Source organism: Jaculus jaculus, chromosome 7 (assembly GCF_020740685.1).
Source record: "Jaculus jaculus isolate mJacJac1 chromosome 7, mJacJac1.mat.Y.cur, whole genome shotgun sequence".
NCBI classification, from domain to species: Eukaryota; Metazoa; Chordata; class Mammalia; order Rodentia; family Dipodidae; genus Jaculus; species Jaculus jaculus.
The window spans coordinates 144,197,838-144,269,757 of NC_059108.1; the positions used below are offsets into that span (position 1 = coordinate 144,197,838).

General features: G+C 43.4%; 1 protein-coding gene and 1 pseudogene across 4 annotated transcripts; one reads left to right on the forward strand and one right to left on the reverse strand.

The window, feature by feature from the left end:
- Positions 1–258: 258 nt before the first annotated feature.
- Ptgr2 (prostaglandin reductase 2) lies at positions 259–35,769 on the reverse strand. Of its 4 annotated transcripts, none has more exons than XM_045154892.1 (10): positions 35,639–35,769; positions 26,184–26,263; positions 23,978–24,096; positions 20,656–20,847; positions 16,504–16,674; positions 12,966–13,175; positions 10,414–10,535; positions 8,248–8,335; positions 7,812–7,851; positions 259–885 (listed from the first exon to the last, which is right to left on the reverse strand). In XM_045154892.1, the coding sequence occupies exons 2-10, from the start codon at positions 26,218–26,220 to the stop codon at positions 809–811; spliced, it is 1,056 nt and encodes a 351-aa protein (XP_045010827.1). In that variant the 5' UTR covers positions 26,221–26,263; positions 35,639–35,769; the 3' UTR covers positions 259–808. The 4 variants fall into 4 exon arrangements, with proteins under 4 accessions (XP_045010827.1, XP_045010831.1, XP_045010829.1 ...); XM_045154896.1 differs by having other exon boundaries at positions 26,184–26,246; positions 35,639–35,657; XM_045154894.1 differs by lacking the exon at positions 35,639–35,769 and adding an exon at positions 35,214–35,411.
- LOC101597776 lies at positions 3,986–6,132 on the forward strand (annotated as a pseudogene).
- Positions 35,770–71,920: the final 36,151 nt, after the last annotated feature.

A 71,920-nucleotide genomic window follows, 5' to 3' on the forward strand; every position in this document is an offset into this window, starting at 1 on the left:
TCTCAGGGTCGCCATTTTGTATGAACGGTTGATTCTGCAAAATAAATGCTCTTTGCTTTTACATACTATTGGAGTCCGGGGTCTTTCTTCAGTGATTCCCGGACCCTTACACCAGCATGCCTGGAGAATGGAGCAGTGAACAATGAGACCCTGCCTCAAAACAATGTTTAAGGTAAGGACTGTTGTCCTCTGACTTCCACACACATGTATACATTCACATGAACACATGCACACCACCAAAAATTTAAAAAATAGAGATTAATTTAATACTTTATTGTGTATATGTATTTGTATGTATATATATACATACATACATATATATTCCATTAATAGTTACATGAAATCTCTGGTTTCAGAATATCTCATACAAAATATGCAATAGTTTTAACAAAAGTAGCTAGGCATGGTGGCACATGCCTGTAATCCTAGCAGTTAGGAGGCTGAGGATTCTGTTTAGGCCCACCCTGGACAACGTGACAGACTCTCAAAAAAGAAATTAAGAAACATGAGTGGGTATAGTGGCACATGCCTGTAATCCCTGTACTCATGAGCAATGGGGCACAAGGATTATAGGTTCGAAGCCATAGTGGATTTCAAGAGATCTTGGCACAAAAAAAAGAAAAATCAAATTCATTTCAATCTATTGTAAGTAATTTTGTTAGATGTAGAACTTGTGATACAGAAGTTAGGCAACTAAAAATAATATCACCTGTGTTTAGTAATCTTTACTAAGATTTTTTTAATGTATTTTGAAGATCTGTGCAAAATGAAATGTGTGAAAAGTTTCCTCCATGAAGATGTACAGAGATTATAAAGAACTGTCTTCTGAAATGCAGACTATCTGCTTTCCGACATTACCTCCTGTCATCATGGACTGGAATGCAGCTGGAAAAAAGAAAAAAAGATAACATTCAGACATAAAATTAATTTGAATAATTTACATGATTTTTTTTTCCAAGTCAGGGATTCACTGTAGCTCAGGGTGGCCTGCTCAGTGATTTTTCATATTAAACATGGAAACTCTTAAGGCTTACATGTGTAATCCAGTACTCTGGAAGCTGAGGTAGAAAGATCATGAGTTTAAGGCCCGCAGGGGTTAAACAGTCAGACTATGTCTCAAAAAGTATAAAGAGCCGGGCGTGGTGGCGCACGCCTTTAATCCCAGCACTCGGGAGGCAGAGGTAGGAGGATCACCATGAGTTCAAGGTCACCCTGAGACTACATAGTTAGTTCCAGGTCAGCCTGGACCAGAGTGAGACCCTACCTTGAAAAAGCAAAAAAAAAAAAAGTATAAAGAAACGATTGGGAAGATAGCTCAGTGGGTAACAGCATTGATTGCACAAGCATGAGGACGTGAGTTTGATCCCACCACCAACTTAAAAAGGCGAGTGTGAGCTGGGTGTGGTGGTGCACACCTTTAATCCTAGCATTCAGGAGGCAGAGGCAGGGGATTGCTGAGTTCGAGGCTACCCTGAGACTACATAATGAATTCCAGGTCAGTCTGGGCTAGAGTAAGACCCTACCTCAAAGAAGAAAAAAAAAGTGTGACCTCACCCGCCCCCCCCACAACACACACATGCTGCAGGGTTACCATATATGACTGGCTCTCACTGGGCAGCCAGTCTAACTAGTAACAGTGAGCTCCAGGTTCTCAGATAAGGTGACAGAGCAACAGAAGGGAGCTTGTTGTCCTCTGTCCTCAGACGGGTTGTACATATCTGCACACATGTGCATTTACCACCCAACATGTACACATGCATGCACGCACACACACATACAAATGCAGTTGGGGGTGGGAGAGATGGCTTAGTGGTTAAGGTGCTTGCCTGCAAAGCCTAAGGACCCATGTTTGCTTCTCCAGATCTCACATAAGCCAAATGCACAAAGGTGAGGCAAGTGCAAGGTTGCACATGCTCACTAGGTGGCACAAGCGTCTGGAATTCAAATGTAGTAACTGAGGCCCTGGAACACCAATTTTCTCTTAAAAAAACAAATTGGAGGCTAGGCGTGGTGGCATATGCTTTTAGTCCCAGCACTTGCAGGGCAGAAGTAGGAGGACTGCCCTGAGTTCAAGGCCATCCTGAGACTGCACAGTGAATTCCACATCAGCCTGGGCTAAAGCAAGACCCTATCTCAAAAAAAAAAAGGAGGGGGGGAAGTGATGAAGAGGGTTATGTATTAAGACCTTGTTTGTAAAACAAAGAAAATGAGACCCTGTCTCAAAAAAAAAAATCAAGAGAAACTCCAAGTAAAACACAAACGAATCCAATTAATATTATGCTTTATTTTTATTTTTTGCATGTGTGTGGTGTAGTTGTATGTGATGGGTGGTGTGGTACACACTTGGCTGCACATACCCCATGCACAGGCTTATGGAAGCCGTAGAACACTGGGTGTTCTTTTCTTACTATTCATCACATATTTCCTTGAGATGCAACCTGGAGCTGCTGTCCATCTCCATCCTTCCAATCCCCCACCTCCCACCCCTGCTAGTGGACAGGGGTGTTCATGGCCACATACAGCTTCTTAAAAGCATTCTGGGGAGTTCAGCTTGGTGGTCTCTTCACTAAAGACCCTCATGCTTAAGCAGAAAGTGCTCTTAACCAATGAGCTATCAAACCAGCCCCCAACTAACATTTTGAAAACTGTTAAAGTATGAATGTAGCTAAATTGAGAGTTCTGCCTAGCATGCATGAGACCTTAGGTTCAGTCCTCCACACTACATAAACCAGGCATCATGGTTCACTCCTACAGGTCTAGCACTAGCATTTGGGAAGGAGACACATTAGTTTTAAATTTATTAAATTGTTTCAGAAGATGGGCATAGTGGCATACACCTTTAATCCCAGTACTTGGGAGGTGGAGGTAGGAGGATCACCATGAGTGCAAAGCCACCCTCAGATAACATAGTGAATTCCAGCTCAGCCTGGACTATAGATGGAGACCCCACCTGGGTAAAAGAAAAAACATATTCTTTCAGGTTAGGGAGGTGGCTCAATCAGTTAAATGCTTGGCTTAGGCATGACGACATAACTTTGGATCCCTAGCACCCCCATGTAAAGGTCAGATCTAGTAGCCTGTATTTATAATCCCAGAGCTGGGGAGGTGGAGACAGGAAGATCCCCCTAGGGTTCACTGGGTACTGAGTCTAGCTGAATTGATGAACTCTGCATTCAGTGAGAGACCTTTCTCAATAAACAAGCTGGAGAACAATTGAAGAAGACACCTGACACTTCTTGCCTCCACATGCACATGTAAACTGGCATCTGTACACACATATGTACCACATATACATACACAATTTTTTTAAGTAGTCAGCTTAGAAAACCATCTCCATGCAGACCAGCTGACAGAAAGCTGGAAAAAGCCATGCTGCATGCAGTTCAATGGGAGAGAGAGATCACCAGTGAAGATACTCAACAGTGGACACTACAAGCCTTAAATTTGGCCAAATGAGCCAACAGGAGCAACAGTGGCATGTATGTTATGGGGAAAACCAACCACTCTCTAATTGGATTGGAGGCCCTGTGCATCTGGCTTGCATGGGTACTGAGGAATCAAACCTGGATCCTTAGATTTCACAGGCAAATGTCTTAGTTGCTAAGCCATCTCTCCAGCCTTCCCTACATTTTTATAAGCTATTTTAGATCCTTAAGAAATATTTCACAATTTGATGGACTAGAGAGATGGCATTTGCTTGTGAAGCCTAAGGACCCAGGTTTGAATCCCCAGTACCTACATAAGCATAGGTGGCACATGTGTCTGGAGTTCAATTGCAAGTGGCTGGAGGTCCTGGTGGGCCCATTCTCTTTTTCTCTCGTGTGTGTGTGTGTGTGTGTGTGTGTAAAGAAATACTTGAAGCAGTTCCAGGAAACCCCACATGCTGCCGGGATCGCGTCTGGGTCCATGAGGGGGGAGGAAAGGGGGTGGTGCACCCGCGCCATTTCTAGTCATTTTCAAAGCGCCTGGCGCTGGTTCTCAGGGGCCCGGCTGCCGGCCCCAGCTCTGCCCTGCATAATAAAATGGCTAATCAGGTGAATAGAAATGCGGTACAGTTAAAAGAAGAGGAAGAACCAATGGATACTTCCAGTGTAACTCACACAGAACACTACAAGACACTGATATAGGCAGGCCTCCCACAGAAGGTGGCAAAAAGACTTGATGAAATACTTCAGACAGGCTTGGTAGCTTATGTCGATCTTGATGAAAGAGCCATTGATGCTCTCAGGGAATTTAATGAAGAAGGAGCTCTGTCAGTGCTACAGCAGTTCAAGGAAAGTGACTTATCACATGTTCAGAACAAAAGTGCATTTTTATGTGGAGTTATGAAGACCTACAAGCAGAGAGAGAAGCAGGGTAGCAAGGTGCAGGAGTCCACCAAGGGGCCTGATGAAGCGAAGATCAAGGCCTTGCTTGAGAGGACTGGCTATACTCTGGATGTAACCACAGGAGAGAGGAAGTATGGTGGTCCTCCACCAGATAGTGTGTACTCTGGGGTGCAACCTGGAATTGGAACAGAGGTCTTTGTAGGTAAAATACCAAGAGATTTATATGAAGATGAGTTGGTACCCCTTTTTGAGAAGGCTGGTCCCATCTGGGATCTACGTCTCATGATGGATCCGCTGTCCAGTCAGAATCGAGGATATGCATTTATCACCTTCTGTGGAAAGGAAGCTGCCCAGGAAGCTGTTAAACTGTGTGACAGCTATGAAATTCGGCCTGGTAAACACCTTGGAGTGTGCATTTCTGTGGCAAACAACAGAGTTTTTGTTGGATCCATTCCAAAGAGTAAGACGATAGAAAACATCTTGGAAGAATTCAGTAAAGTCACAGGTTTAACAGAGGGTTTGGTGGACGTTATTCTCTATCATCAACCCGATGACAAGAAGAATCGGGGGTTCTGCTTCCTTGAATATGAGGATCACAAGTCAGCAGCACAAGCCAGACGCCTGCTGATGAGTGGAAAAGTAAAAGTATGGGGAAATGTAGTTACTGTTGAATGGGCTGACCCTGTGGAAGAACCAGACCCAGAAGTCATGGCTAAGGTGAAAGTTTTATTTGTGAGAAACTTGGCTACTACAGTGACTGAAGAAATACTGGAAAAGTCATTGTCTGAATTTGGAAAACTTGAAAGAGTAAAAGTTGAAAGATTATGCATTTGTTCATTTCGAAGACAGAGGAGCAGCTGTTAAGGTATGAAGATTATTATTATCACCCTCCAACCCGAATGCCACCTCCAATCAGGGGTCGAGGTCATGGTGGAGGGAGAGGTGGATATGGCTACCCTCCAGATTACCATGGCTATGAAGACTACTATGATGATTACTATGGTTATGATTATCATGACTATCGTGGAGGCTATGAAGATCCCTACTATGGCTATGATGATGGCTATGCAGTAAGAAGAGGAGGAGGAGGAAGGGGAGGGCGACGTGCTCCACCACCACCAAGGGGGCAGGGAGCACCACCTCTAAGAGGTAGAGCTGGCTATTCACAGAGGGGGGCACCTTTGGGACCACCACGAGGTTCTAGGGGTGACAGAGGGGGTCCTGCACAACAGCAGAGAGGCTGTGGTTCCCGTGGAGCTCGAGGCAATCGTGGGGGTAATGTAGGAGGTGAGAGAAAGGCAGACGGGTACAACCAGCCTGATTCCAAGCGTCGTCAGACCAACAACCAACAGAACTGGGGTTCCCAGCCCATTGCTCAGCAGCTGCTTCAGCAAGGTGGTGACTATTCTGGTAACTATGGTTACAATAAAGACAACCAGGAATTTTATCAGGATACTTATGGGCAACAGTGGAAATAGACAAGCGAGGGCTTGAAAATGATACTGGCAAGCTATGATTGGCTCTAGATCTACATTCTTCAAAAACAAAATTGGCTTAACTGTTTCATCTTTAAGTAGCATTTTGCTGCCATTTGTATTGAGCTGAAGAAATCACTTGTATATACTCAAGTCTTTTTAGTTTTCTTCTTTTCACAAATGCTCTTGGACATTATTGGGCTTGCAGAGTTCCCTTATTTTGGGGTCACAATGCTTTCATCGTTTCAGGCTTCATTTTAGCTTCAGAACAAGTTGTTAAATCATGATTTTGCAGAACCTTTGGTTTGGACAGTTTCTTTTTTTCTTTTTTTTTTTTTGGATTTGGGATAGATTACATAGGAGTATGAAGTATGCTATAAATAAAATACAAGCTAGTGCTTTGTCTTAGTAGTTTTAAGTAATAAAAGCAAACAAATTTAAGTTTTCTTGTATTGAAAATAACCTATGATTGTATGTTTTGCATTCCTAGAAGTAGGTTAACTGTGCTTTTAAATTGTTATAACTTCACACCTTTTTGAAATCTGCCCTACAAAATTTGTTTGGCTTAAACGTCAAAGCCATGACAATTTGTTCTTTGATGTGATTGTATTTCCAATTTCATGTTCAGGTAAGATTTCAATAAAACTCAAAAAACTATTCAAAAAAAAAAAAAAAAAAAGAAATACTTTACAATTTGAAATGTGACACATGCCCCTTGATATAGTTCAAATATGAAATGTGCCCCTGAGTTAGTGGTATTATTAGGCTATAGAAACTATGAGAAATGGGTTTTAGCTAGAAGCAGGTCACTGGAGTTGGGCCCTTAATGTATTTTACCTCTGGCCCCTTATCTTCCTTTATGCTTCCTGTTCATCATGAGGTAAGAGCTCCTCCACATATTCCTGTCACCGTGATGGTCTGCCCTACCCAAGTGCATGAGGCCAGGTGACCATAGACTGAATTCTCTAAAACCATGAGCAAAATAAATAGTGCCTTAACTTGTCTGTCAGGTATTTTGAAAAGACACTAATGCACCTCTTAAAACTAACAATATCAAAAAAAAAAAAAAAAAAAAAGCCAGGTATACTGGCACACGTCTTTAATACCAGCACTTGGGAGGCAGAGGTAGGAAGAGTGCTGTGAGTTCAAGGTTACTCTGAGACTACATAGTAAATTCCAGGTCAGCCTGGACTAGAGTGACTCTATCTCAAACAAACAAAAAACCCACCAACATCAACTTTAATGGTGTTCTTTTATAATAATTAAGGTAACTTAATGGACAAGTTTTTGGTTTTTAATTTTTTTTTTTTTTTTTTTTTAAGTAGGGTCTCACTCTAACCCAGACTGACCTAGTAACTCACTCTAGTTTCAAACTCATGGCAATCCTCCTACTTCAGCCACCTGAGTGCTGGGATTAAAGGTGTGCACTACCACACCTGGCAACGTTGAACTACTGATTCTCCTGCCTCTACCATCTGAGCACTGGAATTACAGGTGGTGTACCACCTTGCTCAGTTCATGTGGTGCCAGGGATCAAATCCAGAGTTCTGTCTATGGTAATTAAGTACTCTACCAACTGAGCTACATCTCCAGGCCAGAAGTAAATTATTAAAAAATAAAATAAGCTGGGTGCAATGGTGCATGCTTATAATCCTAACACTTGGTAGGTGGAACCAAAAGAATTAAGCCAGCCTGGGATATACGAAACCTAGAAAGGGATAAGGGTAGGGAGAAAAGGGAGACAGAGGAAAAGCATAGCCTAGCAAAGTAGCTCGGTGAGGGAGGTCTTGCTGAGCATTCCACAAAGGCCTGGGTACAATTCCAAACAAAAACCCATCAGGTTCAGATACTGATCCCCAACATGGGCAAAAGAAGAGAGAGAAAAATTGAGTGCAGCACAACAATGGAAGTGTGTGTTTAACACAAGAGGTCATAGGTTCAATCTCTAGGACAAAAAAAAAAAAAATGTGCTGAGCACACATATATAATAAACCTACGTTCACCTTACCTCCCATGTTTTCCAATCCATTCATCATTGTCTCCTTGATCTGTAAATCAAAACAGCTAGATTTACTGTTAAGTTCTTTTTCGTGTAGGTGGCTAAGAAAAGTTCCCTATCGATTGATTTTTTTTTTTTTCATTTTCCCTATTTTCTCATTTTCTTGTTTTTAAAAAATATTTATTTATTTATTTATTTGAGAGAAAGGGAGGGGGGAGAGAAAATGGGCACACCAGGGCATCTAGCCACTGTAAATGAACTTCAGTCACATGTGTCCTCCTTGTGCGTCTGGCTTATGTGGGTCCTGGAGAATCAAACCGGGATCCTTTGGCTTTGCAGGCAAACACCTTAACCACTAAGCCATCTCTCCAGCCCTATTTTCTCATTTTCTAATCTTCAGTTAGTAACATCACTATGTGTTGTGTGTATAAAGAGAGAGCTTTACCTTTAGTTTTCCTTCTTTAAACCACTGACTCAGCTGTAGAATTCCAGGCCCAAATTTATCCTTATAATTTAATACCATAAATCTGTCTCTGTAGGTAGGGAAGAAAAGGATAATGATCAGACAGAAGTAACATAAGAATAAGAACCCAAAATCAAGTCTTCCAAAACTCTTGATACCTGTTAATCCTCAAATTAACCACATTAAGTCTAGTTAGATATAGTTTTGGGTTGTTGTTACAAGTTTAAGTATACTAAATTTCTACTGCTTGTCTGCTTATCATCTATAACTTCATTTGGCAATAGTATTGTGATTTTTTTTTTATCTTTGTACATAAACATCCTTTTCCCACCTTCCCATTACCTAATCTAAGCTATTCAAAGCCAGCAAGTGAAAGTTTTCTAGACATAGTTATCTAAAACCTAAATAGTGAACCAGTTTAAAAATATATACTTTTAAGGTGGTGGCTCACGCCTTTAATCCCAGCCATTAGTTCAAGACTATCTAGTGAAATCCAGGCCAGCCTGGGCTACAGCAAGACCCTACTTTGTAAAACAAACAAACAAAAAAATACACATACACTCATGTTTGAATCTCCAGGTCCCATGTAAGCCAGACACACAGGGACACAAGCATTCAATGTCACACATGCGCACAAGGAGGTACAAGCATCTGGAATTTGCTTGCAGCAAATGAAGGCCTTGGAATGCCCATTCTCTCTCTCTTGCCTCTTTCTTGTCTCAAATAAAAAATAAATAAAATAGAGCCAGGCGTGGTGGCGCACGCCTTTAATCCCAGCACTTGGGAGGCAGAGGTAGGAGGATTGCCATGAGTTCAAGGCCACCCTGAGATGACAGAGTTAATTCCAGGTCAGCCTGGACCAGAGTGAGACCCTACCTCAAAAAAACAAAAAAAGGGCTGGAGAGATGGCTTAGTGGTTAAACGCTTGCCTGTGAAGCCTAAGGACCCCGGTTCGAGGCTCTGTTCCCCAGGTCCCACGTTAGCCAGATGCACAAGGGGGCGCACGTGTCTGGAGTTTGTTTGCAGAGGCTGAAAGCCCTGGCATGCCCATTCTCTCTCTCTTCCTCTATCTGTCTTTCTCTCTGTGTCTGTTGCTCTCAAATAAATAAATTAATTAAAAAATATATATATATACTGTCAGAGCTGGAGAGATGGCTTAGTGGTTAAGGCACTTGCCTGCCAAGCCTAAGGTTCCAGGTTCTATTCCCCAGAACCTACATAAGCCAGATGCACATGGATCAGGAGTTGAGTTGCAGTGGCTGGAAACCCTGGTGTGCCCATTCTTTCTCTCTGTGTTTCATAAATAAATGAAAAAAAAATATATATATATATATACTTTCAAACTGGGAAGATGGCACAGGGAGTATTTGCTACCTAAGTATGAGGGCCTGATTTTCCCTGACTTTAATCCCCAGTACCCACATAAAGAGCTAGGCATTATCACGCATGCACGTAACCCCAGTCCTGCAGGGAACGGAGACTGAAGAATTGCTGGGGCTCACTGGTCAGCCACTCAGACTGAAAATCAGCAGCTCTGGGTTCAGTGAGACACTCTGTCTCAAAGAAATAAGCAGATGAGTGATAAAGGAGGGCACCGGACATCCTCTTCTCGCCTCTGCACACATGCAAGCGGCATATACATACGTATATACCACCACCCACACCCCACCACAAACTACCTTACCTAAATATACACACACAAATGAATATATATCCAAGTTTTATCAAAAGGAAACACTGCAAATGAAGAATAACACATTTCAAATACACCAGTGAAATGTAACCTCCCTTAAAAGGGGTAATAAGGGCAAAGGGACAGAATATACCTTGTGAGTCTGGGGTGATGGCTCAGTGGATAAAGTACTTGCTGCACAGAGGTGCCAACTTGAGTTTGGATTCCCAGCAAAATGCCAGACATATGTGCCAGACTGCTTGTAATCCCAAAGCCCAGGAGGGGGAGACAAGACATTTCCCAGAGCAAGTTGACTAGTTTAGCTGAATTAGTGAGCTACGTTCAAGAGAGATACCTGCTTTCAGTAAATAACGGGCAGATGAGGACCGCTGATGTCAGCCTCTGGCTTCTACATACCCATGCACATATGTGCACACCCACCCACACAGACACACATGCAATGAAGAAAAACAAACCTTGTGATGTTTCTTTCCTTCCGGATTGTTTCTACAGCTGGGGGCAGAGGGGGGGGATAAGGTACATCTTTATTATATTGAGAAATTTGACCACACAAGATGACGTGGCTATTCTGATTCATCTGTTCAGAGAAAAAATGATGATTACACCTTTAGATGCCTTTCCTATTTATAGTTTTTATGGATGCATCAATGAAAGCCCACTTGATCACTATATTTAATATTTTCTTGCCAGCTAATTGGATTTGTTTTGAATATTTACCCATTATATGTATTTAAAAGTGTTAATTACATGCTCCCCCCAGACACAAAATGGCCTGGATATACATGACCTCACAGTGCTTGACACTACCTACACAAGGCCATCGTAACAGGAGGAAAAGATCATGACATCAAAAAAAGAAAAAAAAAAGAGAGAGAGAGATCAATTGAGAGGGGAGGAGATATGATGGAGAGTGGAGTTTCAAAGAGGAAAGTGGGAGGAGGGAGGGAGTTATCATGGGATATTGTTTACAATTATGGAAGTTGTTAATAAAAAAATTTTGAAAAGAAAAAAAAAATAAAAGTGTTAATTACCTAGAAATAAATCCAAAGAAATATAAAACAAAAATGTTTGGTAATCAGCAAAAGAACAACATTAGATATCATCGGTGTTGCTACCCTTATTAGTAGCAGTAGTTTATCTCTTTCTAGTTAAATAATTTATCCTCAACTTGAAATCATTTTACATATTATGTATGTATGCATTGTAGTAGTGAGGGTATTTTAATATTGCCTATAAAAATACAAATATCTGTAATCTATGAAAACATTTCCCTACCTAAACTCAGGGGCCAGGACTATGAAGTAGCTAGTGGTAATTCAGGGGTCACTGTTGGGCACTGTCACACATAGGCTGGAGCCTTCAGGAGAGGGGCCTGAGCTGCCAGGTACAACTAAGGACTCCCCGGGCTGCAAGAGGCCACTCCCTCTCCAAGCCCAGCACACCTGAACTTAGGCTTTGACCATAACCCTGTGGCTTTTGGCCAGTTACCTAGGAAACCCCCTATATGCATACCTTCCCTTGTCTATGTGCTAGGACGAAAGTCTCATATTTGGCATAAGCTAGCAACCTTTCTTTGGCTTTTCAAGGTAGGGTCCCACTCTGGCCCAGGCTGACCTGGAATTCACTATGCAGTCTCAAGGTGGCCTCGAACTCATGGCGATCCTCCTACCTCTGCCTCCCAGTGCAGGGATTAAAGGCGTGTGCCACCACACCCTGCTTAGGCTAGCAACCTTTAAACCCACCAACCCCTTAGGACCCTCTTCCTGCCCTCAGATGCTTATAAATCCATTTCCCTGACTAAACTGAAAGCTGTTCACCAAAACTGACTCCCGGGAGTGATTCTGCATGCACAACCTTGGTCTCCACGGTTGCCTGACACAACTTTGGGGGAACCTTGGCAGAGGACACAGGAACCAACAGGTCAGAACTTCACCATTTAAAAAATGCAGCTGGAAGCCAGGCATGGTGGCACACACCTTTAATCCCAACACTCAGAAGGTAGAGGTAGGAGGATCCCCTGTGAGTTCAAGGCCACCCTAAGACTACATAGTGAATTTCAGGTCAGTCTGGGCTAGAGTGAGACCTACTTCAAAAAAAAAAAAATTGCAGCTGGACTGGAGAGATGGCTTAGTGGTTAAGGCACGTGCCAGTGAAGCCTAAGGACCCATGTTCGAGTTCTCTCCAGATCCCAAGAAAGCCACACACAAAGGTGACACATGCACAAGGTTGCACATGCCCCCAAGGTGGCACAAGTGTCTGGAGTTTGATTGCAGTGGCTGAGGCCTTGGCACACTAATTCTCGCTCTCTCTCTGAAAAAATAAAACAAGCCGGGCATAGTGGTGCACGCCTTTAATCCCAGCACTGGGGAGGCAGAGGTAAGAGGATCATCATGAGTTCGAGGCCACCCTGAGACTACAGAGTGAATTCCAGGTCAGTCTGAGCTACAGTGAGACCCTACCTTGAAAATCCAAAATAAAGAAATAAAGAAAATAAAAAATAAAGAAATAATTCAGTTATAGCTAGGCGTGGTGGTGCATGCCTTTAATCCCAGCACTTGGGAGGCAGAGGTAGAAGGATTAATGAGAGTTCAAGGCCACAGACTAAAAAAAAGCAGCTATAAATTTTCACAAAAATAAAATGAAAGTGAAGACATACTACTGCTAGGCAAGAAGGGCTGAAAGTGAAATTCAAAATACAAATCTGTAATCAAATGGAAGCCTTTATCAGCAAGCCTTTATATAAAACTTAAATACAATAATGATCATCATGTGATTTGTTACAATGAATCCTATACTTTTAGGGGCTTGTTTATGTTTTTCTGAGGTAGGGTTTCACTAGCCAAGGCTGACCTGGAACTTACTCTAGTTCTGGGTTGCCCTAACTCACAGTGAGCCCCCTACCTCCCAACTGCTGAAACCCTATAGTCTTATAGTTTCTTCCCCCTCAGTATCAGACAAAAAAGATTAGCAGTATCAAATTTGTAACAGAAACAAATCAGTAAACAACCTGACTTATCACCGTATCACTGATGTCACCACCAACGTTGTCAAAATAAATATCCACTCCTGCTGGGCATGTTTCTCTGAGTTGTTCTGCCACATTCCCTTTTTTATAATTAATTGCAGCATCAAACCCCAGTTCTGAGGTCAAAAGGAGGCATTTTTCTTGTGATCCACAAATTCCCACCACTCTGGCACAGCCCAGCAAACGGCCAATCTAGGGAGGGAAATTTTGAAAATTAAATGGCTTTGTACTTATACAAATGTACAAATGTGAAAGTATACATTAGGATATTGCAAGTATAGGAGAATATTCATCATAATTTAGGCTAGATTACATTGCTTCTAGCTAAAAGAAACTTGAAACAAAATAAAATGATAAAGGCAGACAATATCATCCCTAAAAAAATAAAATTGGCCAGTGTAATGGCACATGCCTTTAATCCCAGCACTCAGGAGGATACCCTGAGTTCAAGGCCACCCTGAAACTACATAGTGAATTCCAGGTCAGCCTGGGCTAGAGTGAAATCCTACCTAAAAAAAAATAAATTAATTAATTAAATTAATCACATCCATACATAATTTTTATAATTCAATTTTTAAAGAACACAAATCAGATACAATGAAATAGTTTGTTTCAACAAGTCCCATAACATAGGCTAATTTTATAAAACTTTGTAAAACTATATCAAAATATTTATATTTCTACAAGTCAATAAATGCTTTTGGGGGCTGGGGAGATACTTGGCATCGCCATCTGGCTTCCACACATATGAAAACCAAATACACTAAATAAAAAAAATAAAAGCCAGGCGTGGTAGCACATGCCTTTAATCCCAGCACTTGGGAGGCAAAGGCAGAATGATCACTGTGAGTTCAAGGCTACCAAGGAAATTCCAGGTCAGCCTAGACTAGGACAAGACCCTACCCTGAAAAACCAAAAAATAAAATAAAATAGGGTTGGAGAGATTGCTTAGTGGTTAAGGTGCTTGCCTGCAAAACCTTAAGGACTTATGTTTGACTCTCCAGGTCCCACATAAGCCATACACACAAAATGATGCCAATGTGCAAGGCTGCACATGTGCACAAGGGGGCATACTTGTCTGGAGGTCGACTGCAATGCCTAGAGGCCCTGATGTGCCAATTTTTTCTCTCTCACTCTTGCATAAAAGACAAGGCCAGTCTATTGGGCCTGCCTGAAAAAAAAGAAGCATGCATGCATGCATGCATGCATGCATACACACACACACACACACACACACACACACACACACATAAATTTGATTTTATGGTTTTGTTACTGTTGTTATCTAGTGCCAGAATGGAACCCAGGATCTTATGCATACTTAGCAAGTGATCTATCACTGATCTGCACCCCAAGCCCTTATTTGTCTTTTAATTTAAGGAATTCTGGTCAGGTTTCTAGGATTTCCATCCCTATAAGGATGACAGAAATGCTCCAGCATTTAGTACATCTGCTTTGGTTAACAAAGAATGAGGCACAAAAATCTTTTGTTTTTCATGCTATTAACAGAATCTAAATAGATAACAACATTATTTCTATTAAAAGTGTGTGAAATAATGACAAGATCTGTTCGAATTTTTGTCTTATTTTTCAAAGTAGGGTCTTGCTCTACCCTAGGCTGACCTGGAATTCACTGTGTAGTCTCAGGGTGGCTTTGAGCTCATGGCAATCCTCCTACCTCTGCCTCCCTAGTGCTGGGATTAAAGGTGTGCACTACCATCCACAGCCTTTTTTTTTTTTTTTTAATTCATTTGCAAGTAGACAGAGATAGAAGAAACAGAGAAAGAGAATAGGCACACTAAGGCCTCTAGCTGCTGCAAACAAACTTCAAATGCAGAACCACCTTGTGCATCTGGCTTTACATGGTTACAGGGGAATCAAACCCGAATAGTCAGGCTTTGCAGATAAGTGCCTTAACTGCTGAGCCATCTTTCCAGCCCCTCAAGCCCTCATTTTTTTTTTCAGTTTTATTCCTCTTTTTTTTTAAATTTTATTTATTTATTTGAGAAAGAGAGAGGAAGAGGCAGATAGAGAGAGAATGGGTGCACCAAGGCCTCTAGTCAGTGCAAATGAACTCCAGATATGTGCGTCACCTTGTGCATTTGGCTTATATGAGTCCTGGGAAATTGATCCTGGATCCTTAGGCTTCACAGGCAAGTGTCTTAACCACTAAGCCATCTCTTCAGCCAAGCCCTCAATTTTTTTTTTTCCAAGCCCTCAATTTCTAAAAACATTTTTATTTTTGAGAGATAGAGGAGAGAGAATGGGTACATTAGGGCCTTGTGCCACTGTAAATGAACTCGAGACAAATGAGCCACTTTGTGTGTCTGACTTTACGTGGGTAATGGGGAATTGAACCCAGGCTGTTAGACTTTATAAGTAAGTGTCTTTAACCACTGAGATTTCTACAGACCCTCAAGCCCTGTTTTTTTAAACTTTGTTTAAAAAATATTTATTAACTGGGTGTGGTAGTGTACGCCTTTAATCCCAGTACTCAGGAGACAGAGGCAGGAGGAGGATCGCTGTATGAATTACAGGTCAGCCTGGGCTAGAGTGAGACAAAAAGACAGGAAAAAAAAAATTAGCTGGGCATGGTGGTTCATGACTTCAATCCCAGCGCTTGGCAAGCCAAGGAGGGAGGATCACTGTGAGTTCAAGGACACCCTGAGACTACATAGTGAATTCCAGGTCAGCCTGGACTACAGCGAGACCCTACCTTGAAAAAAGGAACACCAAAAAAGATATTTACTTACTTGCAAGCAGAGAGAGATAAAAGAAAGATCGAGAGACAGAAGAGCACACCAAGGCCTCCAGCCATTGCAAACGCACTTCAGACAAATGCACCACTTTGTGCATCTAGTTTTACATGGGAACTAGGGAATCAAACTAGAGTCACTAGGCTTTGTAGGCAAGCACCTTAACCACTAAGAAATCTCTCCAGCCCATAAATTCTATTTTTTTTTTGGGGGGGGGTTCTCGAAGTAGGGTCTCACTCTAGCTCAGGCTGACCTGGAATTCACTCTGTAGTCTCAGAATGGCCTTGAACTCACGGTGATCCTCCTACCTCTGCCTCCTGAGTGCTGGGATTAAAGGCATGCGCCACCACACCTGGCTCAATTCTTTTTTTTTTTTTTTTCTTTTTTGTTTTTTGAGGTAGGGTCTCACTCTAGTTCAGGCTGACCTGGAATTCACTCTGTAGTCTCAGGGTGGCCTTGAACTCATGGCGATCCTCCTACCTCTGCCTCCCCAGTGCTGGGATTAAAGGCAAGCGCCACCATGCCAGGCTCAATTCTATATTTTAAACTAAATAAGTCAGGTGGAGGAAGAGGCAGGAGGATCACTGTGAGTTCAAGGCCACCCTGAGACTCCATAGTGAATTCCACCTCAGCCTGGGCCAGAGTGAGACCCTACCTCAATAAAACCAACCCCCCCCCAAACAAAACACTAAGTAAATATATCCAGACATTTTACTCATGACTAATTTTTTTAAGGAAAATCAAACAATTCCTGGAAATTTTACCTGCCCAGCCAAGGATCCACAAGCACCTGCTGCTCCACTGATAACCATTGTCTGCTTGGAACCAGCTGATATATGGCCTTTTTCCTCTACCCCAATTAAGGAAGTCAAACCAGGCATACCAATAGCTCCAAGAAAATATGAAAGGTGTCCATCCACAAGTTGTGGGTCTACCTGAAATAAAACAATACACTTTTTAACAATTTTAATTCATCTATGTATAAGCAGAGAGAGAGAGAAAGAGAGACTGGGCATTGACAAGGCCTCTTGCCACTGAAAATGAACTCTAGATGCATGTGCCCCTTTGTGAATCAGGCTTTTACATGTGTACTAAGGAATCAAACCTGGGCTAGCAGGCTTTTCAAGCAAAAGCCTTTAACTGCTGAGCCATCTCTGCAACCCCCTGCACCACCCCAGGTAGGATCTTGCTCTAGCCTAGGCTGACCTGCAATTCACTATGTAGTCTCAGACAGGCCTCAAACTCACAGCGATCCTCTCGAGTGCTAGGATTAAAGGTGTGCACCATCACACCCAGCTCCAACATAAACTTTTTAAATATAATTTTAGAAAGTTTTCATTTTAAGACAAGAAGACAGAGATTATCTGTTATGGATTAAATAGTGTTCCTTCCCCTCAAGTTCATATATTAAAGTCCTACATCTGTATGTAAGTGTATTGGAGCAAGACCTTTTTGTGGCATGTGTATGCACCCATATGCACACGTGTGTTAGATGGAATGTATGCTATATGTACATGTATGTGCCCTGAAGTGTATTCCACTCCATTGCTCTTCAACCCATTCTTTTGTTAAAAATATTTTCTTAGCCGGGCGTGGTGGCGCACGCCTTTAAACCCAGCACTCGGGAGGCAGAGGTAGGAGGATCACCATGAGTTCAAAGCCACCCTGAGAACACAGAGTGGATTCCAGGTCAGCCTGGGCTAGAGTGAGACCCTACCTCAAAAAAAAAAAAAAATTTTCTTTAGTGCTGGAGAAATGACTTAGTGGTTAAGGTGCTTGCCTGCAAAGCCAAAAGATTGTAGTTTGATTCCCTAGGACCCATGTAAGCCAGATGCAGAAGGTGGCTCATGCGTCTATAATTCGTATGCAGTGGCTAAAGGCCCTAGTGCACCCATTTTTTTCTCTCAAATAAATAAATCAGTTAAAATCTATACATATATATATAACATATATATATGTATATGTGTGTGTGTGTGTGTGTGTGTGTGTGTGTGTATATATATATATATATATATATATATATTGTTTGTTTTTTTAACTTTTTTTTGGTTTTTCAAGGTAGGGTCTCACTCTAGCCCAGGCTGGGATTAAAGGCATAAGCCACCACACCCAGCTGATTTTTGAGATAGGGTCTCACTCTAGTTTAGACTGACCTGGAATTCACTATGTAGTTTCAGTGTGTCCTCAAACTCTCAGCAATCCACCTACCTCTGCCTCCCAAGTGCTGGGATTAAAGGCATGAGCCACCAAGCCCGGCTTTTAAAATATTTTATATATATATATATATTTGACAGAGATAAAGAAACACAGAGAGAGAGAGAATGGGCATGCCAGGGGCACTGCAAACAACTCCAGACACATGCACCATCTTGCACATTTGGCCTATGTGGATACTGGGGAATCGAAACTGGGTCCTTAGGCTTCACAGGCAAGCATCTTAACAGATAAGCCATCTTTCCAACCCACTTCCACCAAATCTTATTTGAGCCTGTTCTAATATGAGCTAGAGTCTCTTTTTTTTTAATTCACTAGCCTGAGCTATCCTCTGTTCTCAGTTCCCCTTTGCAGGACTGGGATTACACGCATCCATGGCAACACCCTTTGCAGGACTGGGATTACACGCATCCATGGCCACACCCAGCTCTTTATATGAGATATAGAAATTCAAATTTAGGTAGTTTCAGGCTCCCCTCAGGCCCTCATGCTATTCAGGAAGCACATTTATTGCTAAGGTATCTCTCCAGCCCTGTCACAGGACCTTTAATGTGATATTAAGGTTAAATGAAAGCATAAACTTGAGGAGTGTAATCCAACACACTTGTGAAACAAATATAAAGAAGGCTGGAGAGATGGCTTAGTAGTTATGGTATTTGCCTGCAAAGCCAAAAGATCCAGGTTCAATTCCCCAGGACTCCCGTAAGCCAGATGCACAAGGGGATGCATGTGTCCGGAGTTCGTTTACAGTGGATAGAGGCCCTGGAGCACCCATATTCTCTTTCTTTCTGCTTCTCTCCCTCAAATACATAAATAAAATAAAATATTTTTTAAAAAAATAAAGGGCTGGTCAAGTAGCTATAGCCACCTGATATTCGATAAAAATGCCAAAAATACTCATTGGAGAAGAGACAGCCTCTTCAGCAAATGGTGTTTTGAAAACTGGATATAAATCTGCAGAAGTATGAAAATAGATTCTTCTCTCTCGCCATGCATAAGAATTAAGTCCAAATGGATTAAAGACCTTAACATCAGACCTGAAACTCTGAAACTGCTAGAGGAAAAAGTAGGGGAAACCCTTCAACATATTGGTCTTGGCAAAGACTTTCTGAATACAACCCCAATTGCTCAGGCAATAAAACCATAGATTAATCACTGGGACCTCATGAAATTACAAAGATTTTGCACCGCAAAGGACACAGTGATAAAAGCAAAGAGGCAACCTACAGAATGGGAAAAAATCTTCGCCAGCTATATATCTGATAGAAGATTAATATCTAGGATATACAAAGAACTCAAAAAGTTAAATAATAAGGAATCAAACAAGCCAATCAAAAAATGGGCTATGGAGCTAAATAGAGCATTCTCAAAGGAAGAAATACGAATGGCATATAAGCATCTAAAAAAATGTTCTACGTCACCTGTCATCAGGGAAATGCAGATTAAAACTACATTGAGATTCCATCTCACTCCTGTCAGATTGGCCACCATCATGAAAACAAATGATCATAAATGTTGGCGGGGATGTGGAAAAAAAGGAACCCTTCTACACTGCTGGTGGGAATGCAATCTGGTCCAGCCATTGTGGAAAACAGTGTGGAGGTTCCTAAAACAGCTAGAGATTGATCTACCATATGACCCAGCTATAGCACTCCTAGGCATATATCCAAAGGACTCATCTCATTTCCTTAGAAGTACATGCTCAACCATGTTTATTGCTGCTCAATTTGTAATAGCTGGGAAATGGAACCAGCCTAGATGTCCCTCAACTGATGAGTGGATAATGAAGATGTGGCACATTTATACAATGGAGTTCTACTCAGCGGTAAAGAAAAATGAAGTTATGAAATTTGCAGAAAAATGGATGGACCTGGAATGGATTATACTAAGTGAGGTAACCCAGGCCCAGAAAGCCAAGCGCCACATGTTCTCCCTCATATGTGGATCCTAGCTACAGATGATTGGGCTTCTGTGTGAAAGTGAAAATACTTAGTAGCAGAGGCCAGTAAGTTGAAAAGGAGACATAAAGGGAAGAGAAAGGAAGGGAGGAGGATACTTAATAGGTTGATATTGTATATATGTAATTACAATGATTTGTAATGGGGAGGTAATGTGATGGAGAATGGAATTTCAAATGGGAAAGTGTGGGGGTGGGGAGGGAGGGAATTACCATGGGATATATTTTATAATCATGGAAAATGTTAATAAAAATTAAAAAATAAAAATAAAGGGCTGGAGAAATGGCTTAGCAGTTAAGTGCTTGCCTGTGAAGCCTAAGGACCCAGGTTCGAGGCTCAATTCCCCAGTACCTACATAAGCCAGATGCACAAGGTGGCACATGCATTCTAAAGTTCGTTTGCAGTGGCTAGAGGCCCTAGCGTGCCCATTCTCTCCCTCTCCCTCCCTCCCTCTTTCTCTCTCTCTTTGCCTCTTTCTTTCTCTGTCATTCTCAAATAAATAAATAAAATAGTAAATAAATAAATAAAAAAGAAAGAAAAAGCTGGGTGTGGTGGTGCACGCCTTTAATCCCGGCACTAGGGGGGGCAGAGGTAGGAGGATCGCTGTGAGTGTGAGGCCAGCCTGAGACTACACAGTGAATTCCAGTTCAGCCTAGGCTAGAGTGAGACCCTAACTTGGAAAAAAAAAAATTAAATTAAAAATGAGAAGTACACAGAGGAAAAAATATATATATTTCTATTCACCTTTTCAAGGCTAGTCCCATCTAGAATAGCCTTGGTTTGCCAGGGCCAATAAAAAGAAGTCACAAAGTCGCCTTTCATCAAGTTTGGGTGCTTGCTCTCTTCTATAATTCCAACACCTCCACCATCGACCACTTGAGATAGCTGCCAAGGTGCTAGATAATCAGTGCCTGTGTCTTCATTCATCTTGCAACGCTGAAAAAAATAAAAGCATTGATCAAGATAATTTTGTTGAGTCTGGAGAGATGGTTTAATGGTTAAAGGTGCATGCTTGCAAAGCCTGATGACCCAGGTCAGATTTCCAGATAAGTATGCACAAAATGGTACATGCATCTAGACTTTGTATGCGGTGGTAAGAGCCTCTTACCACCTCTTTAACCATTATACCATCCTGGCGCGCCCATTCTTTCTCTCTCTCTCTGCCTCTTTCTCTCTCTGTCGCTCTCAAATAAATAAATAAAAATAAACAAAAAAATTTTAAATATTTTTATTTATTTATTTACAAGCATGTACCACCTTGTGCATCTGGCTTGTGTGGGTCCTGGGGAGTCAAACCTAGGTCCTTAGGCTTTGCAGGCAAATGTCTTAACCATAAAGCCATCTCTCCCGCCCTGCTTGATTAAATGTCTCCAATAATGAAAAGGAAAATCAGCCTCTGGAAGGACAGGGTTCAGGAGATGTTACAAGTTCAGCATGAGTCACCAGGGGTTATATCTCAGCATGTGTGAGGCTCTAGGTTCAATCCCTACCCCATAGAAGAAAAGCAAAATATGAGAAGATGAGTATTTAGATTAGCTAAAAAGTAAACAGAAAATTTTAAAATCTACAAAACAGAGCTTTTATTATTTTTTTTTTAAATTATTTATTTATTTGCGAGCGACAGACACAGAGAGAAGGACAGATAGAGGGAGAGAGAGAGAATGGGCGCGCCAGGGCTTCCAGCCTCTGCAAACGAACTCCAGACGCGTGCGCCCCCTTGTGCATCTGGCTAACGTGGGACCTGGGGAACTGAGCCTCGAACCAGGGTCCTTAGGCTTCATAGGCAAGCGCTTAACCGCTAAGCCATCTCTCCAGCCCAAGAGCTTTTATTATTAATGTTTATCTTTTTTTTCAAGGTAGGGTCTCACTCTGGCCTAGGCTGATCTGGAACTCACTTTGTAGTCCCAGGAGCTGGCCTTGACCTCAGTGATCCTTCTACTTCATAAGTGCTGGAATTAAAGGCATGCACCACTACACCCAGCAAAAGTAAAAGGCCAATTGTGGTGATGAGGCTGAGGTAGAAGGATCATTATGAGTTCAAAGCCACTCTGAGACTACTTAGTGAATTACAGATCAGCTTAGGGCTAGAGTGAGACTCTACTTCAAAAAAAAAAAGGAGGAGGAGGAGGACAAGGAGGAGGACAAGGAGGAAAAGAAGGAGTGGGAGAAGGAGGAGAAAGAAAAAGAAGCTAGGGGCCGGGCATGGTGGTGCATGCCTTTAATCCCAGCATTGGGGAGGCAGAGGTAGGAGGATCACCTTGAATTCAAGGCCACCCTGAGACTCCATAGTGAATTCCAGGTCAGCCTGGGCTAGAGTGAGACCCTACCTCGAAAAACCAAAACAAAAAGAAAAAAGAAAAAGAAGCTAGGAAGCTAGGCTGGAGATGACTTAGTGGTTACGGTGCTTGCCTACAAAGTCTAAGGACTCATGTTCAATTCTCCAGGTCCCACATAAGCGAGATGCACAGTGATGCAAGTCTGCAAGGTTGTCATGCACACAAGGGGGTTCACACATCTGGAGCTCAATTGCAATGGCTAGAGTTCTGGTGCACCAATTCTCTCTCACTCACTCACTCTCACATAAAAAAAAAAGGAGCTGGGCATGGTGGCACACACCTTTAATCCCAGCACTTGGGAGGCACAGGTAGGAGGGATCACTGTGAATTCAAAGCCACCCTGAGACTACATAACAGCCTGGGCTACAGTGAAACCCTACCTTGGAAAACAAAAACAAAACAAAACAAAAAGGCAGTATGCTGGGCTTGCCTCAAAAAATATATATATTATAAAGAAAGAAAGGGTATGGGCTGGAGAGATTGCTCAGAGATTAAGGTATGTGCCTGCAAATTCTAACAACTGAAGTTCAATTCCATACTACCCACATAAAGCCAGATGCACAAAGTAGCACATGCATCTAGTGTTCATTTGTAGCAATGGAGGCCATAGTGCACCCATTCTATCTCCTGTCACTCTCCACTTGAAAATAATAAATTAAATTAATAAATGTTTAAAAATTAAATAAAGGGTGGCCAGGCATGGTGGCACATGTCTTTAATCCCAACACTTGGGAGAAGGATCATAGTGAGTTCAAGGCCAGCCTGGGCTAGAGTGAGTCCTAGGTCAACCTAGGCTAGAATGAGACCTTATCTCAAAAAGACAAGGGCTGCGCATGGTGGCACACACCTTAATCCCAGAGCTCTGGAGGCAGAAGTAGGAGGACTGACGTCAGTTCCAGGCCACCCTGAAACGACATAGTCAATTCCAGATCAGCCTAAACTAGGGTGAGACCCTACCTCAAAAAAATAAATAAAATAAAATGGTTATCTGTAATTCACAGGTATTAAGATATTTTTCAGGGCTGGGGAGATATGGCTTAGTGGTTAAAGCATTTGCCTGCAAGGCCAAAGGACCCAGGTTCAATTCCCCAGGACCCATGTAAACCAGATGCACAAGGTGATGCATGCATCTGAAGTTCATTTAAGCAGCTGGAGGCCCTATTCACCCATTCTCTCTCTCTCAAATAAATAAATAAATAAGTTTTTAAAAGATATTTTTCAGGCCAGACATGGTGGCACACGCCTTTAACCCAGCACTTGGGAGGCAGAGGTAGGAGGATCACCATGAGGTCGAGGCCAATATAGTGAATTCTAGGTCAGCCTGTGCTAGAGTGAGACCCTACATCAAAACAAACAAACAAACAAACAAAAAAAATAAATAAAAAAGATATTTTTCAAATACTTATCAAACAGATAACATAATAATAATTTGATGTAACAAGATTAAAAACATGAAAATAAAACCATTTTTAATATTTTATTTATGTACTTATTTGAGAGAGAGGGGGACAGAGAGAGGAAGAAGCAGAAAGAGACAGAATGGGCACAACAGGGCCTCTAGCCACTGCAAACGAACTCCAGACACATACCACCTTGTGCATTTGACTCATGTACGTACTAAGGAATTGAAGTGGGGTTCTGAGGCTTTGCAGGCAAGTGCCTTAACCACTAAACCATCTCTCCTGTCCACAAAACTGTTTTACAGGAAATTACAACATTGTAATTCTTACCATGTAAGGGTCCACTGAAAGATAAAGAGTTCTGACTTTTACTTGTCCTTCATTGACATTGTCTGGTAAACTAATTTCTTCCATTCTGAAATTCTCTGCCACTGGATTACCATTTTTTCCTAAAATATCAGGTGAAAATATGAATTAAAAAAATAATTTTAGCTGGGTATGGTGGTGCACATCTTTAATGCCAGCACTCGGGAGGAAGAGGTAGGAGGACTGCCATGAGCTTGAGGCCACCGAGAATTCCAGGTTAGCCTGGGCTACCTCAAAAATCCCCTCCCCCAAAAAAGTTAATTTTAAGGGCTGGAGAAGTACCTCAGTAGGTAAAATACTTGCTTTGCAATCATGAGGGCCTGCATTCAGTCCCCAGAATCCTTTTAAACGCCAGTTTAATGCCAGTTGTAAGACAGCACATGCCTATAATTCTAGTGCTGGGGAGGCCAGCTAGACTAGCCTAATCGGTCAGCTCCCAGCCAATGAGACATCTTGTCTTAAAGAAGTAGAAGGTATATGCCAGGTGTGGTAGTGCAGGCCTTTAATCTCAGCACTTGGGAAGCAGAAGTAGGAAGATAGCTGTGAGTTAAAGGCCACCCTGAGACTACATAATTCCAGGTCAGCCTGAGCTAGAGTCAGACCCTACCTGGAAAAAGCCAAAAAAAAAAGTCAAAGTCAGGAATAGTCATGCATACTTAACAATACAAGAGCTGGGGATGCAAAGATACATAGATTTCTGGGGCTTACTGGCCAGCCAGTTTAACCTATCAGTTGAATTCTAGGTTGGTAAGAACCCCTGATTTTGTCTGTCTGTCAGTTAAAAGTTTTTTGTTGTTTTTGTTTTTGTTTTTTTGAGGTAGGATTTCACTCTAGCCCGGGCTGACCTGGAACTCATTATGTAGTCTCAGAGTAACCTGAACTCATGGCAATCCTCCTACCTCTGCCTCCTGAGTGCCAGGATTAAAAGCATGTGCCACCACGCCCGGCTTGTTTTTGTTTTTCAAGATAGGGTCTCTAGCTCAGGCTGACCAACTCCCCAGAATCCATGTAAGCCAGATGCACAAGGTGATGCATGAATACAAGGAGGCCCACGTCTGGAGTTCGATTGCAGAGGCTAAAGGCCCTAGTATACCAATTCACCCTCTCGTTCCCTCTCATAAAAAAAAAAGAAAGAAAATGTCATCTCTAAAAGTTGATTAATCTTTAATTACATTTAACTTGAACAAATTTCCTTTCAAGAATCATGAAATTTCTAAGGTTTTCCTGAGAATAGGATGGAAAGATCTGAATTTAACTTCCTCAGGTTACATAGTAAGCAAGCAGGAAAGCCAAGGCAGCAAAACGTGGGCCCTAACCCCTCAGGAGACTCCAATCTGCTTCTGTGATTCCTGTGGCTATGGGTACTGACATAAGTCAGTATGTTTCACATAAAACAAAAACCATTTTAGGAATAAGTGATACTAAGGAAGAAAAACAAATTTCCAATTAAACCTTTTCAAGCCAGGCGTGGTACCACACACCTTTAATCCCAGCACTTGGGAGGCAAAGGTATGAGGATCCCGTGAGTTCCAGGTTACTCTGAGACTACATGAGTTCCAGGTCAGACTAGGCTAGAGTGAAATCCTACCTCGAAAAAAAACAAAAGCAAAAAAACTTTTCAAATGTTATCATTCCAAAACACTGTATCTCATAAACAATGTTTTATAAGTTATTTGAAAAACTGAATGTTACATTGTTTAAATAACTTCGTCTAGTATTTTACTAATCTTAACACCTTTTTGTTGTTTTGCTTTTGTTTTTCAAGGTAGGGTCTCGCTGTAGCCCAAGCTAACCTGGAATTTACTTTGTAGTCCCAGGGTGGCCTTGAATTCATGGCAATCCTCCTACCTCTGCCTTCCAAATGCTGGGATTAAAGGTGTACACCACCATGCCCAGCTTAGTTTTATAAATATTTTTAAAATTTATTTATTTGAAAGAGATACAGAGTATGGGAGCACCAGAGTCTCTTGTTACTGCAAATGAATTCCAGACACATGCACCACTTTGTACATCTGAATATACACGGGTACAGGTGAATTGAATCTGGACCAGCAGGCTTTGCAAGAAACCTAACCCATCTCCCCCACCTGGATATTGGTTTTTGTTCTTCCCTGTGCTTTAATAATTATCAGAGACTACACTTGTTCCTTCACCACACACAGATACGTACCAGGTCGAGAATTCAATACCACTCTTTGTACAATCATCACTGTGCAATCGTCTCACACGAGTTCTGTATTTTAAAAAAACCTATAATTAGAAAAAAATTAAATCATGAGAAAGAGCTAAATATTAAATTTAAAAATAAAAAAGGGGGCTGGGAAAATGGCTTTGTGTTTAAGGCATTTGCCTGAGAAGCCTAGGGATCCCGGTTCGATTCCCCAGGACCCATGTAAACCAGATGCACAAGGGGGCACCTGTGACTGGAGTTTGTTTGCAATGGTTGGAGGCCCTGGCGCTCCCATTTCTCTTTCCCTATGTCTGTTCCTCTCTCTCTCAAATAAATAAAATAAAGTAAAAAAGATTAAAATGGTTTTTAAAAAGGGGGGCTAGAGATTGCTCAGTACTTTAGGAGCTTACCTGCAAAGCCTAATGACTTGAGTTTTGATTCCCTAGTAAGTACCCACCTAAGCCAGGTGGCACATGAATCTGGAGTTGATTTGCAGTGGCTAGAGGCCCTGGAGTGCCCATTTTCTTTCTTTCTGCCATTTTCTCTAGAAAATAAATAAATATTGGGCTGGAAAGATGGTTCAGCAGTCAAAGTGCTTGCTTGCAAAGCCTAATGGTCAGAGTTCAATTCCCTAGTACCCACGTAAAGCCAGATGCACAGTGGCGCACGCATTTGGAGTTTGTTTGCAGTGGCTGGAGGCCCTGGTAGCCCATTCTCGGTCTGTATCTCTTTGCTTTCTGCTTGCAAATAAATAAATAAATAATTTCTTTTTGAGGTAGGGTCCCACTCTAGCTCAGGCTGACCTGGAATTCACTATGTAGTCTCAGGGTGGCATCGAACTCACAGTGATACTCCTACCTCTGCCTCCCAAGTGCTGGGATTAAAGGCAAGTGCCATCATGCCCAGCAATAAAAATATTTTAAAAAATAAATATTAAAAATAAGTTGGGGGCTGGAGAGATGGCTTAGCAGTTAAGGTATTTGTCTGCTAAGCCAAAGGACCCAAGTTTGATTCTCCAGGACCCATGTAAGCCAGATGCACAAGGGGGTATGTCTGGAGTTCCTTTGCAGTGGCTGGAGGCCCTGGCACGTCCATTCTCTCCCTCTCTCTGCCTCTTTCTCTCTCAAATAAATAAATAAATAAAATGTTTTAAAAAAATAAGTTGCGCTGGAGTGATTACTTAGTGGTTAAGGCACTTGCCTATGAAGTCTACGGACCAGGTTCGATTCTCAAGGACCCAAGTTAGCCAGATGTACAAGGTGACACATGCATCTGGAGTTCATTTACAGTGGCTTAAGAACATGGCACACCCATGACCTCTCTATCTTTCTCTCAAATATAATATGTAAAAGTTATCTATAAATAAAATGTAAAGTCTATTTGTGCTTGTAAATTAACAGAGAGAAAATCATCTTTAGAATCTAGTCTGTCTCTCTCTCTCTCTCTCTCTCTCTCTCTGTGTGTGTGTGTGTGTGTGTGTGTGTTGATTTTTCAAGGTAGGGTTTCCCTCTAGCCCAGGCTGACCTGGAATTTACTAGGTAGTCTCAGGGTGGCCTCAAACTCATGGCGAGTCTCCTATCTGCTGGGATTAAAGGCATGTACTACCATGCCCGGCTAGAATTCTTTCTTTTTCTTTTTTTGTTTTGTTTTGTTTTAAGGCTAGAATTCTTAACTTAATTCTTAATAGAAGCAAGTTCATTGAGGGTTGAGTAAGATAAAATAATTTGGTCTCAGCTAATTCAAAGACATTCATCTACATGCCATTATGATTAAGCATCCTACCAAGGTGTGATTAAAAGAAAAACATGGGTCTGGAGAGATGGCTCAGTGGTTAAGGTACTTGCCTGCCAAGACCAACAACCAGGGTTTAATTCCCCATTACCCACATAAAGCCAGATGTAGGGGCTGAAGGGATGGCTTAGCAATTAAGGCGTTTGCCTGCAAAGCCAAAGGATCCAGGTTCGATTCCCCAGGACCCACGTTAGCCAGATGCAAAAGGGGCACACGTGTCTGGAGTTCATTTGTAGTGGCTAGAGGCCCTGGCACGCCTATTCTCACTTTCTCTTTCTCTGTCAAATAAATAAAATAATAGCACTGGTACTAAAATAAAACAAACAAACAAACAAGCAGATGTACAAAGTGGATCAGTTCGTTTGCAGTGGCTGGAAGCCCTGGTGCACCTCTGTCTGCTTGAAAATAAATAAATGCCTCTAATCCTAGCATTTGGAAGGCAGAAGAAGTAGGATCACTGTGAGTTTGAGGCCTGCCCGGGCTAGAGTGAGACCCTACATAAAGAGGGAAGGGAAGGGAGGGGAAGAGAAAAGAAAGGAAGGGAGGAAAAGGAAGGAGAGGTACGGAAGGAAAAACATGAAACATTCCTCTAGAGCTAGTCTATTAGTCCAACCCCAAAATAAATAAAAACAGTAGCTGGGAGCTAGCAGTGTAGCTCAGTGGTGCAAGGCCATGGATGGGATCCCAAATACATCCAAATTTTCAAAGGATTGTTTTTTGCTTTTTGCTTTTTTTTAGTTACTTCCACATACTGGTTTCCACAGCAGCTGTCCCACTTATCTCCCCACCAACAGCACAAAGGGTTCTGATTTCATTCGATTATCAATATTTGCTGTTCTCTGAAGGGTTTTGTTTGGCAGGTGTATGTGTGTGGGCACATGTGTGTGCAAACACGTGAAGGCCAGAGAATGGTGCAGAAAAACTTCCTTAATTATTCTCCAATTTATTTACTGAGTCAGGGTCTCCACTTGCTTGCTGGTTTGGCTAGCCAGCTTGCTCCAGGATCTCCTGTCTCTGGCTCTGGTATGCAGCATTGCAATCAGGTCATGCCCAACTGGCATTTATGTGTGTGCTGGGGATCTGACCTCAGGTCCTCACAGTTGCATGGCAAGCCCTTTATCCACTGAGCCATCTCACCAGCACCTCCCCCACAGAGCTCGTGTGGTTGAACCCAGGGCCTTGCTTATGGCTAGGCTAGGCAAGCAGTCTCTGAACTCTACTCCACAACACTTTTTAAAAAATTATTTGGGGGCTGGAGAGATGGTTTAGTGGTTAAGCACTTGCCTGTGAAACCTAATGACCCCGGTTCGAGGCTCGATTCCCAGGACCCACATTAGCCAGATGCACAGAGGGACGCACACGTCTGGAGTTCGTTTGCAGTGGCTGGAGGCCCTGGCACGCCCATTCTCTCTCTGCCTCTTTCTCTATCACTCTCAAATAAATAAATAAAAATAAACAACAAAAAAAAACCCTAAAAAATTATTTTGGGACAGGGGTTCTCTAGGTTGCCCAAGCCAGCTTCCAATTTGCAATTCTGCTTCAGCCTCGCAGATAACTGGAGTTATGGGAACATACCACCACACTCAGCTACATGAGAACACATTAAAAAATATTTTATTTTTTGAGAGAGAGAATGAGGCAAAGAGAGAGAATGGGAGCACTAGGGCTTCTACCCACTGTAAATAAACTGCAGATGCCATCTGGCATTACATAGGTACTGGAGATTTGAACTTGGGTCCTTAGGCTGTGCAGGCAAGCACCTTAACCACTGAGCAATCTCTCCAATCCCCATCCATTTGTAAATCCTCACTTCATAGAAAATTCTATATAAAACAGCAAAAAGCAAAAGATTAATTTATTCTGAGTTTATAATTTGAACTGGTGAATAAAAGTTGCAGTGTTAGCCAGGTGTGGTGGCACATGCCTTTAATCTCAGCACTTGGGAGGGAGAGGTAGGAGGATCACCATGACTTTGAGGCCACTCTGAGAGTACATAGTGAATTCCAGGTCAGCATGGACTAGAGGTGAAACCCTACCTCGAAAAAAAAAGAAAGAAAATTACACACATAATGTCACCATGTCCCAAGCACTGTTATAGCAGCTCTATCGACAATATATGTATATAGAGAGAAAGAGACTCTTATTTCACCACCTAATACTACTATTATTACCCCATCTTAAAATGAGGAAATAAAAGCTGGGCATGGTGGCACATGCCTTTAATCCCAGCAATCAGGAGGCAGAGAGAGGAGGATTGCCATGAGTTCAAGACTACCCTGAGACTACTAGCCCAGGTCAGCCTGGGCTAGAGTGAGACCCTACCTCACAGGAAAAAAAACAAACAAACATTGGACCGGAGGGCAGGCTTAGCAGTTAAGGCACTTGCCTGCAATGCCAAAGGACCCAGGTTCAATTACCCAGAACCCACATAAGGCAGATGAACAAGATGATACATGCATCTGGACTTCATCTGCAGTGGCTAAAGGCCATGGTACACCCATTCTCTCTATCTTGCTCTTTCTCATAATAATAATAATAATAATAAAAGTCAATGTAGGGGCTGGAAAGATGGTTCAGTGGTTAAAGACACTTGCTTGCAAAGTCTTCTGGCTAAGGTTCAATTCCTAAACCACCCACATAAGCCAGATGCAAAAAATGGTACAAATGTCTGATGTTCATTTGTAGTAGCAGGGGCTGCTGGTGTACCCCCTTCTAAACACACACACAAATAAATAAATCTTTTAAGGTTAACAGTCAATATAGGTCTTTATTGCTTCTGTCTTTTCTGATTAGACGTTTTATCATCTTTAGCACCTAATAACAGTGAGGAATCCAAAGAAAAGTCATTTTATTAATTGCATACTTTTTCCAACACTATAATATACACAGCCCCAATCATCACTTTTAAGTGTAAAGATTCTATACAGCAACAAAAATATACATTTAACACTCATTTGTAAATCCACTTGATTCTTAATAATCCCTTGTCTGTTATCATGAGGTAGTTACACTGTACTACATCCAACTAGCTTCTAATCTGGATCTGAAGGGATGACTATATACTGACAATTTTAGAGGAAGTTGACGTATGATTTGTTCCTTTAAGATGAGGTGATTAGGACACAGGCACACAGAGGAAGATCCTGTGAGAACAGACAGAAGACAGACATCCAAAGCTGAGGAAAGGAGACTGACTGCTGACAGCTTCGACTCACACTTACAGCCTCCTGAACTTTATCCTATATAGTCTACAGTATCCGTCAGACATCTGAAACTTATATATGCCTCCACCAAAATGTTAAGTAATCGTCATAGTATCCTTCTCCCTTTCTGCTTCCCTCCACCCTTCCTTCATTTTCCTGTCCAGGACCGGGACTATAGGACACCTGCCACCATGCTCAGCTAGTTATTTCTTCAAATCTTGCTTGCCACACATTTATATAATTTACAAAGAACTTTCACAAAGATTCATTATAACAAAGTTTTATACACACACAAACACAATCAGGGGCTGGAGAGATGGCGTAGCAGGTAAGGCGCTTGCCTGCAAGGCCTAAGGAGCCCCTAGAACCTGCAGAAGCCTGATGCACAAGGTGACACGTGCACATGAGGTGGCACACAGTCTGGAGTTTGTGTACAGTGGCTGGAGGCCCTAGCAGGCCAATTTTCACTCTCATTTAAAAATATATATATATAAATAAGCCAGTGTGGTGGCAGATCCTTTAATCCCAGAACATGGGAGGCTGAGGTAGGAGGATTGCCTTAGTTGAACCTGAGACTATATAGTGAATTCCAGGTCAGCCTGGGCTAGAGTGATACCTTAACTCGAAAAAAAAAATTTTTTAATAAATAAATAATCCTTGAGTGCTATATCTACAGATTCAACTAAATGGATTGAAAGTATTCCAAAAAAGCTGAATGTGTTGCTGGGCATGGTAGCACACACCTTTAATCCCAGCACTTGAGAGTCAGAGATACGTGGATTGCCATGAGTTCAAGACCACCCTGAGACTACATAGTGAATTCCAGGTGAGCCTGGGCTAGGGTGAGAACGCCCCCCCCCAAAAAAAAAAAACACTGAGTATGATGTCCAATGCCTATAATCCCAGAACTTGGAGGTTGTAGCAGATAGCCAGTGAGTTCAAGGCCAGCCTGGGCTACACAGCAAGACCTTATCTCAAAATAAATTTCAAGTTTGTGTAACCTTCATCATGGGGAAGCATTTCCACGTCAGATAAAAGAACCAGCCAAGCAGAAATAAATGGTGGCGCACACCTCCAATCCCAGCACACAGGGGAAATAAAAAAGAACCAGCCAAGTGATACAGGGCAGGTAAGGCAGGACCTGGCTATACAGGCACTACTTGTGGTAAGTAGAGTCTACATAACCATAGAATCTAATTTACTAGCTCCTGTAGAAATGGCTAGTTGTCCTCTAATCCATTCTTTCCTTCTGGCCACAATTTGCCCAGTTAAAAACTTCTAGCTTGCCCTCACAGCAAAGCCCATTTCCCTCAAAAATCCTTCAGTTAAGAATCTCTGGTAATATACTTTTCAACATAAATAATACACCATTATTGGCAGAATAGCACAGGCGATGCTTTATCATCTATACCCAGTCCAGAATCAAACTACCTGATGTCTCTAAGACATTCCTTTTATAGCTGATCCATCAGAATCAGGATTCAAAGCTGGACATATAATCCTATTAACTATAATTATAGCACTCAAGAAGCTGAGGTAAGAATTTAATTTGAGTTCAAGACCAGCCTGGGCTACATAGTGAGTTCAGTTCAGCCAGGGTTTGAGAACCTACCTCAAAAGAAAAAATCAGGATTTGAGGTTCACACTTTGGGTCATTCATTCCTTTGTTTCATGTCATTGCTCCTTTGCCACTCTTTGGTCTAGAATGTTCTCAGTGTTATTTGCCTTGTTCTACTGTCTCCCCTGCTTTTTGCTATACTGGGAACTAAGCCCTGAGCCTGGCACATACTAGGCAAGTGCTGCTATTTCATCTTTTTGTTGTTGTTTCGTTTTTTGAGGTAGGGTCTCTCTCTAGTCCCAGGTTGACCTTGAATGCACTATATAGCCTCAGGCTGGTCTTCAACTCACAGTGATCCTCCTACCTCTGCCTCACAAGTGCTGGGATTAAAGGTGTGCACCACTGTGTCTGGTCCATTTCAATTTTTAAAACAAGAATCTTTAAAGGTAGTGTTATGTGCTTCTTATTTCATATCACTAAATTATTAAATTTTTTGAGATGGAATTTCATTGGCGTAAGTGATTCTTCTGCTATAGCCTCCTGAGTAAATAAGACTACAGGTGTATGCCACTACAACCAGTCATAGAAGTCACCATGTGGGACTAGAGAAATGGCTTAGCAGTTAAAGCACTTGCCTGCAAAGCCTAAGGACACAGGTTCCACTCCCTAGGACCTAGGTAAGCCAGATGCACATGGTGAGGCATGTGTATGGAGTTTGTCTGCAGTAGATAGAGGCCCTAACACACTCATTCTCTCTTAAATTAATAATTTTTTTTGTTTGTTTTTTGAGGTGGGGGTCTCACTCTAGCCCAGGCTGACCTGGAATTCACTATGGACTCTCAGGGTGGCCTCAAACTCACAGCTATCCTACCACCTCTGCCTCCCGAGTGCTGGGATTAAAGGCATGCGCCACTACGCCCGGCTCAATAAAATATTTTTTTAAAAAGTCAATCGAGGGCTGAGGAAATGGCTTAGCGGTTAAGGCATTTGCCTGCGAAGTCTAAGGACCCTGGCTCAATTCCCCAGGAACCATGTAAGCCAGATGTACAAAGGGGTGCATGCATCTGGAGTTCATTTGCAGTGGCTGGAGGCCCTGGTATGCCCATTCTCTCTTTCTGTCTATCTGCCTCTACCTCCCTCCCTCTCTCAAATAAATTTAAAAATACGTATTTTTTAAAAGAGCAATCTTTAAAAAAAAAAAGTCACCTGGGTGTGGTGGTGCATGCCTTCATCCTAGCACTGGACAGGCAGAGGTGGGAGGATCGCCATGAATTTAAAGCCACCCTGAGACTACATAGTGAATTCAGGTTATCCTGGGCTACAGTGAAACTATACCTTGTAAAATCAAAAAAGAAAAATGCCACCATATGTAGAGATTAAAAAGCAAAATGAAAGGAGACATAAAGGGAAGAGAAAGAAAGGGAGGAGGGTACTTAATAGGTTGATATTGTACATATGTAAGTACAGATTGTGATGGGGAGGTAATATGATGGAGAATGGAATTTCAAAGGGGAAAGTGGGGGGGGGGGAGGGAATTACCATGGATTTTTTTTATAATCATGGAAAATGCTAATAAAAATAAAATAAAATAAAATAAAATAAAATAAAAGTCCGGGCGTGGTGGCACACGCCTTTAATCCCAGCACTCAGGAGGCAGAGGTAGGAGGATTGCTGTGAGTTCGAGGTCACCCTGAGACTCCATAGTGAATTCCAGGTCAGCCTGGGCTAGAGTGAGACCCTACCTCGAAAAACCAAAAAAAGAAGAAAAAAAAAAAAGCAAAGTGGGTGGGGTGGGGTGGCGCACACCTTTAGTTCCAGCATTTGGGAGGCTGATGTATGAGTATCCCTGTGAGTTCAAGGCCAGCCTGTGACTACATAGCTTGCTCAAGGTCCTAAATTCAATCCCCAGTACAGGGAAATCATTATTTTGTTTAAATATAACTCCCTCCGCTGTGAAGAATTTGACAATATTTACTCTGTTTAATACGGGAAGAGAAAAAAGAACAAACAAAACAACAACAACAAAAATTAAGCAAGACCCTACCTCAAAAAACAAACAAAAAGGAACAAATAGGATTTGTCCAAAGTCACACAACCTGTACCCATACTTGAACCCACACTCATGTACTATTTTCATACAGGAGCTTCTTAATGCAGTGTTGGAGAATTGAAACCATATACCCGAATACCTTTTTTTCTTTTTCTTTTTTTCCAAGGTAGGGTCTCAGTCTATCCCAGGCTGACCTCGAACTCAAGTGATCCTACCACCTCTGCTGGGATTAAAGGCATGCATCACCACACCCTGCCTACCCTAAAACCTCTCTCGTTGTTGTTGGTTTTTCTTTCACTCTAGCCCAGGATGACCTGGAATTCACTATGTAGTCTCAGGGTAGCCTCGAACTCACGGGCCTCTTACCTCTCGCTCCCGAGAGCTGGGACTTAAAGGCGTACACCACCATGCACGACCTACCCTAATACCTTTTAATAAGACGTCTCTATCCTTGTTTTGTGCGGTTATTCTGCACAGATGACTGTTGACCTTTGCCTTGTCCTCTGCCAGGCAAGTCTCTGACATGCGTGAGTTGCCATGGGGTTCCCCCCTGTCTGAGTGACCTTCCTCTACAGCTCTTAGTACCAAGGCCTTTAATGAAAACAACTAGTAATGCGCGTCTGGGTTCCGAACTGACTTCCCCCTTCGTCAACGCTGGGGAGACAGATTCCTGGCAGCCTCGTTCGACGACTTAAGTCCGCCCCCTCCGCGCGGAACCCGGCAGACGCTCCGCGAAAGATGTCAAAGTCCCCACAGACACCTCAAAAATCCACACTGCTCGCCCCTAACAAGTCTTAAAAACGAAAATCCGTCAGCTAGCAAGCACTCCCTGTCCTAGAGTCCCACGCAATACCGCCGGCGTCGCCAGGAGCTCCGTGAAGACGGCGGCCGCAGGTCACCCGGACTCCAAACAGCCTCCCTTTCCGCTGGCGGCTCCCAACTTCCGGTGCCGGGACCCAGCGGCCCGCGGCGCGTCACTCACCGCGCTGTGGAGGGGGAGGGGGGGCTGACGAGATCTCGCGGGATTTGAGGGAAAGCCTGAGCGTGGCTGGCCGCCCGACCTGGGCTAGGCGCGCGCGCTGCCTGTGCGCCCGGTTACCTAGTCAGGGTGGGACGTTGAGGTTTGGAGGTGGTCCTGGGCCCCCTGCTACTGTGGACAAGGTGTGAGTCAGTGAACCCGGATCAGTGCCCTGTGGCCGCCCCTGCTTCCTGGGCCCAAAGAGCAAATCTTTTAACCTTGACCACACCAGTGGGTTCACCTCCGTGGAGTTCACAGCTCCAAGTCCTGTGGCGGGGGCATTCGAACCCAGGGCCTTACTTCATGCAGGCTAGGCAAGATCTCTGTCATGCCCAGGCCCTTGAAGGAATTTGGTTTGTCTTACAGACTTCTGAGCCTCAAATTGGAAAAGCCTACCTCTTGTTCTGTAGGCAGGGAAACTGAGACCTCCAGGACAGATGTGGTAGGAGCACCCTTTTTTTTTTTCAGCAAGTGAGGGATCCTGCTGGGGTGAAAATTTTCATCCAGGGCCCAGGACCTTTAGCTCAGTCTTTACACAGTCTTACCTTTCATAAAGACTTCCAGAAGGGCTGGAGAGATAGCTTAACGGTTAAGCGCTTGCCTGTGAAGCCTAAGGACCCCGGTTCGAGTCCACTTAAGCCAGATGCGCAAAGGTGATGCAAGCGCAAGGCCGCACATGCCCTCTGGGTGGTGCAAGCATCTGGAGTTCGATTGCAGTGGCTGAGGCCCTGGCGAACCTATTCTTTCTCTCTCTCTCTCTCTCTCTTGCTCTCTCTCTCTCTCTGTCTCTCTTGCTCTCTCTCTCCCCCCTCTCTCTCCCTCTCTCCCCCCCCCCCCGCCCCCCCGTCTGTCTGTGTCAAAAAAAAAATTCACAGGCTGGAAAGATGGCTTAGCTGTTAAGGTGCTTGTTTGTAATGCTTGACAACCCAGGTTCAATTCCCCAATACCCACATAAAGACAAGTGCATCTGGAGTTCATTTGCAGTGGCTGGAGGCTCTGGAACACCCATTCTCTGCCTGTCTCTCTTTTATCTCTCTCTGCTTGAAAATAAATAAATACTTTTTTAATCCATTAAAAAAATTCCCAATTCTTGAAAATGACTTATCTGGGCTGGAGAAATGGCTCAGTGGATAAAAGTGTTTACTGTGCAAGCATGAGGGCCTGAGACCATCTGATTTTTCTTCGATTCCCCCAGCACGGGTTTGAACATCTGTGCAGAGTCAATCACACCTGAATCTTAGTCTTGTTGAGGGAGAAGCCTGGAGAATCACTGGGGCTCCCTAGTCATCTAGTCTGACCTTAAAAAACAGCAGCTGCATTGGGCTGCAAGGCCACTGAGAAATCCTGCTGGAACTGAGCTGATAACCTCCTCCATGTAGACCAGCTGACAGAAAGCTGGAAGAAGCCATTCTGCATGCAGTTCAATGGGAGAAAGAGAAATCACCAGTGAAGATACTCAACAGTGGACACTGTAAGCCTTATATTTGGCCAGCCAGGCCAAAGGAGCCAACAGGTGCAATAGTGGCACATCTGCCATGGTGGAAAACAACTGCCCTGTAATTGGACTGGAGACCCACTCCATAGGAAGGAATACATCCCTGATACTGAAAACTTAAAACGGGTAGTCATGAGCCTTAGGGGTGTAATGTCTGCTAATGTCTGGATAAATGTATATACTATGCTTATCAAACTGCCCAGTAAGCACTTCTCTTAATGTTCATACCCATATATTAATGCTACTCTCACTTTTGATAGAGAATCTTCTCTTTTCAGATGGCAGTGACCTTGGGATGACTTAGAAGGCATCATGGTACTGGAAAGAAGTGACAGGAGTGCTCAGTACTTCAATATCTCTATGACACCTTCCAAGGCTCAGGGTCTAATACAGAAGAGGTGTCAGAAAGAATGTAAGAGCCAGCTGGGAGTGGTGGTGCACACCTTTAATCCCAGCACTCAGGAGGCAGAGATAGGAGGATCGCCACGAGTTTGAGGCCACCCTGAGACTCCATAGTGAATTCCAGGTCAGCATGGGCTAGAGTGAGACCATACCTCGAAAAACCAAAAATAAAATAAAATAAAAAAGAATGTAAGAGCCAAAGGAAGGATAGGACTCCTTACAATGTGCGCCCCCTCCCCCCAGACACAAAATGGCCTGGATATCCATTACCTCACAGTGCCTGACACTACCTACACAAGACCATCATAATAGGAGGGAAAGATCATGACATCAAAATAAAAGAGAAACTGATTGAGAGGGGGAGGGGAGATGATGGAGAATGGAGTTTCAAAGGGGAAAGTGGGGGAAGGGGAGTATTATCATGGGATATTTTTTATAATCATGGGAGTTGTTAATAAAAATTTGAAAAAAACAAAACAAAACAGTAGCTCCAGGTTCAATGAGAGGCTCCAGCTAAAGGAAACACACTGCTGAGCAAAAGAAGACACCCAGTGTTCTTTGGCCTCTGTACGTGTGCATATGTGGCATGTGTACCTAGACACACAACACATTACACAAAAGATTTAGCAAATGTACACTGATTTCTCAGTTTCATTATTACTAAGCACCCCCTTGTGTGCTTGACTGGATTGAGCAAGGATTATTGGTAGAGCAGTTTTGGATCCCCAGGACTGCAAACCTTGAGAAATTACCTGAATTGAGAAGTTATAAGAACTACTGTGGGGGCTGAAGAGGTGGCTTAGTGATTATGGTGTTTGCCTGTGAAGCCAAAGGGCCCTGGCTCGAATTCCCAGTACCGAAGTAAAGCCAGATGCACAAGGTGACACATGTCTGAAGTTCATTTTCACTGGTAGATGCCCTGGAATGCCCATTCTCTCTCTCCTCCCTATCTGCCTGTCTCTCAAATAAAATATTTAAAGCCAGGCATGGTGGCACACGCGTTTAATCCCAGCACTCAGGAGGCAGAGATAAGAGGATCACTACGAGTTTGAGGCCACCTGAGACTACATAGTGAATTCCAGGTCAGCCTAGTTTAATTATTAAGCATGTTATCATAATTTTATTATTATAATAGTTTAAACATTAAATGTTTAATTTAATTTATATATTTATTTTGAATTTCTGAGGTAGGGTTTCACTCTAGCCCAGGCTGACCTGAAATTCACTATGTAGTCTCAGGCTGGCCTTGAACTCACAGTGATCCTCCTACCTCTGCCTCCTGAGTGCTGGGATTAAAGGCATGTGCCACCATGGCCTACACTTTTGGCTCTCTTGATGCTAGGGCCTGTGAATCCCTTGTAACAAGTATGATTTTTCTCTCGAAAATGATTTGCAGATCCCACAAATTCAAAGAATGAGTGGAGGATTTACAAATATATTTCATTTCTCTTCTAAATTTTCTCTAGCACTAAGAATTACTATCATTTGTGTAATGCATAGTTATACAATGCCTATATGATTTTCCCTATATGATTTTATTATCAAAACAACCCTATTACTTTCATTCCTATGTTACAAATGAGGAAACAGAAGTGAAATCAGTTAAGTACTAAACAAAATTTAGTAATAAGTAAGCAAACATGTTCTCATATCCTGAGTCCAAATACCGGGCTCTTTTGCTATAAATATAGAATTTCTTCTTTTTTCCTCTCTGTAGACCTTTGTACTGTCTCTTTTATCACTCAACCAATTCTTGAGATAATTGTTTTCAGACTTATCTACAGGGAGGTGTCAACTTTTCTCATCTCTGCCTTGCTCAAAAATGTTATGGTGCCAAAAAAAAAAAAAAGTCCAGGCATAAGTGGCACACACTTTTAATCCCAGCACTCTGGAGATAGAGTTCAAGGCCACCCTGAGACTACATGGTGAATTCCAGATCAGCCTGAGCTAGAGTGAGACCCTACCTCAAAGAAAAAAAAAATGTTATGGTGGCCAGGCATGGTTGTTGGGGAGGCAGAGGTAGGAGAATCCCTGTGAGTTTGAGGCCAGCCTGGGGCTACAGAATGAGACCCTACCTTGGGAAAAAAATGTTATGGTGTGCATCATGTCACTTAGTAATAGTAAATAGAAACATTTAACTTGATATGTTTATTATTAATGATTTTTAATTAAAATGACCTCATGACTTCCTGTGCAGTCATCTCGGCTTGCCAACTACTGACAAGAAAGAAGTTAAGCATGTCCAGCCTGCATAATATGCAGCAGGCGGTGCGTCAGAGGTAATGTGATGCAAAACAAATATCTTCATGACGTGATAATTGTTCACAATGACACAATTACAAACCCAAACATATATTCTAAAGTAATAACACAACAGGGTAGGAGATCACAACCACACCTGTGTCCCCATTAGTCTGGAGTACTGATGTATTGCTGGCCTTGTTCTTTACCCCCCAGCACCTTGTACAGATCTGGTCTAAAAGAAGGCCCTTGATATGTTTCAGTTACATTGATCTGTGTAAAGTTCATGGAAACCATGTCCAAAATACATAGGCAGGCTGGAGAGATGGCTTAGTGGGTAAGATGCTTGCCTGCAAAGCCAAAGGACCCAAGTTTGATTCCCCAGGACCTAGGTAAGCCAGATGCACAAGGTGTCCCTTGCTCCTGGAGTTCATTCGCAACAGCTGGAGGCCCTGATGTGCCCATTCTCCCCCACCTGCCTCTGTCTCTCTCAAAATAAATAAATTTTAAAAAATTAAATATGCCAGGCATGGTGGCGCACGCCTTTAATTCCAGCACTCGGAAGGCAGAGTAAGGAGGATCACCATGAGTTCAAGGCCACCCTGAGACTGCATAGTGAATTCCAGGTAGGCCTGAACTAGAGAGAGACCCTACCTTGGGGAAAAAATAAACAAAAACGCAAGAAAGCCAATCATGGTAGTTGTTGCACTTACCTTCACATTGCTGGGACAAACACACGACCAGAAAGCAGTTTATGAAAGGAATAGCTCACAGGTTCCAGGGGAAGCTCCATCATTGCAGAGAAAGCTGGCACACTTCGGCAAACATCCATAGCACAGAGAAACGAACACCAGCAAGTAGCAACAGCCAGAGCTGGAACTATCTTGAGTAACCTGTAATCCCAGCATTCTGGAACCTAAAACTGGAGGATTACAAGCTTGAGGGCATCCTAGGCTGCAAAAATGCTGTCTCTAAGAAAATGCTAAAGCTGGGGCTGGACAAATGGCTCAGCAGTTAAGGCACTTGCCTGCAAAGCCTAATGATGGGGATTCAATTCCAGAACCCATGTAAAGCCAGATGCACAAAGTGGTGCATACATCTGTGGTGCTTGCATCTGGAGTTTGTTTGTGATGGCTGGAGACCCTAGTGCACAGATTGTCTCTGTGTCTCTTTTTTTCTTTTTAATTAAAAAAAATTTAAAAGCCGGGCGTGGTGGCGCACGCCTTTAATCCCAGCACTCGGGCAGCAGAGGTAGGAGGATCGCCATGAGTTCAAGGCCACCCTGAGACTACAGAGTTAATTCCAGGTCAGCCTGGACCAGAGACCCTACCTTGAAAAACAAAAAACAAAAACAAAAAAAAATTTAAGATTTATTTTATTAATTTATTAAAGACAGAAGGAGAGAGAGTGAGAATGGGTATGCCTGGGCCTCCAGCCACTGCAAACGAACTCCAGACGCATGTGCATCTGGCTTATGAGGGACCTGGAGAATCAAACCTGGGTTCTTAGACTTCACAGGCAAGTGCCTTAACCACTAAGCCATCTCTCCAGCCCTTAATTTTTTTTCTTTTTTTGTTCTTTGTTTTTCGGTGTAGGGTTTCACTCTAGCCTAGGCTGACCTGGAGTTCACTATGTAGTCAAATTCACAGCGATCTTTGTACCTCTGCCTCCAGAGTGTTGGGATTAAAGGCATCTGCCACCACACCTAGCAGCACTTTCATAAAAATTTAAAAAAAAAAATTCAATCAAAGAGACAGAGAGTGCAGGGTGTGGTGGCACATGCCTTTAATCCCAGCACTCTGGAGGCAGGGGTAGGAGGATTGCTGTGAAGTTGAGGCCACCCTGAGACTAGAGGGAAATCCTACCTCAAAAAAACTAAAACAAAAACAACAACAACAAAAACTATGCTAAAATGAATTTTTAAATAGTTTTTTAAAGGAGTATAATTCACACATCATATAATTTGCCATCTTGAAGTTTACAATTCAGCAACTTTAGAATATTTATAAGGTTGTGCTACCATCAACATTATCTAATTGTCTATCTTTTATTAACCTATACCTCTTGGCAGGAACATCGCACTCATTTCTCCAGCCCTGACAACCACTAATCTACTTTCTGTCTAAATAGACTTGCCTTTTCCAGACATTTCAATAAACGAGATCATACAGTATGTTAGAGCCATTTTTGTTTTTATTGGCATATGTTAATTACACACAATAATGGATTTTTTTTCAAGGTAGGGTATCACTCTAGCCCAGGCTGACCTGGAATACACTATGTAGTCTCAGCCTGACCTTGAACTCAGAGCAATTCTCCTGCCTCTGACTTCTGAGTACCGTGATTAAAGTCATGTGCCACCATGAGATAACTTTTCATTATAACTTTTGTTGTTGTTTTCTTTCTTTCTTTCTTTTTTGAGGTAGGGTCTCACTCTAGCTCAGGCTCACTATGTAGTCTCAGGGGGGGCCTTGAACGCACAGCAATCCTCTTACCTCTGCCTCACAAGTACTGGGGTTAAAGGCATGGGCCACCATGCCTGGCTGTCATTTTTTTTTCATTTTTTTAATCATTATATAAAATTAGTTCCTTTGTTGAAGAGTGGTGTAACAGAATATAAGCCTAAACATACTTTTATTTTTCAAAATTAAGTGTATATGGATAATAGTATTTATTTTTTAATTGTTTTTATTTTTATTTATTTGCATGGAGAGAGAGGAAGAGAGTGGAAGTGCCAGGGCCTCTTACCACTATAAACAAACTCCAGATGCATGTCCCACTTTTGTGCATCTAGCTTTACATGAATACTGGGGAATTGAACTCAGGCTGTCAGGTTTTGCAAGCAAGCACCTTTAACTACAGAGCCATCTCTCCAGTCCTGAAAAATAGTACTTCCTTTTTTTTGTTGTTGTTGTTTTGTTTTGTTTTTGTTTTTCAAGGTAGGGTTTCACTCTAGTCCAGGCTGACCTGGAATTCACTATTTAGTCTCAGGGTGGCCTTGAACTCTTCCTACCTCTGCCTCCCGAGTGCTGGGATTAAGGGTGTGCACCACCACACCCAGCTGAAAAATAGTATTTCTGTCTGTTTAACTATTTATATTTATTATTTATTTGCAAACAGAGAGAAGGGAGAGAAAGAGACAGAGGAAGGGAAAGAGAGAATGGGTACACCAGGGCCTCTGGCCACTGCAAAGAAACTCCAGATACATGTGTCACTTTGTGTATCTGGCTTGACATGGGTTCTGGGGAATCAAACCCAGGTCTACAAGCTTTTCAGGCAAGTAGCCCAACCATTGAACCATCTCTCCAGCCCCTGTGCCTCTTATTTACATGACGGGTCTTTTGTGTGTAGGTGTGGGCATGGGTATGCATGTGCCACCTTGGGTGTTGGTTCCCCCCTTCCACTTTGTGTATTTTTTTTTTTCTCTTTTTGTTTTTTTGAGGTAGGGTCTCACTCTAGCTCAGGCTGACCTGGAATTCACTATGTAGTCTCAGGATGGCCTCAAACTCACACCAATCCTCTTACCTCTGCCTCCTCTTACCTCTGCCTCCTGAGTGCTGGGATTAAAGGCATGCACCACTACACCTGGCCTTGTTTTGTATTTTAAACTTTTTTTCTTGACAACTTACATTATTATAGACAATAAGCCATGATGATAATTCCCTCCCTTCCCCCACTTTCCCATTCACGGATCCACTCTCCATCACATCCCTCCCCCTCTCAATTAGTCTCTTTTATATTGATGTCAACATCTTTCCTCCTTTTATGAGGGTCTTGTGTAAGTAATACCAGGCACTGCGAGGTAATGGATATCAAAGCCAATTTGTGTCTGGAAGATTGCATTATAAGCAGTCCTACCTTTCCTTTGGCACGTACATTCTTTCTGCCACCTTTATTTATTTATTTATTTATTTATTTATTTATTTATTTATTTATTTATTTATTTGAGAGCGACAGACACAGAGAGAAAGACAGATAGAGGGAGAGAGAGAGAATGGGCGCGCCAGGGCTTCCAGCCTCTGCAAACGAACTCCAGATGCATGCGCCCCCTTGTGCATCTGGCTAACGTGGGACCTGGGGAACCGAGCCTCGAACTGGGGTTCTTAGGCTTCACAGGCAAGTGCTTAACTGCTAAGCCATCTCTCTAGCCCCCACCTTGTTTTTGACAGAGTCTTGTGGCGTTTGCTGCTGTGTATGCTAGAGTAGCTGGCCTGCGAACTTCTGGAGAGTCTCTTTTCTCTGCATCCCGTCTTGCTGGAGGAGCCACCACACCCTGCTTCACTGAAGTGCCTTTTTAAATCTCTTGTGTATAGAAGTGCAGCCACAGGGTCAGCCAGGCATGAGCTGTCTTTGCATTCACCGTGGGGTGTTCACCCTCAGTCAGGAATGTGCCGCCCACCGTGACTGCATCCTCAGGCTAGTAGGTCTAGACTCTTGGCCTCCTCTTGCTCACCTACCTGGGAGGAGTCACTTGAGTTAGTGTCTGTCTTCAACCACAGCAGAAAGGGTGCCAGGGCCCATGACCCGCCCTGCCCTGGCAGAACCTTCACACATTGATTTGGCACAGGGCAGGGGAGGAAGCTATCCCAAGCCTCAATAGCTCTGCTTCTTTGGATTCCTACCTGAAGTCCAGCAGTTCTTTAATCATAAATGATTCTTACGTTCTATGCCACCATGCCTGGCTTTGGTAATTATTTTGCCTGTGACTGTCTACTAGTCAAAGGAAAATGTAAAACTTAAAGAATCAAACTAGAGCCAGGAATGGTGATGCATGCCTTTAATCCCAGCACTCTGGAGGCAGAGGTAGGAGGATCACCATGAGTTTGAGGCCAACCTGAGACTATATAGTGAATTCCAGGTCACCCTGAACTACAGTGAAACCCTACCTCAAAAAAAAAAAAAAAAAAAAAAATGTTAAAAACAAGCTGGTCTTGGTGGCACACACCTTTAATCCCAGCACTCAGGAGGCAGAGATAGGAGGATCACCATGAGTTTGAGGCCACCCTGAGACTAAGTAGTGAATTCCAGAGAAACCCTACCTTGAAAACAATTACATTGAGGGGCTGGAGAGAAGGCTTAGCAGTTAAGACACTTGCCTGCAAAGCCCAATGATCCGGGTTGGATTTCCTAGTACCTATGTAAAGCTAGATTTACAAAGTGGCACATGCATCTGGAGTTTGTTTACAGTGGATAGATATTTCTTGCAAATAAATAAATAAAATTAAAAATAATAGTACATTGGGGCTGGAGAGATGCCTTAGTGGTTAAGGTGCATGCCTGCGAAGCCTAAGGACCTAGGTTCGATTCTCCAGGTCCCATGTAAGCCAGATGCACATGGTGGCACATGCATCTGGAGTTCCTTTGCAGTAGCTAGAGGCCCTGGCGTGCCCATACTCTCTCTCTCTCCCTCCCTCTGTCTGTCTCTAATGAATAAATAAAAATAAAATCTTAAAAAAAGAAAATATATTGAGAGCTGGAGAGATGGCTTAGCAGTTAAGGTGCTTGCCTGCAAAGCCTAATGACCCATGTTTGATCTCTGTCCAGATCCCATGCAAGCCAGACGCACAAAGGTAATGTAAGCGCAAGATCGCACATGCACACTAGGTGGCACAAGCATCTGGACTTCCATTACATTGGCTGAGGCACTAGCACCAATTGTCTCTCTCTCTCTCTCTTTCTCAAACAAATAAGTAAACCTAAAAATAATTGCCATGAATTCAAGGCTAGCTTCGGGCTACAGAGTGAGTTTTAGGTTATCTTTGGCTAGAGTGAGATCCTCAGGAAAAAAAGAGGTAATCTTTATTCACCATTCATTTTCTCTCTCAATTTATCTTGCCATAATTTGTCACTACTTCCTCCCAGAAACCCCAAATTCTTATTCCTTTCTCTAGCTGAAGATGGTTACATAGCTTCAAACATCCAGCCCCTTCTTTGACTCATATTTTTGAGAGACTCCCATGCTTATTTGCAGAATGAAACCTGTTTTCTTTTTCTACAGATCTGTCTTTGGCCAACTGTATAGACCAGCAAAAGACCCTAAAAGGCTGGGCGTGGTGCACACACCTTTAATCCCAGCACTCGGGAGGCAGAGGTAGGAGGATCTCTGAGAGTTCGAGGCCACCCTGAGACTACATAGTGAATTCCAGCTCAGCCTGAGCTAGAGTGAGACCCTACCTCAAAAAACCAAAAAAAGACAATAAAAGAGTACAGGGGAACGTCCCCCCCCCCCCGCCGCATCATTACTGTGCACACAAGCAGCACGTGTGTCACATAAACAACACACTTGGGATTCTATCACGTTACCTGTTCACAATACAGCCATTCTCCATTATGTCATTAATAAGCACTGGTATAGCTGGGCGTGGTGGTGCACGCCTTTAATCCCACCCAGCACTTGGGAGGCAGAGGTAGGAGGATTACTATGAGTTCAAGGCCACTCTGAGACTACATAATGAATTCCAGGTCAGCCTGGACTACAATGAGACTGTACCTCTAAAAAGCAAAAAGAAACAAAAACTGATATGAAAATACACCTTTCAGTTGGTTTTACCATTCCATCAACCTGAACACAAAGTCTATTAAGCCATCATTACAATAAAATTTTCTTTTTTTTTTTTTAAATTTTCTTGGATATTTTTGAAAATTCTTTATTTATTTGCAAGGAGAGAGAGAGAATGCAAGCGAGAATGTGCCAGGGCCTCTAGTTTAGCTGCTACAAATGAACCCCAGATGTATGTGCCACTGGGTTTTCAGGTGGATACTGGGGACTCAAAACACTGGCTGTCAGGCTTTGCAGGGACGCTCTTTAACCGCTGAGCTCTCTCTCCAGCCTTTCCTTGGGTATTTTTTTTTCTTTTTTTTTTTTAAATTTTTCTTAGTATTTTCCATGATTATAAAAAAATATCCCATGGTAGTTCCCTCCCCCCCACCATAAAATTTTCTGATAGATAGAATAGTGCCACAGAATAGCTGTGCTGGAGTGCGTGGGAGGCACAGGATGTCCCTAGGAAAGAGCAGGGGTAAGTATGATAAAATCAAAGATGAACTAAAATGAAAGGGGAGCCAAGTGCTACTAGTCAAAAATGCAATGTGCAGCCAAGTCCTTGACAATGGTATGAAATTCCTTCCCTCCAGAGAGAACACTCGCTTAAGCCACTCTTTTCAGAAACTAGTAGGAAAAGATTTGCTAAGAAGTCTCTGCTGAACAGCGTCTTGGACAGCTGAATGACAGGTGTACAGCCAACGTCAATAAGCACATTGTGAAGGATTGTCAATCTGACAGGACGAAAAACCACCTTTGAGGAATTCTCTAGATTAGGTTAGCCTCTGGGCAAGTCAGTAAAGGATTACATTGATCAGGTTAGTTAAGGAGAGAAGATCCACCTTAACTGTGAGTGATGCCATTTCTTGGGCTTGGGTTCTGGACTGTATGAAAAGAGAGAACTGGCTGAGCAGCAGCATTTACTGCTTTCTCCTCACTGTGGCTTCAATGCAACCAGCATGCCTCAAACGCCTGTGGCCATGCCTCAGTACTGTAAACCAGAGTTAACTCTTCCTCCCTTGAACTTATTTTTGTAGGGTGTAGTGGTACTTCAAAAACAAAACAAAACAAAACAAACAAACAAAAAAACTAATTTGAGGCTGGGCGTGGTGGCACAAGCCTTTAATCCCAGTGCTTGGGAGGCAGAGGTAGAAGGATCACCAAAAGTGAGTTCAAGACCACCCTGAGACTACATAGTGAATTCAAGTCAGCCTGAGCTAGAGTGAGGCCCTGCCTTGAAAAACAAAAAAGAAAAAACAAACAAACAAATTAGGGGCTGAAGAGATGGCTTAGCAGTTAAACACTTGCCTGTGAAGCCTAAGGACCCTGGTTCAAGGTTCGATTCCCTAAGACCCATGTTAGCCCAAGGGGGCGCATGTGTCTGGAGTTCATTTGCAGTGGCTGAAAGCCCTGGTGCGCCCATTCTTTCTCTCTCTTTCTCTCTCTCTCTCTCTCTCTGCCTCCTTCTCTCTGTCACTCTCAAATAAATAAACAAAAATAAATAAATACATAAAAACTAATTTGTAAAAAAAATTACTTATTCATGTGAGAAAGAAAGAAGCAGAGAGAGAGAGAGATAGTGAGAGGGCATGCCAGGGTCTCTAGCCACTGACAACCAATTCCAGATATGTGCACCACCTGTGCATCTGGCTTTACGTGGGTACTGGGGAATTGAACCTGGGTCCCTTGGCTTTGCTGGCAAACTCCTTAACTGCTAAGTCATCTTTCCAGCCCCCCAAAAACTGATTTAAAAAATTATTTTTATTTATTTGAGAGAGAGAGAGAGAGAATGAGAACGCCAGGGTCTACAGTTTCTGCAAACAAACTCCAAACACGCGCACCACTTTGTGCATCTATCTTACTTGGTTCCTGGGGAATCGAACCTTGAATCCTTAGGCCTCATAGGCAAGCACCTTAACTGCTAAGCCTTTAACCCCAGCATTCGGAAGGCAGAGGAGTTCAAGGCAACCCTGAGACTACATAGTGAATTCCAGGTCACCTTGAGCTAGAGTGAGACCCTATCTCAAAAAAAGAAAGAAAGAAGAGAAAGATAGAAAGAAAGAAAAAAAAATTTAATTGGGCATGGTGGTGTACACCATTAATCCCAGCACTCGGGAGGCAGAGGTAAGAGAATCTCTGTGAGTTCAAGGCCACTCTGAGACTGCATAGTGAATTCCAGGTCAGCCTGGGCTACAGTGAAACCCTACCTCAGAAAAATAAAAATAGGGCTGGAGGGATGGCTTAGCAGTCAAGGCTCTTGCCTGGAAAGCCAAATGACCCAGGTTCGGTTTCCCAGGACCCATGTAATCCAGATGCATGAGATGGTGTGTGCACTTGGCGTTTGCTTACAGTGGGTAGAGGCCCTGGTGTGCCCATTCTCTCTGTGGGTCTCTCTGTGTGTTTCTGTCAATTTCTCTTTCTAATAAATAAAAATAAATTATATATATATATATATATATATATATATACACATACATATATATACATATATATATGTATACATATGTATATATATGTATGTGTATATATATATATATATATGTTATTTATTTATGAGAGAGAGACTATTTCTGTGAACAATTGTACAGAAGCATGGCTACGGAACAACAAGGGCATGATCTACCGTCACAACTTGGGATCAGGTGACAAGGCCTGTTCCGATTCTTCCTGGTGTGTCTATGTCTTCAGGGATAAGGACATTTCTCCAGGAAAAGAGTAGGCATTTGCCACATGAAAATCTTCGGGGGAATAAAAGAAAAAGGTCATTTTATGGGCTGTTTCTGGGATGTAGGCTGAGGGAAAGGTGATGGTGGCCTTTCTGCTGCTGTTTTCTGTTTCCAAGGGGCCCTTCTTAAAAAAAAATTTTTTTAATTTAATTTTACTTATTATTTATTTATTTATTTTTGCTTGGTTTGTTTTTTTCAAGGTAGGGTTTCACTCTAACCTGGGCTGACCTGGAATTCACTTGGTATTCACAGGGTGGCCTTGAACTCAAGATGATCTGCCTACCTCTGCCTCCCAGGTACTGGGATTAAAGGCATGTGCCATCACGCCTGGCTTTTAATTTATTTTTATTTATTTATTTATTTGAGAGTGATAGAGAAAGAAAGGCAGGGAGAGAGAGAGAGAGAGAGAGAGAGAGAGAGAGAGAGAGAGAGAGAGAATGGGTGCAGTAGGGCCTCCAGATGCATGCAGCACATTGTGCATCTGGCTAACATGGGTCCTGGGTAATTGAGCCTAGAACTGGGGTCCTTAGGCTTCATAGGCAAGCACTTAACCACTAAGCCATCTCTCCAGCCCAAAGTGCCCTATTTTTTTTTAAAACTATTTATTTATTTGGGCTGAAAAGATGGCTTAGCAGTTAAGGTGTTTGCCTACAAAGCCAAAGGACCTCAGTTCAATTCCCCAGGACCCACATCAGCCAGATGCACAAGGGGGCACATGCGTCTGGAGTTTGTCTGCAGTGGCTGAAGGCCCTGGAGTGCCCATTCTCTTCCTCTATCTCTCTTTGCTTCTTTCTGTCTCACTCTCTCAAATAAATAAAAAGAAAATTAGGGGAAAAAAAAAAAGGCTGGAAGTGGTGGTGCACGCCTTTACTTGGGAGGCAGAGGTAGGAGGATTGCCATGAGTTCAAGGCCACCCTGAGACTACAGAGTGAATTCCAAGTTAGCCTGAACTCAAATAAGACCCTACCTTGAAAAAAATTTAAAAATATTTATTTGAGAGGGATAGAGAGTGAGAGAGGAAGACAGCGAATGGATGTACCAGGGCCTCCTGCTGCTGTAAATGAGCTCCAGATGCATGGGCTACCTTATACATCTGGCTTACACAGTTCCTGAGGAGTCGAACCTGGGTCCTTTGGCTTTACAAGCAAGTGCCTTAACCGCTAAGCCATCTCTCCAGCCCACACGGGGCTCTATTTTCAGGCAATCTTGCTTGCACCCCATCACGTCTCTTACCTATAATCTGCAAGTGAGCTTCAATGAGCAAGCAGTTCTTGCCTCGGTCAACCCTGAGTTTGTGGCAAATGGACGGGCTGCCTTTTCTTTGCTGAGGCAAGGGGTATATGAACCAAGCTGACCAGCGGTTCTCTCAGCATGGCCGCCAAGGAAGGCAGGAAGGCTTGGCGGACTCACAGACACCTGGAAGGCTTCGCTGGCAAGAAGAGGCACCCTCTCTTGCACCCGGAGGCCTCATACTGATGCCAGGCTCTCCCCAGCCCATTGCCTCAGAAACGTTCAAGGCACAGAAGGTGGTGGCAGCTGAGGTAGAGCTCCCAGCTCCGGCTGCCTTTATCATGCAGGGTCTTTGTCTAGATATATAGGAAGGCGCCATGACATCCAGGATACCTGGATGGAATTGTAAAGACTCATTTACATCATCATAGTCCCCCCCACACACACCACCTATATTTTACATTTCCCACCAAGCAGGAATATTTATGACCTACTGTCTTAGAGAAGGTATATGAGGGGGCAGCAGGCAGTTTTGTTCTGGTTTTTGTTCACCAAGTCCTGAGAGAAATGAAAAAATTTTGTGGTAAAAGAAGAAGGAAGAGGGCTGGAGAAATGGCTTGGCAGTTAACTGCTTGCCTGTGAAGCCTAAAGACCCCGGTTCGAGGCTCGCGTTCCCCAGGACCCACATTAGCCAGAGGCACAAGGGAGCGTGTGGAGTTCATTTTCAGTGGCTGGAGGCCCTGGCACACCCATTCTCTCTCTCTCTGCCTCTTTCTCTCTGTGTCACTCTCAAATAAATAAATAAAAATAAACAAAAATTAAAAAAAAAAGGAAAAGACAGAGAAAGGGCTCAAGAGATTCCCAGTTTTGGTTTCCAAGCAGGATGTTAGGGAAGTGGCGACCAAATGGGGCATGGAAACAGAGGTGTCACCAGACCTGAAGAGTGGCTTCTGGGATAGGGACAATGTTTGTCTCAGTTGTGATATTCAGTGACAGAGGGGCACTTCCAACTTTGAATTGGGTAAGATCATGGACTCTGATTCCAGAACTGGAAACGCTAAGAGTGAGTGAAGTTAAGCACTTTGCCAGTCTCTCCGGGTAGGGCTGTGCGGCAGAAGCTCGTGACCTGGAGAACAGTGGACCTGCTGCTCTGCAGGACCGATTGGGTGGCCTGAGGTTTGTCAGGGGAGTGACGGTGTTTGTCTAGCTCCATTGGAACTACATTTCCCAGAATCCACTCCCCCGCCCCAACACACAAGTTAGGTTTGGCAACTAGAGGAGAATTGAGTGATACTTGGAAGGGAAGTGAAACAGCAGCTGTGATGTTCTGAAGGCACACACATTCTGTCACTGCCCTTGGGACTTCCTGTGGTGTGGGCAGCCTCAGGGCCCACATCTCTCATCTTCCCTCCGAGGAGTCTTAGCATACTTCCTAAATAAACAATTTGCACTGAAATCCTTATGCTAACATTGGCTTCTGGAGAAACCCAACCTAAACCATCTTTACATATATCTCCCTATATATGGAAAATTCTCCCACCACAGCAGCCACAGGCGTCTGGCAGTGTCTGTTGGAAAGTCCAGGAGGAGTCCCAAGGTTCCCAGATTTCCTTTATAATTTTTTAAAAACTTTAAAAAAATTGTTTATTTTCAAGCAGAGAGAGAGAGAGAGAGAGAGAGAGAAAATAAGTGCAACAGGACCCCCAGTGGCTACAAACAAACTCCAGATGCATGTGCCACTTTGTACATCTGGCTTTATGTGGGTACTGGGGAATCAAACTCAGGTTGTTAGGCTTTGCAGGCAAGCGCCCTAATGGCTAAACCACCTCTCCAGCCCCAGATTTTCTTTCCTTCTTTCTTTTTCTTTCTTTCTTTCTTTTTTTTTTTGTTTGTTTGTTTTCTGGTTTTCTGGGATAAGGTGTCACTCTAGCCCAGGCTGACCTGGAATTCACTATGTAGTCTCAGGCGGGCCTTGAACTCATGACAATCCTCCTGCCTCTGCCTCCCTAGGATTAAAGACCTGCACCACCAGGCCCGGGCTTCTCCTCTCTTTTCTTTTTTGCTTTCTCGAGGTCGGGTCTCAGTCTCACTATGGAGTCTCAGGGTGGCCTTGAACTCACAGCAATCCACCTACCTCTGCCTCCCAAGTGCTGGGATTAAAGGTGTGCATCACCACACCCCACTCCCAGTTTGATCAATCTCTCTCTCTCTCTTTCTTTCTTTCAGTTCTAGGGATCAGATACAGGGCCTTTCACAAGCTAGGCAAGCACTTTACACTGAGTTACATGCATAGCCCTTCAATAATATTACATCCAGTAGTCATTCCAGTAGAGCAAATGCTGTTTGTGTATCAGATACTGCTGATGAAGATAGAGGCATATGAAGATGACCTAAATACGTTGACTGAGCCCCCATTTCCTTCCTCAAGACCTATAGTGCTGCACTGTGGTCAAAAGAAACACAAGTCTGATTCCCAGCAAACTTGTGAGTAATGGTGCCTTTTTAAAATATCTCTGAGTCAGTTGGGAAAGGAGCTACAGCCAGTTCTCTAGTCCCTGAGTTCTACCCGTAGGCAACTGCTTAAATCTGTCTTCAGTTCTCCAAAGGCTCCAACCCCTGTGGGATCTCTTTCCATTGCTGGCTCCCACCCACCAGTCTGCCTTGGCCTAACCATGGGTCTCCATCTCACAAACCCACGAGTTTCCTCGAGGTTGAGGTTGGGCAATAGAAGACTGACTAATATTATTTCAAAATTTTCAGTCCCTGTCACACGTGAAAAATAATTATTTAAACTGACCACAAATTCAGTATCTGTTCCCTCGGTACAGTCAGGTCTTCTCTCAAAGAGAAAGAACACAGAATAATAGTACATTTACAACTTCATTCCTTTCACTTCCCATCAGAAGCCAGTCCCGTGTCCAGATGGGTATTTTAGGGCATGTTGTTAAAGACCTGCCAGCCCATTACTAGCATTCTTTCTGCTGGTTTCTCATGCATTCAGGCGGGCACTGTGACTGCCCCCGGCAAGACATGAACTTCTCTGTCTACCCTGGCACAGACATGTCACAGTTCTCAGGTAGCGCCTATTATTGTTCTCCAGACTTAAGATCTAGGCTAGTAAAAAGAGGGCTTCTGATGTTGGCTGACCTCTAACTCCTTTCCCATTTTATTCTTTCTGGCACTGATGTATGAAGTAAAAGTTTATGCGGCTGGCAGTGTGTCAATGCTCCATTTTCTTTGCTAATGGAAGGGAGTAGGAGGGAATAAAAAACAGGCTGCATGTTCACAGCCCACATTGTCATTTTCACAATAGTCTCATTTGTGTTGGGGCTCAGAAAATGAAACCCTGGAGTATAGACTTTGACTACACTGAGTAGTTTGAACTAAAAAAACAGTGTGGTCTCTGCCGGGTGTGGTGATGCACACCTTTAATCCCAGCACTTGGGAGGCAGAGGTAGGAGGATCACCCTGAGTTCGAGGCCACTCTGAGACTACATAGTGAATTCCAGGTCAGCCTAGGTCAGAGTGAGACCTTAGCCTTGAAAAAAGAGAGAGAAAGAGAGAGAAAAAAATGTGGTCTCTGGGCCAGAAAGATGGCTATGCAATTAAGGTGCCTCTTTCTCTCAAAAATAAATAAAATATTTTTTAATTAATTAAATATTTTGAATGTGTGTTCTTAAGACCAGGGATGTAGCCCACTGGCAGGGAATTTGCCCAACATGTGCCAGGAAAGGCAGGTCCTTAGGTAAGACACACACACACACATTTTTAAAAGTGAAGAGTAAAAATAAAAGTGAAAAATAAAAAAGTGGTCTCAGGGCTGGAGAAATGGCTCAGAAATTAAGCTGCTTGCCTACAAAGCCTAAGGACCCAGGTTTGATTCTCCAGTACCCATATAAGCCAGATGCACATGGTGGTGCATGCACCTGGAGTTTGTTTGCAATGGCTAGAGGCCCTGGTGTGCCCATTCTCGCTATCTGCCTCATTCTCTGTTAAATAAATAAATAAAATATATTTTTTTATAAAGTGTTCTCAGAATTGTCTCTGGCCTTCTTCCACCCTCCAGTCTCTCACCCATTCTTCTCTGCAGTCCCTTTCTCTAACTTGAGGGAGATTCTTCTAGAAGGAATGTCACTGTCTTTAGTCTTCTCCCTATGACATCATTAAATAGGAAGATTGACTCTCATGAATGAAGCCTGCAGTTGACTCTGGATCCTGAGGCCAGAGGAATGAATGTTCTCCTAGGCTCTTGCCTATTCTTCAGAGCATTTCATCTGCCCTAGTAACCAGTTACTGTTCCTCAAAATCCCAGCATTCCTTGCTTTCCTCTCCCCTGTGAAGAGAGTTTCTACACTTAAGATCTCACTGAGTACTCACTTTTCATTCCTGTGATGCTTCCATCAGACTCAATTATCAAAGCTTCTGTGCTTATTTCCTGAGTTACTTGCCTCTTTTATTTTTATTTGGAAATATTTTATTTCTATTTATTTATTTGAAAGAGAGTGAGGGACAGAGAATGGGCATGCCAGAGCATCCAGCCACTGCAAATGAATTCCAGATGCATGTGTCACCTTGTGCCTCTGGCTTACATGGGCCCTGGGGAATCAAGCCTGGGTCCTTTGGCTTTTCCAGCAAGCACCTTAATGGCTGAGCCATCTCTCCATCCTTAAACTTGCCTCTTGAGAGGTAGGTGGGGCTCATACTAGTGGTACCTGGAACTCTACACTGTATTAAAAAGGGCAGACCAAGGTGTGCAAATTTTTAGAAGCACCCAAAGGTGGGCCAAAGAATTCAGAGGTTGCTGGGCCCTGCCGTTTTATCACTTTCACCTAGAAAAACAAGGCACAGACCATCAAAAACATACTTTCAGTCAATAGAGCCTAATATCTAAAAATCTGTAATACTGTCATAAATCCATAAGAAACACTAAGCAAGCCAGGCCTGGTGGCTTGGGTGTGCAATCCCAGCTACTCAGAAGGCTGAGGCAGGAGGATTGCAAGCTCAAGGCCTACATGAGCTACAGAACAATTTCAGAGCCAACTTATTGAGACCCTGTCTCAAAAATAGAAAGTACAGTCAGCCTTGGTGATGCACACCTTTAACCCCAGCACTCAGGAGGCAGAGGAAGGAGGATCACTGTGAGTTCAAGGATAGCCTGAGACTACATAGTGAATTCCAGGTCAGCCTGGGCTAGAGAGGGAGACCGTACCTTGAAGACTCCCCCCAAAAATAGAAAGTACAGGGGCTGGAGAGATGGCGCACTGGTTAAGACACTTGCCTACAAAGCCTAACAACCTGGGTTTGATTCCCCAGTGTCCACATAAAGCCAGGGGCATAAAGTGGCACATGAGTCTGGAATTTGTTTACAGCAGCTAAAGGCCCTGGCACACCCATTCTCTCTCTCTTTCTGCTTGAAAATAAATAAATAAAAATAACTTAAAAATGCAAAGTACAGGGCTGGAGAGATGGCTTATTGATTAAGGCCTTTGCCTGCAAAGCTGAAGGACCCAGGTTTGATTCCTCAGGACCAACGTTAGCCAGATGCAAAAGGGGTTACACACTTCTGGATTTTGTTTGCAGTGGCTGGAGGCCCTGGCAGCACCCATTCTCTTTCTCTGTCAAATAAATAAATAAATAATTTTTTTTAATGCAAAGTACAAAAAGGGATAGAGAATAAAGGAAATAAGGGTTGTAGATATAGCGGAGTGCTTACAAAACATGTATTATTATAAATGAATGGTTAATTATTAAACAACGTACATAACAATATAAATATAATGCAATAGTTTAAAAAGTAGCAACAAAATAATGGGCAAAAGACTTGAGTAGATATTTTACAAAATATGAAAAGTACATTAAAAAGGTACTTGACAATTAGTTGCTAAGATAATGGCTTTACCAAGAAACAATAGTAGGCTGGGAATGGTGGTGCACGCCTTTAATCCCAGCACTCTGGAGCCAGAAATAGGAGGATCACCATGAATTTGAGGCCAGCCTGAGACTACATAGTGAATTCCAGGTTAGCCTGACCTAGAGCGAGACCCTACCTTGAAAGAAACAAAGCTTAAAAATGATTATATTGGGCTGGAGAGATGGCTTAGTGGTTAAGCGCTTGCCTGTGAAGCCTGAGGACCCCGATTTGAGGCTCAATTCCCCAGGCCCCATGTTAGCCAGATGTACAAGGGGGTGCATGATGGAGGCCCTGGCGTGCCCATTCTTTCTCCCTCTCTCTCTCTTTCTCTCTCTCTCTCTCTCTCTCTGTGTGTGTGTGTGTGTGTGTGTGTGTGTGTGTGTTTGTCGCTCTCAAATAAATAAAAATAAACAAAAATAAATGATTATATCTGCTGGACATGCTGGCACATGCCTTTAGTCCTAGCATCTGGGAGGCAGAGATAGGAGGATCTCTGTGCATTTGAGGCCAGCCTGAGACTACATAATAAATTTCAGGCCAGCCTTGGATAGAGTAAGACCCTACCTCAAAAAATAAAAATAAAAATAAAAAAACACTGGCTCTGGAGAGATGGCTTAGCAGTTAAGGCACTTGCCTGGAAAGTCGAAGGACCCAGGTTCAATTCCCCAGTACCCACGTAAAGCCAGATGCTCAAGGTGGTGCATGAGTCTGGAGTTCATTTGCAGTGGTTTAAGGCTCTGGCATGTCCATTCTCCCTCTCTCTGTCTCTTTCTCTCTCAAATAAAATAAAATTTAAAAAAAGAAAGAAAGAAAAGAGGGCTGCAGAGCTGGCTTAGTGGATAAGGCACTTGCCAGGGAAGCCTAAGGACCCAGGTTTGATTCTCCAGATCGCACGTAAGCCAGATGCAAATAGTGGCACATGTATCTGGAGTTTGTTTTCAGTGGCTACAGGCTTTGGAGTGATCATTCTCTCTCTCTCTCTCCTCTCTCTCTAATAAATAAAAATAAAATATTAAAAAAAGAAAATAAAACAAAATCATATCCAGTGATAGTGAACATGTGTAATCATGGCAACTCACATGCAACTAACAAGGGAATAAACATGGCTCTCTCACTTCAGAACACCATTTGGAAGAATCTAGCACAGTTGGCTGTTCACAGATGCTATACGCCACTTGTCCCAATGTGACCGCTTTTCCTCTAAATCTCCAAATCCTAGTCTGGATTATCTATACAGAAAAATGTTGTCTAGTGTGAGAGATTTTTTTTCTGCTTGTCTCTTCCTCCATCCCTCTCTCCCTCCCTTCCTTCTTCTTTTTCTCCCTTCCTACTTTATTCTTATTATTAGTTTTTGTTTGTTGTGTTTTGTTTTGTTTTTCGAGATATGTTTTCACTCTAGCCCAGGCTGACCTGGAATTCACTATGTCTCAGGCTGGCCTTGAACTCACAGAGATCCTCCTACCTCTGCCTCCCAAGTGCTGGGTTTAAAGGTGTGCGCCACCACCCCTAGCCATACCTGAACTTTATATGTAAGGGTTCCCATTGTCTACATTATTCTACATCAACAGAATCCTTTTCCTCAATATTATGTTTGTGAGGTTTAGACAGCTTGCTGGATATGACATTAGGTCATTCGTTTTCACTGCTATGCTATATTCTATTGTATGAATATACTACAATGTCCATTTCCATTCTATTCTATTATTAGTATTATTATTAAAATTATTATTTTGAGGCAGACCCAACAGATCGGCTTTTTTTTTTTTTTCTTGTTTTTTCGGGGTAGGGTCTTAGTGTAGTCCAGGCTGACCTGGAACTCACTATGTAGTCTCAGGGTGGCCTCGAACTCACAGCAATCCACCTACCTCTGCCTCCCAAATGCTGGGATTAAAGGCATGTGCCACCATGCCTGGCTTCAGACTAGCCTTTTTTATGAGAGTGGGAGCAAGGCAGAGAGAGAGAATTGGTGTGTTAGGACCTCCAACCACTGTTGCCCCCAGAGATGCGTGCACCACTTTTTGCACATGTATGACCTTGCACATGAGTCACCTTGTGCGTCTGGCTTACATGGTATCTGGGGAGTCAAACATGGGTCCTTAGGCTTTGCAGGCAAGCGCCTTAACTGCTAAGCCATCTTATCTCTCCACTCTGTTCATAATGGATAGGTTATTTCTAGTTCAAGTCCATTATAAACAGTCTTGCCAAGAACAGTCTTGCCCATGAACCCTGGTGCACATGTGGTCTTGTTCTTTTCTAGGGTGATGACCTGGGGTGGCTTTCCTTTAATCTTGGCTTAGTGTGTTCATGCCTCTTTCAAAACGAGCTCTCAGGAAAGGATCACTCATGCTAAGGTAGATATGGCCAAGAAGGATTAGTGTGTCTCTTCTCTCATGTAACCTTGGGGAGAGATCAAATGCGTTAATCTCTAACTGTAGAATTTTAAGGATCTGGGGGGGGGGAATCCATTTCAGCTGTTTAACCCCATGAGCCCACAAAAACCAGGAAAATAAAAAACAAAGCAGAAAAGCACATAGACAACAAGCAGCCTGCCAAGGTGTTAGGTTCTTTTTGAAATGTCAAAAACTAGGCATAAGAAGTAAAGTCCCGTCTCCAAGGATCAGTCAGCAGTCAATGGCCAACTCAGCTGGTGCTGGAGTGGTGGGTCATGGTCTGAGTGTGACGTGTCCCTAACAGGCTCATTTGCTTGAACACTTGGTGTTGGGAAGGTTGAGGAATCTTTTGAAGGTGGGGCCTGGCTACAAGAAATGGGCTTTTGGGCAACCAGCCTTAAAGTTTGAGCCATGGCCCCACTTCCTGCCTCCATCTGTTTCCTGACTGTAAGTGTGCGCAGCTACTTCATGTTCCTGCCACCAGGCCTTCCTTGTTATGCTGGGCTGTGTGCCCTTGAAACGTAAGACCAAAGGAACCTTCGCCTTCAAGTAGCTCCTTGTCAGATGTTCTGTCGCAGCAACAAGGCTTTTGTTTGTTTGGTTGTTTGGTTGGTTATTTATTTATTTCCCAAGGTAAGGTCTCGCTGTAGCTCTGGCTGACCTGGAATTCGCTATGTAGTGTTTGAAGGTAGCCTCGAACTCACAGAGATCCTCCTACCTCTGCCTCCTGAGTGCTGGGATTAAAGGCGTGCGCCACCACGCCCAGCAAAAACAACTAATACAAGTGGTTGAAAAGAAACCCTGGGGCTGGAGAGGTGGCTTAGCAGTTGAGGCATTTGCCTGCGCAACCCAAGGACTCAGGTTCAACTCTCCAGTACCTATATAAGCCAGATGCACCAGGCGACACATGCATCTGGAGTTCGTTTGCAGTGGCTAGAGGCTTTGGCGTGCTCATTCTCTGCCTGCTTCTCTCTCTAATAAATAAATAAATAAAATATTTTTAAAAAAGAAATCCTAAAGGCTAGACAGCTACCCTTGGACCCTGGCTGCATCAGCTATGGAAGTCACCTCTGTCACCCTCAGCTCCTTTTCTGGATAGTGGATATGGTAACAGTACTTGCCTCCTCATCAAGTTGTTGTGAATATACAACGAGGTAATGACTGAATCACATTTCACGCCCTCCTTGTGGTTTAGTAAGTGTTAATTATCCTTCTGCTGGTTTCCATTATTTGAAATGGAGCATGGGCACTCTCTGTGGGTTCCCGTGCTCTTTCACAACTGTCCCCCCAAGGCCCATGTGTTAAAGGCCTTGTCTACAAGATGGTGCTGTTGGGAAATGGCAGAGCTTTTAGGAGAAGGGGTCTTGAGGAATTCCTTTAGGTCACTGGGGATGTGTCCTTGAGGGGGATAGCGGAGCACCCAGGCTCTTCTGCTTCTTCTTGACTTCCTGGGCATGAGGTTAGCAGTTTGCTTTATCACGTGCTCTCCACAGCTGACAGAGTGAGACCCCACCTTGAAAAAAGAATTAGATGCTGGGCGTGATAGTGCACACGCCTTTAATCCCAGCACTTGAGAGGCAGAGGTAGGAGGATTGTTGTGAGTTTGAGGCCACCCTGAGACTCCATAGTGAATCCCAAATCAGCCTGGGCTAGAGCGAGACCTTACCTTAAAGAAACCAAATAATAAATAAATAAATAAAACTGACTACACTGTAAAAGATGCTGGTAAGGACATCAACACAGCATTTTAGTAATAGCTAAAAACCAGAAACAAAGCCGGGACTTGGTGGCGCACGCCTTTAATCCCAGCACTCAGGAGACAGAGGTAGGAGGATCTCCGAGTCCGAGGCCATCCTGAGACTACGCAGTGAATCCCAAGTCAGCCTGGGCTACAGCGAGACCCTACCTCAAAAAACAAAACAAAACAAAAAAACCCAGAAACAATCTAAAGGTTCCTCAAAGGAGAAATGAGAAATGGTTAGTTGTATACATTTATGACGTAGATTATTCAGTCATCAAAAAAGAATGTGGTACCTCACTGCCAAGGTTTCAAGTAGTCCAGACTGGCCTCCAACTTGCTATGTAGCTGAGGATGCCCTTGAACTGCCTCCAACTCCTGAGTGCTGGGATTACAGGCATGTACCACCACACCTAGTCTATGGGGTGTTGGCAATCAAACCCAGCTCTTCACACAGGTAGGTGAACACTCTACTAACTGAGCAATACCTCCAGTCTCAACTTGTGTGCATGGTTTTCTGTTTGTTTGGCGGAAGGATTTTGAAGTAGGGTCTCGCTGTAGCCCAGGCTGACCTGGAATTCACTACGTCGTCTCAGGTTGGCCTTGAACTCACAGTGATCCACCTACCTCTGGGACTAAAGGTGTGCACCACCATGTCTGGCTTTTTTTTTTTTTTTTTTTAATGGGAAAGAGAAAGAGAGAGAATTGGCATGCCAGGGCCTCCAGCCACTGCAGTTGGGCTCCAGATGCACGTGCCACCTTGTGCACATGTGCAACCTTGCATGCTTGCAATACCTTATGCTTCTGGCTGATGTGGGACCTGAGTGTTGAACATGGGTCCTTAGGTTTCTCAGGCAAGCACCTTAACTGCTAAGCCATCTTTCCAGCCCTTTTTTTAAAAAAATTTTGTGTATTTTTAGTTATTTATTTGAAAGCGACAGACAGAGAGAGAGAGAGGCAGATAGAGAGACAGAGAGAATGGGTGCGCCAAGGCCTCAGGCCACTGCAAACGAACTCCAGACGCGTGTGCCCCCTTGTGCATCTGGCTAACGTGGGTCCTGGAGAAATAAGCCTCGAACTGGGGTCCTTAGGCTTCACAGGCAAGCGCTTAACCTCTAAGCCATCTCTCCAGCCCTATTTGTTTATTTGAAAGCAGAGACAGAGAGAGAATGAGTGTGCCAAAGAATCTAGCCATTGCAAACAAACTCTAGATGCATGCGCCAGTTTGTGCATCTGGCTTTACAGGGGTCCTGGGGAATTGCACCCTACTCACTAGGCTTTGCAGATAAGTGCTTTAACTGCTGAGCCATCTCTAACCGCTTGTGTGGTTTTTTATTTTATTTTATTTTTTTGAGGTAGGGTCTCACTGTAGTCCAGGCTGACCTGGAACTTACTATGTAGTCTCAGGGTGGCCTTGAACTCATGGTGATCCTCCAGCCTCTACTTCCTGATTGATGGGTTTGTGTGTCTTTTTAAAAAAGTTAATCGAATGATTGATTTGTTTATTTATTTATTTTGGCTTTTTTTCCAGGTAGGGTTTCACTGTAGTCTAAGCTCACCTGGAACTCACTGTGTATTCTCAGGGTGGCCTTGAATTCATGGCGATCCTCCTACTTCTGCCTCCGCAGTGATGGGATTCAAGGCGTGTGCCATCACTGTGTAGTCCAGACTGGCCTTGAACTTATGGCAATCCTTTATGGAGAAATGGTTCAGTGGTTAAGGCACTTGCCTGTGAAGCCTAAGGACCCAGGTTCGATTCCCCAGTACCTACATAAGCCAGATGCATAAGGTGGTACATGCGTCTAGAGTTCATTTGCAGTGGCTAGAGGCCCCAATGTACCCATTCTCCCTCTCTTTGCCTCTTTCTCTGTGTGTGTCTCAAATAAAATAAATACTTTTTTAATATTTTAAAATATTTAATTACTTTATTTAATTATTTGGGAGAAAGGCAGATAGAGGGAGAGAGAACAGACAGGGCAAGGCCTGTAGGCACTGCAAACTCCAGATGCATGTGCCTCTTTGTGCATCTGGCTTTACGTGTGTGCTAGGGAATTGAACCCAGGCTGACAGGCTTTGCAAGTAGTGCCTTTAATGACTGAGCCATTTCCCTAACTCCAAATCAGTATTTTTACCTGGTTCTATTAATACATAAATACCTAAAATAAATTCTGATAAATTTAAAAATCTATGTTTAAAAAGTGGGTAGGAAATATGATTCGGTGCTCTGTAATGGCAAGTGCCTCCAGAACGTTTTAAGCAATGAGGTAAACTTTTCCAAATGTCCTTGGATGTTTAAATATCTCTCTAGGGTTCCCCCCCCCCCCCCACTGTCTGCCTTTGACCAGAGCCTGCACCTTCCCTCACTGTCCAGCAGAGGCGCAGAAGCACTGTAGGCTGGCTGCTCTGGCATGGAGCCCTGTGACCTGGAATGTAGGGCTGGGCCTCGCTTGCTTCAGCTGCAGACTTTTGGTTTGCTTCTGTTCCATTAGAGGCTGCTTATTTTTAAGTTTGCCTGCGCAGCAGCAGATTCAAATGTGTGCTTTTGGCCACATATTGTTTTTTTTTTTTTTTTAATTTTTTTGTTGTTACTTTTCTTTATTTAGTTGAGAGCAACAGATAGAAAGAGGCAGAGAGAGAGAGAGAGAGAGAGAGAGAGAGAGAGGGAGAATGGACGAGCCAGGGCCTCCAGCCACTGCAAACGAACTCCAGATGCTTGCGCCCCCTTGTGCATCTGGCTAACGTGGGTCCTGGGGAATTGAGTCTCGAACTGGGGTCCTTAGGCTTCACAGGCAAGCACTTAACCGCTAAGCCATCTCTCCAGCCCCACATATTGTTTTATTAAAATTTATTTATTTATTTATTTGACAGAGAAAGAGGGAGAGAGATTGAATGGGTGTGCCAGGGCCTCCAGCTACTGAAAATCTACTCCAGACACATGTGCCTCCTCATGCATTTGGCTAACGCGGGTCCTGGAGAAAAGAACCGGGGTCCTTTGGCTTTGCAGGCAAATGCCTTAACCGCTAAGCCATCCCTCCAGCCCTGGCCACATATTCTTAAAATTCTGAACATGCATTTGAATTCACACTAAGGATTTGAGGAATTAGCTTACTTTATTATTGTTGTTGCTGCTGCTGCTGCTGAAATAAAATATACTAATTACAAAATAGAAATGGGGTCCGGCCTTTAATCCCAGCATTCCAGAGGCAGAGGTAGGAGGATCGCCATGAGTTCAAGGCCACCCTGAGACTACAGAATGAATTCCAGGTCAGCCTGAGCTAGAGCGAGACCCTACCTGGAAAAACTAAACAAACAAACAAACAAAAGACAGGGGCTGAAGAGATGGCTTAGTGGTTAAGGCACTTGCCTGCAAAGCCTAAGGAGCCAGGTTCAATTCTCTAGGTCCCATATAAACCAGATGCACATGGTGGCACATGTGCCTGGTGTTCATTTGTGATGGCTAGAAGCCCTGGAGCACCCATTTTCACTCTCTCTTTTCTTCCCTCTTTCTGTCTCTAATAAACAAATAAAAATAAATCATTAAAAAAATTAGACATTCCTTACCACCATTTCTTTCAGGCATAATGTTAAAAATAAATAATCCTTTAAAAAAATTGAAAGCCGGGCGTGGTGGCACATGCCTTTAATCCCAGCACTCGGGAGGCAGAGGTAGGAGGATCACCATGAGTTTAAGGCCACCCTGAGACTACATAGTGAATTCCAGGTCAGCCTGGGCTACAGTGAGACCCTACTTTGAAAAGCCAAAAAGAAAAAAAAAAAAAAAGGGCTGGAGAGATGGCTTAGCGGTTAAGCGCTTGCCTGTGAAGCCTAAGGACCCAGGTTCGAGGCTCGATTCCCCAGGACCCACGTTAGCCAGATACACAAGGGGGCACACGCATCTGCAGTTCGTTTACAGTGGCTGGAGGCCCTGGCACACCCATTCTCTCTCTCTGTCTGCCTCTTTCTCTCTATGCCTGTCACTCTCAAATAAATACAAATAAACAACAACAACAAAAAAAAATGGTGCCGGGAGTGGTGACACACACCTTTAATCCCAGCACTAGGGAGGTAGAGGTAGGAGGATCGATGAGAGTTTGAGGCTACCCTGAGACTACATAGTGAATTCCAGGTCAGCCTGGGCTAGAGTGAGACCCTTCCTTGAAAAACTTAAAAAAAAAAAATTGGAAAAGATCTAGGCCTGGTGGTGTACACCTTTGTAGGAGGATCGTGAGTTAGAGGCCAGCCTGAGACTACATAGTGAATTGCTAGTAGTCAGCCTGGGCTAGAGGGAGACCCTACCTCAAAAAACAAAAACAAACAAACAAAAGGATAGAATAGAATAGAAAAATAGTTTTTAAAAGCCAGGTGCGGGGCTAGGGAGATGACTTTGCGGTTAAGCGCTTGCCTGTGAAGCGTAAGGACCCCAGTTCGAGGCTCGATTCCCCAGGTCCCACGTTAGCCAGATGCACAAGGGGGCGCACGCGTCTGGAGTTCGTTTGCAGTGGCTGAAGGCCCTGGCGCACCCATTCTGTCTTTCTCTATCTGCTTCTCTCTCTCTCTCTGTTGTTCTGAAATAAATAAATAAAAATAAACAAAATTAAAAAAAATAAAAATAAAAAAAGTAAAAGCCAGGTATGGTGTTACATGCCTTTAATCCCAGCACTTGGGAGGCAGAGGTAGGAAGATTGCCATGAGTTCAAGACCAGCCTGAGACTATATAGTGAATTCCATGTCAGCCTGGGCTACAGTGAGACCCTACCTTTAAAAAAAAGGGGGGGCTGGAGACATGGCTTAGCAGTTAAGGCACATGACTGCGAAGCCTAAGGATCCCAGTTCAGTTCTCCAGGTCCCATGTAAACCAGATGCACATGGTGGCACATGTGTCTGCAGTTTGTTTGCAGTGGCTTGCAGCCCTGGCACGCTCGTTCTCACTCTCTCCCCCTCTCTCTGTCTCTAATAAATAAACAAAAATAAAATCTTTGAAAGAAAGAAAGAAAGATAGAAAGAGGGAAAGAAAAGTACAGGTTTAGTGCCTGGAGACAATTCTAGTGCGCCCAGGCATGGCAGCACTCCCCTGTAATTGCAGCCCTTGGGACACTCTTGAGTTTAAGGTCAGTAGGTCAGTCTGGGGTACATAGTGACAATCCTGTCTCCAAAGAGGGAAAAACAACAACAAAAAAGAAACTCTCCTGGAAGCGTGACTCGCTGTCCCTGCCTAGTATGTACGCTGACCTACTGGAAGGTGAAGACTTGGCGTGGCCAGATTTGGGGGCTCGTTCATTAGGGAAGATGATTACCTTTCTGTAGAAATTTACAAATTGGATGTTTGGTTCAAAAAAGGATAAAGTGCAGGGTGTGGTGGGTGCATGCTTTTAATCCCAGAATTTGGGAGGCTAAGGTGATTACTATGAGTTCAAGGTCACTTTAGGACTACATAGTGAACTCCAGATCAGCCTGGGCTAGAGCAGGACCCGACCTTGAAAAACAAACAAACAAACAAACAAAGGCTGACATGCTGGTTTCTCAGCATTTGGAAGACTGAGGCACAGGATTGCCAGCTTGAGATCAACCTGGCATGCATAGTGAGAACCCATATCAAGGTGGAGGGAATATTAATGGCTTCATGTGCAAAGATACATCAGGCTCAAATTATCTTTCTTTCTCTTTTTGTTTTTTCAAGGTTGGGTCTCACTCTAGCCCAGTCTGACCTTAAATTCATTATGGAGTCTCAGACTAGCCTCAAATTCACAGTGATCTCCTATATCTGCCTCCCGAGTGCTAGGATTAAAGGCATGTGCCACCACACTAGGCAATTAAAAATTCTTTTGGGGGGGGGCTGGAGAGATGGCTTAGTGCTTAAGCGCTTGCCTGTGAACCCAAAGGACTCCGGTTCAAGGCTTGGTTCCCCAGGACCCACATAAGCTAGATATACAAGGTGGTGCATGCATCTGAAGTTCATTTGTAGTGGCTGGAGATCCTGGCACAACCATTCTCTCTTTCTCTCTGCCTCTTTCTCTGTCTGTCGCTCTGAAATAAACAAAAAAATAAAATAAAAAAAAATTTTTTAGGCCGGTGTGGTGGTATAGGCCTTTATTCCTACCTCAAAAAAAAAAAAAAATATATATATATATATATATATATGTGTGTGTGTGTGTGTGTGTGTGTGTGATATATATATATATATATATATATATATATATATATATATATATATGATCTCCAAAGAAAGAGAGAGAATGAATGGGTATGCCAGGGTTTCTGGCTATTGCAAAAGAACTCTAGATGCATGGACCACTTTGTGAATCTGGCATTGTGTGGGTCTTGAGGAATTGAAACCGGTTGTTAGGTATTAGATCTCCAGTCCCTAAATTATATTTCTTTCTGGCCTTGCTTTTTTCTGGGTACTAAATCTAAACTAAATTTAACCAAGTGAAAAATAAAGTTAGATTATTGAATTTGTTCATTATTTTGTAAAGGGTCCAAATAAAAAGGTTGAGGATTTGCTGACAAATCTGAGAACAAATGTTCTATTGGGAAAAGATTGCCACCAATTCAAAGATTAAGGAATGCAGTATTCAGAGAGGGAAAAATGCAATATTATTTGCTCAAAGGCATAAGGAAGAATTCCAAGCCCAAGAATCCTGGCAGACAATGGCTTAGACAATGGCTGACCTCAATAATGAAAACCGCAGAGAACTGAGCCACACAGAGGCACACGGGCCCTGGGTGGTCAGGCCTGTGGGAAAGTGACAATTTGGCCAACAACGAGGCCCCCCTCCCAAGAGTTCTGCAATTTTATTCTTTCTTCCTCAGGATTGAGGTCTGAGGAGATTGTCCCACACAATGTCCAAAGAGGTGTTAAAACCTGCTGGGAAGCTGGGTGTGATGGTGCACTCCATTAATCCCAGCACTCAGGAGACAGAGGTAGGAGGATTGCCTTGTGAGTTTGAGGCTACTCTGAGATTACATAGTGAATTCCAGGTCAGCCTGAGCTAGAGTGAGACCCGACCTCAAAAAAAAAAAAAAAAAAAAAAATGCTGGAAGTGGTGGCGCAAGCCTTTAGTTATAGCACTCTGGAGTTGTTGTGAGTTTGAGGCTAGCCTGAGACTACGTCGTGAATTCCAGGTCACCCCAGGCTAGAGCAAGACACTGCCTTGAAAAACCAAAAAGGAAAAAAAAATATAATAAAATATAGATGAAGTATAAAAACACTGCATTGTGTTGGATTAGGGGTGTAGCTCAGTGGTAGAGCACATGCCTACCACGGACAAGGCCCCTAGATATACCCAGGCCAGCGACAACAGCCTGCTATGTGAAAGAAGCCAGACACTGCTTTAAAACAGAAATCTCACTGGATTTCTATATAGAACCCACGTGCAAAAGGTCACATGGATTGTAAGATCCCACTTTGTTTCTTTATCCCCCCACCCAGGTAAACTCACTCTGTAGCCCCAGGCTGGCCTCAAATTCATGATAATCCTCAGCCTCTTGAGTGCTGGGACTAAAGGTGTGCACAGCATGACTCTTTTCTTTTAAAATTATTTTCTTTTTCTTTTTTAAACGGGACAGAGAGAGGGAAAGAGAGAGAAGAGAACTGGCGTGCCAGCCGCTGCAATTGAACTCCAGACACCTGCACCACGTTGTTTGCATGCGTGACCTTTGCTCTTGCGTCACCTTGTGTGTCTGGCTTACATGGGACCTAGGGAGTTGAACATGGGTCCTCAGGCTTCGCTGGCGAGTGTCTTAATCACCAAGGCATTTCTTCAGCCCTAAAATTATGTCTTTATTAGTAGGCCTAGGGCGATGGCTTGGCAGCTAAAGGTGCTTTCTTGCAAAACCTGCCAACCTGCATTCAATTTCTCAGCTGCCCACATAAAGCATTGGGCTTTTTTTTTTTCGAGGTAGGATCTCACTGTAGCTCAGCCTGACCTGGAATTCACTATGTAGTCTCATGGTGGCCTTAAATTCATGTTGATCCCCATCTCTTGCCTTCCAAGTGCTGGCATTAGAGGTGTGCACCACCATGCCCAGCAACAATAATTTTTTTAAAAATAAAAATAAAAATATTTATTTGTACATGGAGGGCAGGCAGGCAGGTGCCAGGATCCACTGCCACTGCAAACTGAAAGTCAGATGCTTGCATTACTTTTTGCATCAGGCTTTATGTGGGTGGCTGGGGAATTGAACCTAGGCCTATGCTGGCAGACTTTGCTAACAAATAGCTCTAACCACTGAGAAATCTCTTCTGCCTTCTTCTTTCTTTGATTTTTTGTTTGTTTGTTTTTTCGAGGTAGAGTTTTGCTGACCTGGTATTCACTATGTAGTCTCAGGGTGGCCTCAAACTCATGGCAATCCTTCTACCTCTGTCTCCCAAGTGCTAGGATTAAAGGCTTGCACCACCACACTTGGCTTGATTCTTCTTCTTTTATTTATTTATTTGACAAAGAAAGAGGGAGGGAGAGAGAGAGAAAGAATGGGCGCACCAGGGCCTCCAGCCACTGCAAACAAACTCCAGATGTGTGCTCCCCCTTGTGCATCTGGCTAACATGGGTCCTGGGGAATCGAACCAGGGTCCTTTGGCTTTGCAGGCAAACACCTTAACCGCTAAGCCATCCCTCCAGCACCCCCTTTTTTTTTAACATGGTCTTGCTATATAGCCAAGGCTGGCTTTAAACTCATGATCCTCCTGCTTCAGCCTCCTGAACACTAAGGTTAAGGCATTCACCACCGTATGCTCCCACATGTATTAAGATGAGATACAGAGACAGAAACTAGATCAGTGTAGCCAAGAGCTGACGGGAAGTGGGAATGGAGAGCCCCTGTTAATGGGATGCCTTTTGGGAAGTGTAAAAATGTTCTAGAATTACGTAATAGTGATGGTTGCCCAACTCTGTACATATTCCAAAACTACTGTATTGCACCTTTTAAGAAGGGTGGATTTTACGGGGTGTGAACTGTATCTCAATAAAGGTATTGAATAAATTGGGTGCGGTAGCATATGCTTTTAATCCCTGCACTCAAGAGGCAGAAGTAGGAAGATCACTGTGAGTTCAAAGCCACCCTTAGTCTACATAGTGAATTCCAGGTCACGCTGAGCTAGAGTGAGACTCTACTTCAAAAAACAAAAAACAAAACAAAACAAAAAAGGTATTAAATAAATAAATTAGAAAAGCACCTGGTGTGGTGGGTGCACACCTTTCATCCCCAGCACTTGCGTGTCAGAGGTAGCAGGATCACTGTGAGTTTGAGGCTGGGCAGAGCAGAGACTACATAGTGAATTCCAGGTCAACCTGGGCTAGAGTGAGACCCTATCTCAAAAAATTTAAAAAAATTAAAAAATTAAAACGAAAGAAAGAAAGAAAGGACCAAAATAAATAAAGGGAGCTCACAAAACCATCTGATCTATCTCAGATAGCAGACTGGCACAGTGAGTGTTTTCCTGGGTGGGGTGGCCAGGCCTGAATGGGTGATCAATTGCCAATGTGGGGGGACTAAGGAGCAAAGGGAGAGGAGGCAGTCATGTCACAAGTGGAGGTATAACCAATACCCAGCTAGATGTTGCTGCTGCTTACAGAGAAAATCCTGGAAATGGAGGCAATTGGAATTGAGGCAAAGGAATGGGAGGAAGCTCAGAAATTCCCTGAGGTAAAGGGCTTAGCCAATTTTCCTTCTTTCTTTCCTTCTTTCTTTCCTTCTTTCTTTCTTTCCTTCCTTCCTTCCTTCCTTCCTTCCTTCCTTCCTTCCTTCCTTCCTTCCTTCCTTCCTTCCTTCCTTCCTTCTTTCTTTCTTTCTTTCTTTCTTTCTTTCTTTCTTTCTTTCTTTCTTTCTTTCTTTCTTTCCGAGGTAGGGTTTCATTCTAGCTCAGGTTGACCTGGAATTTGCTATGTAGTCTCAGGCTGGCCTCGAACTCTTAGTGATTCTCCTACCTCAGCCTCCCCAGTGTTGGGATTAAAGGCATGTGCCATCACACCTGATGTGTTTAGCCAATTTTATAAGCTATTTTGAGCTAGGTATGAGCAGGAAAAAGGTTGTTAAGAGCACAAAGGACAGGGGGTGGAAAGACTGTAAAATCCACAAAGCAAGCAGGAGTAGTCTGAGGCATGGTTCCTCACTACTCTATAGGGACTGACTGAGACCTTCATAACCCCACAGTGATTACCATGACTCTGCTGAGGGTCCCCAGGGTAACAGGAGATGGAGTGAGGGGTAGGGTCTCACTCTAGCCCAGTCTGACCTGGAATTCACTATGTAGTCTCAGGGTGGCCTTGAACTCATGGTGATCCTCCTACCTCTGCCTCCTGAGCGCTGGGATTAAAGGTGTGCGCCACTACACCTGCCCCCCCCCCATTTGTTTACATTTAGAAACTGCTTTCAAATTCCTTGGGTCTCTAGGGCTGCTCCTAGTTCAGGGTGGGTTTCCTTGTGGAGTCTGAGCCTCTGATCCAGATGAGGCGTTCAAACGTAGCTTCCATGAGCACCTGGCTGGCTCGGTAATCCATGCCCACCCAACTTTTATATGGGTGGTGGGGATGCGAACTCATGTCCCTAAACTTGAGTAGCAAGCACTTCACCACCTGAACCATCTCTTCAGCCTGGCTGCTTCTTTGTTTCTGTAGGTATTTTTATTTACTTATTTTTGAGAGAGAGAGAAATAGGGAAAAAGAGGAGGAGGAGAGAGAGAGAATGGGCATGCTAGGACCTCTAGTCTCTGCAAACGACCTCCAGATGCACACACCACTTTGTGCATCTGGCTTTACCTGGGTACTGGGGAATCAAAACTGGGTCCTTTGACTCTGCCGGCAGGCTACTTAACCACTGATGGTTATATGTCGAGTCCCGTTTCTGTACTTTTTTTTTTTTTTAATTTTTATTTATTTTATTTGAGAGCGACAGACACAGAGAGAAAGACAGATAGAGGGAGAGAGAGAGAATGGGCGCGCCAGGGCTTCCAGCCTCTGCAAACGAACTCCAGACGCGTGCGCCCCCTTGTGCATCTGGCTAACGTGGGACCTGGGGAACCGAGCCTCGAACCAGGGTCCTTAGGCTTCACAGGCAAGCGCTTAACCGCTAAGCCATCTCTCTAGCCTGCGTGCACTATATTGTGCTTCTGGCTTTACTGGGGAATTGAACCCAGGTAGCTAGGCTTTGCAGGCAAATGCTTTAACTGCTGAGCCATCTCTCCAGTTCCCGAGATTTAAAATTCTACCGTAATTTGTTCTAAGATTAAGGGAACTTGAACATGTTAATAAATTGCATGAAGAAAAAGAAAAGAGCTGTTGCTCGTCTCTGCTTTCTTTTTCTCGAGTGAACAGCTCAGACCTGCCCAGGCAGCGAGTCCCTCCCCAGAGCGACTGTTGGTCACCCTCACTTCCCGATGCGTTCTTCCAGGTTCTTCTTCCAAGGTTGCCATTAATGGGATGTGAGTCTCGTTGCAGCCCGTGTCACC

Bases quoted from the DNA above. Each gene is read 5' to 3' on its own strand.
- Ptgr2 (XM_045154892.1), bottom strand. From the start codon at position 26,220: ATGATTGTACAAAGAGTGGTATTGAATTCTCGACCTG. The intron at 20,848-23,977 runs GTAAGAATTACA...TATTTTTTTCAG, and splicing joins TTTCAGTGGACCCTTACATG to CGTTGCAAGATGAATGAAGA. The intron at 7,852-8,247 runs GTAAAGCTCTCT...TTTGATTTACAG, and splicing joins TTAAAGAAGGAAAACTAAAG to ATCAAGGAGACAATGATGAA.